Raw genomic sequence first — 72089 nt, forward strand, 5'->3', positions numbered from 1 at the left:
CACATGATTGCGTCTTTATCGACGTCACATGATCGCGTCTTTATCGACGTCACATTAACGTGTCTTTATCTACGTCACATGATCACGTCTTTATTTCCGTCACATGATCGCGTCTTTATCGACGTCACATGATCGCGTCTTTATGATCCACTGATCCACTGCTTCCTCCATCACTAAGTTCAAATGTCTTATTTTGTCACTTCAGTGTTTGAAATCCAACGTTCATATTGACGTCAGTTACACAAAGTGACCACACGAGGCAGCAGAGGACCAGCAGTTCCTGTGTCCCTGCAGCTAAAATCACTGATTTCCTCTGTGAGCTTTGGTGTGGGAGAGTGGGGGTTAGTTCAGGTGAGACTCACTTTTGTGTGCAGCCATTTGGTCCGATGGCTCCGTCTGGACAGCGGTTGCATTTTTGTCCGCTCACTCCTTGTTTACAGCTGCAGCGCCCCCTGCTGTCACACGTGCTGCTGACAGAGCCTGTGGGAGAAGCTCAGGGTGAGAAGAGCAGCAGATGTGATGAAAGTCTGAAGGTCAGTGTTTGCTCGTTTCTCACCTGTGGCATTACAGCGGCAGGGCGTGCAGCTCAGCCCCGCCCCCTGCAGGTAGAAGCCAGCCTTGCAGCGCTCGCAGTGGCGGCCCTCGGTGTTTCCCTGACAGTCGACACAGTGGAGACCCATGTCGTCACGGAGACAGTAACCAGATTTACCGTTACACTCACAGAGAAGCGTCGCTGCACAACAACAGGGAAAGTCTTTTATTTTGACAATCCTGAATGTAGGAGTCATTTCCTGACGTTGTTTTGTTACATAATGATTTTAATAATGAAGTGAGACGACATGATTGTCTTTATTACATTTAAAAAGAGACTTCAGAGACACAGAGAGACACAGAGACTCAGAGACATCAGAGACACAGAGACACAGAGACATCAGAGACACAGACACATCAGAGACACAGAGACACAGAGACACAGAGACAAAGATACATCAGAGACACAGAGACATGAGAGACAGAGATACATCAGAAACTTCAGAGACATCAGAGACACAGAGAGACACAAAGAGACATCAGTGACACGGATACATCAGAGACACAGAGACGAAGAGAGACACAGAGACATCAGAGACACAGAGACATCAGAGAGACATCATAGACTTCAGAGACATCAGTGACACAGATACATCAGATACTCAGAGACAAAGAGAGACACATAGACATCAGAGAGACACAGAGACAGTTAACCTGTTAACTGGTGGTAACAGGTTAACTGGTAACAGGTTAACTGGTTAACTTTCATCACTGGGTCTTTGTAAACTAGGTCAAGTCATCGTCCACCATTTTGTGTCAAACTTGAATCACAGGTCATACTGTGCTCTCCCTGACACATGACCTGAGGACACACAGTCCACCACTGCATGAAGACATGAGACAGAGTGAGACAGTGATGAAGGTGTAGATATGGTCATGTCTGTGAAACATTTCTGCTCTGTCTTCACGCACTTATCTGTCTCCTATTGAACATGAATGGAACAAACATTCACCACTTCATATTAATCACCTCACATCCACCTTTTCATACTCACCACTTCACATTCACCACTTCACAACCATCACTTCACATTCACCACTTCACATCAACCACTTCAAATTCACCACTTTACATTAATCACTTCACATCCATCATTTCATACTCACCACTTTACATTAATCACTTCACATTCATCACTTCATATTCACCACTTCACATTAATCACTTCACATCCACCATTTCACATCAACCACTTCAAATTCACCACTTCACATCCACCACTGCATACTCACCACTTTACATTAATCACTTCCCATTCATCACTTCATACTCACCACATTACGGTAATCATTTCACATCCATCACTTCACATTCATCACTTCATATTCACCACTTCACATCCACCATTTCACATCAATCACTTCAAATTCACCACTTCACATCCACCACTTCATACTCACTACTTTACATTAATCATTTCACATTCACCACTTTACATTAATCACTTCATACTCACCACTTTACATTAACCACTTCACATTCACCACTTCACATCTAGCGTTCACTCATGATGAAAAACATAATTAATAGATTTAGTTATGATTGATTGATACTCACAGTAAAATGTGTGTGTGGCGTGGAGACTACAAACTGCAGCCAGGAGGCCACACACTGAAATCCACCAACTACTCCTCATGTCCACAGAGAACAGAGTCCACAGAGAACAGAGTCCAGAGTCCACAGAGTCCACAGAGACCAGAGACCAGAGACCAGAGACCAGAATCCACAGAGACAACAGAGACCACAGAGTCCACAGAGTCCACAGAGTCCAGAGTCCAAAGTCCAAAGTCCACAATCCACAATCCACAAAGTCCAGTTATACCAGAATCCAGGTAGTTCAGAGAGTCCTGCTCAGAGCTGAGACACATGCAGAGAGCGCGTGTGTGTGTGTCTTATATCTGCTCTGTGCAGGTCTGTACACGCTGCACATACTCACACACACACACACACACACACATTCACTCATACACTCAGACACATGCTTACTCACACACTCACACACACACACATTCAATCACACACTCAGACACACACACATACTCACACACACACACATTCACTCATACACTCAGACACACACACATTCACATTGACAGTGGACTGTTGTTCTGGACTCTTCTATCACATTTGCATTTTTATGAGACAAAGACATTTCACAGGGAAACAGGAAGTGGAAAACAGCTGAGTTCACACTGTCATATACAGAGTGTGTGCGTGTGTGTGCGCGTGTGTGTGTGTGTGTGTCAGACACACAGACAGTGAATCACAGCTGCACCTCTATCACTTTTTTTTTCGGTGGATGTTTTCATGATTAAACTGTGTCCTGAGGCCACAAGTACGACACACCCTGAACACACACACACTAATGTATGATCCATCACACACACCCTGCCAATACCTGGTTACACACTTTCAAACTATTCCAACCAGAAATACACAGCCACAGGTTACAGATATACACACACACACACACACACACACACATATGCACACGCACACACACACACACATGCACACGCACACGCACACGCACACAAACACACACACACACACACACCTACACATGCACACAACACCTACACATGCACACACATGCACACAGACACACCCAGTCTGTTGCTGTTACCGTGTCAATGCCGCACCCTGAACACACACGTTACTAACACCTCAGAGTTCACTTTTTAACTACACACACTCACTGTGTGTGAGTGTGTGTATAAATCTAAACCTGGTGTTTTTATAGTGACCATGTATATATATGTGTGTATATATATATATATATATATATATGTATATATATATACATACATACGTATATCTATATATATATATATTTTTTAATATATGTATGTATATATATATATATGTAAAACCATTGAATGTTTTGGAAATTATGAAATATTTCTTTTTATTTAGTGGCAGTCGTTTGCGGAACAAATGGCGGATTCAAATACAGTTACAGATAAGTTCTTCTTCTCCACTCTTATCTTTTCACTTGCACTACTAGAACTGTCCTTTAATCTCGTTGTACACTGTATAATGACAATAAAGGTGATTCTGATTCTGATTCTGAGATACAAAAACAGTCCCGCCTCAACCTCGCTGTGATTGGACACGATCATGGTGAAGTCCCGCCCCTAGCCTCGCTCTGATAGGACACGATCATGATAAAGTCCTGCCCCCAGCCTCGCTCCGATTGGAAAGGATCACGATGAAGTCCCGTCCCCAGCCTGAGAAGGGTCTAGCTGCAGACCCGCAGACCACTCAACGAAACGCCCCTTTACTCAACGAAACACCCCTTTACTCAACGAAACACCCCTTTACTCAACGAAACACCCCCTCACACTCAACGAAACACCCCCTCACACTACACGACACTCTGATTGGGTCTCAAGAGACTGCGTCTGGAACGTGATGAAGTTTACGTTGACCGAGTATGAAGAGAGAACCCGAAAAAGTAACACGGTTAAAACACGGGAAAATAACGGAGGAAAAGGTAAGAATGGATAAAAAACACATTTAGATATTGAACACTGGATGAATAGTCATTATTTGTATCCATTATATCAATTAAGTGCGGTTTATTAACCAGTTATGTCTGCATGCTGTAACGATAGCGAGCAAGACGCAGCGATTTTCTCCCTTTTATTCTTTTTTTTCCTTTTTTTCTTTTATTTATATGTACAGGTTATAACATTGACAATATAACATTGTCTCATTTTCAACCAAGAAACGTATAAGATAAACTATATGATCTCTATATATTAGTATTTATCTGTTTTTTAATCTTTAAATGACTCTGAGAAGTTGCACACAGCTTTGCTCATTTGAAAACGTGTGACCTCAGTTCTACAATTGTTAAGATAAAAGATTTGATGATGAATAATATTTTTCATGTTTAGAAATTAGAAGTTCTATTGAATCACAGTCAACAGTGTCATTTGATTTGATTTATTTCAGTTAGCCTGCATATATTTTAGGACAGGGAAAGTCTTAAAGGCAAATGCAGTCCAGTTCATTACTACTTGATTCTGGATTAAAAATGTTTCCATGTTAAAAATACAAAATACAATATTAATTTACATTTTCTCTTATAGAGCAACACTACGTTCAGTGAAGGAGCAGACCCTGAGCTGAGGAGATGCGACTTGGACACTGATCTGCACAAAAAAGGGGAGCTATGCAAAGCTTGTGTCCCATCTGCAGGGACACCAAAGGTCAATGGTGGAGTACGGTGGTAAGTCCTAAATTATCAAATATTTTTTCATTTCAACGCTGAAAGGCTTTAATTTCCCCATGAGCCTTATGTATTATTAAATGTGATGTTATTTCTGTTTGTCCTGACCATGGATAACTGTGACCATCAAACTATTCAACTCATCCATTTGAGTATCAGAAACTCAAAATAAGTAAAGTAAAGTAAACTAATGCTGGAGCCATTTCATCTATGTGTACTGTACTTCATGTGTGTAGAATCTTAAGTCAATGTGTATTTTATTTTCACTCTTGTTGAGAATTTAGATATTGAGAAAAAGTTTCAAGATTCCTGCATTTTTATAGATGCCCCTGATAATAATGATTGTTCTCAGAAGTAATGTAACAATTTGCCTCTCAGACAGGCTTATCTGTATATCCATTTAGGGCAGTGATGTTACTGTGGCCAAACAAGTTGCCAGCCAGGATGACACCTCTTATCAGAGGAAGTGCAAATAATCAGGGAAAGAAAATGTCTTATTCAAAGTTCTTAATCACATGTATTCAGTGTTGCATATTATGTGTAATTTAATTTTAGGAAAGGGCCCAACAAGCCCAACAGAAGCGACGCGAGGCATGTTGTCTGTTAACCAGTGTAATCACAGAGGATCAGGGCATGCTGCAACACCTTAAAGTGAGTGACAATGGCATTTAGTGTGGTGTTTGTGTATTTGTATATGAATACCCAAAATAAAATCCTATACAATTTTTATAGAACATCATCACAGGCAACACGGTGTCTCCTTGGGCCAAGAAACAGGACAGGGTCATCCTTCTTTTTGAAGATGATTAACAAGTGGACAAAGTCATGCACTACTCGAACGTACTGAGACAGACAAGAAGTCTGCAGATCCAGTGGCATTCGTAATGGATGTACTTTTGCCAGAGGTGAGATCTCAGACACTGACACTGATTTGTAGACTACATGTTTTATGTGACTGCATATGTCTGTCTCCTTTTAACACATGGTCACTGTCTAACACAATCTTAAATCTTAATCTTCATGCCACAGGCAACAGTATACGCCCTCGGAGCTGTTCACTCCATCTCCCTGGACAAAGCCAAGGAGATGTACATGCGTGGCACAGAGTTTGACTCAAGGTAAGCAGGATAGTTTAGGAAACTGTTAATCCAATTTTCAGTTTATATCTTATTATGTATTTGAGTGTCTTTAACGACTTAATTATTTTGCTATATCATTTTGTCTTGTCAGCGAGATAACCCAGCTTGGGGAACAGCTTCAGAGCCACATTTCCTCAAAAGCGAGACAGAACCTGGATAGCTTCCTGAGCAATTACAAGAAAGCCTTGGAGTGTGAGGAATTCCTCAGGCGCCTGTAATCCCTGGGTAGTGAATGTGTCTGCTGGATAGTCTGTTGTGTATAAAATAAAGAAAATATATCATTCATCACTTGTATTCATTACATGGATTTGAAAGTTATACAACTTTCTGTGCAGAATCAAGGGTTTCAGTGCATTTGTTTTACTTTCATCAAAAGACCTACTGATGTCCAACTGGCTGGGTTTGATTCAGATACCAATGTTTCACATATCTTCCTGGAAATAGGTAACATCTCCTTAATGACATACTCAGCAGATCTTGTCTACTTAACTTCTGTCTACCACCACCTGGACCACACCAGCACAGGATTTTAGGAGGGTTTCTTTCAGGTTAAAAACCTGATCAAGTAGACTTTTATTAGTTCTAATCGTTGTTCTGTCCAGTTGAACAACATGTCAAACTACAGACTAATAAGACATTCAATAAATGTAGGCCTATATTAAACACACCTTTTTGTAACATACAGGTTGCCATGATGTTGGAAGTTTGCAAAAACAAATGAAATTATTCAAAGTGTGTGTTCAAAGTGGAATTTGTGATATTATATTGTATAAACGTGATATTATATTGTATAAACGTGATATTATATTGTATAAACATTGTATAAACGTGATATTATATTGTATAAACGTGATAATTATATTGTATAAACGTGATATTATATTGTATAAACGTGATAATTATATTGTATAAACGTGATAATTATATCACATAAACGTGATATTATATTGTATAAACGTGATAATTATATCACATAAACGTGATACTATATTGTATAAACGTGATAATTATATCACAAAATCGTGATACTATATTGTGTAAACGTGATGTTCAAAGAACTTTTCCAATCGGCATTTATATATTTTAGCAGTTTGGCTATAACATTTCATACTTTACAAAGTGACATTAATTATTCACAAATTTCACAGAAAGTACATTTCTGTGTTCATAAAAGTCAACACGAGTATTTATTCTTCTCTTTTCCTGTCGCACACCGGGATAAAAGTCTCTTGTCAACAAGTGTCTATGAGATACGCGTGTGTAAATAAAGTTTCAATAAAAGAAGACGTTATCACGTTAGTAAACGTCATCACGTTAGTAAACGTCATCACGTTTCAGACGCAGTCTCTTGAGAGCCAATCAGAGTGTCGTGTAGTTTGAAGGGGCGTTTCGTTGAGTAAAGGGGCGTTTCGTTGAGTGAAGGGGCGTTTCGTTGAGTAAAGGGGCGTTTCGTTGAGTGGTCTGCGGGTCTGCAGCTGGACCTACTTGGTTTCGTTGAGTGTGAGGGGGTGTTTCGTTGAGTAAAGGGGCGTTTCGTTGAGTAAAGGGGCGTTTCGTTGAGTGGTCTGCGGGTCTGCAGCTAGACCCTTCTCTCTGCAGCTGGACCTACTTGCCCAGCCTCGCTGTGAGCGGATGTCGGTGCCTCAGCAGCGGAAGTGTCGTCTGTGTTCATTTCTCTTCTCTGAACGTGAGTAAAAATCGCTTTAATGTGAACTTTAAACTGTTTACTGAACTTTATTCGCGTTATCTCTGCTGCTGGTTTTATCTATGTTGTTATTGTTGTTTGTTTTATTGACGTTTCTGTTCGTCAGCAGAAACTCAGCTAAAGCTAACGTTAGTATAGCTACAGTTAGCCTTGTGCTAACGCTAGCTCAGTCTCGTTATTATGAATAATTATTATAAAACTGAGTAATGTTTGATAAAACGGGATCGTTAACAATAATAATAATAATAATAATAATAACGTTAAACTATTTAGCACAAAAAGATTCTATGCTATTAACGCGTTTATGACGAAACATATGTAACTAATGTTTCAGTTCATTTAAAAATACTTTTTAATTTAGACCAGAAATCATTTAAATTGTTCAAAAATCAGAGAAGGTGAGTGTTTACTTCAAGATAGAAATGATTCTCATGAATGTATTCAGATTACTCCAGTGCGTGTAATCAGATTATTTTGGTGAATGTGTTCAGATTAATTTGCCAGATATAAACAGATTAGGCTGAGGCTGTGAAAAATATTTAATCATATTAATTCAGCGGTTCTAATCTGATTATGTGAGTGCATGTAACCCAGTTATTTTAACATACATAATCAGATTATTTCACTGGACACAATCACATTATTCTAGTCCATGTATTCAGATTACCTAGCTGGATGAAACCAGATTACTTGAAATCAGACTATATATGTTATCGTAATCAGATTAATTCAGTGGTTCTAATTCACATAACTACATTATTTCAGTGGGCACTATCAGATTGTACTCGAGGATGTATTCAGATTACATAGGTGCATGTAATCAGATTAGTCATGCAGTTTCATTCTGCTATACCAAATAATTAGTCTTAACATGAAAGAAGTGACTTTTCTAAAATATAATTTTGTTGATTCCATGGATTTATTGAATCAATCATGTTTAGTGTATTTTTTAATAAATATAAGAATTTTCAATGCAACAGCCTTTAAGAGCAGCTATGTTATCATGATGTTATAATGATTATATCATATGTATGTTTATTTTGTCTAGCCCAACTTTAATTGAGTGTTGATACATTGTAGAATTCCAGTGTGTGTCAGAGGAGGACGAACGTGTCCCTCTGTCAGTCCACCATGGCAGACATAAAGAACTTCCTGTATGCCTGGTGTGGGAAGAAGAAGCTCACGCCCACCTATGACATCCGAGCGGCGGGAAACAAAAACCGGCCTAAGTTTATGTGCGAGGTGAGTTTGTGTGTGTGTGTGCGATGATAAAGTCCTTCATGGACGTTGTCTCACTGTTCACTCTGGGATGTCCAGGTGAGAGTGGATGGATTCAACTACATCGGGATGGGAAACTCCACCAACAAGAAGGACGCGCAGAGCAATGCCGCCCGCGACTTTGTCAACTATCTGGTCCGAGTTGGAGAAATTAGCTCAGCAGAGGTTCCTGCTCTGGGGGTCAGTGGTCACACATCAACGCTTTCATTCACTCATTTTCACTGATTGAACTAAAAACTATTTTGATAATTGATTAATCACATTCTTAAATGTGAATGTTTTCTGGTTTCTTTGCTCCATATAACAAAAAAATCACATCTCATTCATGTGAATCCTCACAGCTGTAACTAACCAATATATATCTATATTATTTCTTAATCGATCCATGAGATGTTTGGTTCATAAAATCGTGTAAAAATGTTGATCCGTGTTGGTCAAACCTAGAAATGAGGATGTTCACAAATGTCTTGTTCTTGTCAACAAACCAAAATGATAGACAAATAAGAGAAAATAATCACATTTAAGAAGCTGAAAAATTACGTAAAGTATGAAGAAGTTAAATTCTAATTTTGATTTGACAAAAGCAGCTGAACACTTCGTCACTTCAATGAAACACAAACTGACATAAAAGAAGAATGCCACATGTTTTCATACATCGCACTTATTTCCTTTATTTTCCTCATTTATCGGACCTGTCCTGTATTTCTGGTTAATTCATTGTTTATTTCACATTTAGTTTATAATGATGAGATTTTTGCCAGGGGGGTATTCCATCAAGCAGGCTAAAGGCAAAGCCAAGCTTAAATGGCCATGTCTGGCTAATATGAGTGAGAGTTCGGTTCCATCAAAGAGGCTGAGATTAGCCCCAACTCAGTAACCATGGAAACTATGACTCTGGCTAAGCCTCAACCATGGCTAAGCCATAACTGTGGCTCAGGTTTCCGTTCCATCAATCTGAGCCTCAACCCTGTTCCACCAAGGTGGCTAATGTGAATGCCAGCCAAGTAACCATGGTAACTTATGCTGCCGGGCAAACCTGGTCTGTCTTGGTTATTTCCTGTAGAATGATAACCAACATTGCATTTCGTCATGTAATTATCTACCATCAATTGTATGATAAATGTGATGAGTCATGTAAAATACTTTGATTAAATGTAGCCTATTATTATTAAAAATGTAGGCAAGGCAACTTTATATAGCACATTTTAGCACAAGGTGATTCAAAGTGCTTTACATAAAATAAAATGAAAATACAACAATTCAACATATAGCATCTGGGACAAAATACAGAAGTAGCACAAATACAGCATGAAAAAAAAATGAAAATGATATAAATTCTATACAATTGGCCATGCAGGAAATAAATGAAAGCTATCCCATCGATTTGCATAACATTCAGTTGATTAATGTGATGAATATCACTTTCTAACATTACTACTAGGGCTGCCAAACGATAAAATATGGAGAATTTCACATGCATTGCAGTGAAACAATAATGCTATTTTAATTATGTTCATATGAATGTTACTTATTAGGGCTGTCTTTTTGTTCTTTGGGGATTTTCCTTTTCATTTTAGGGATTTGGTTGCATTAATAATTATTAATAATTAATTAATATTATATTTTATTAATTAATATATATTATATTAATTAATAAAATATTATTTATTAATAATATTCATGGTCCACATAATTGATTAGTTTAAAACAAAAACCATCAAGAAATCAATTGGTAGATTATTGTCTACATATATTTTGTCCCTTTGATGGAGGAATTATATAACATGATGATGCTGAAATACTTCATTTTCTTTGTCACTTACGCATTCAGCCTGTCTGCAATATTCTGCCACGCCACACCCCTCGCTTTATTGATTGCCACGGTATTGCCCTTCTTTCGGATAATGTGGCTGTAATCGTCATATACCTCCATGAGGAGGGTTTGCTCCGCTGCGGAGAACATCTCTGCACGTTCGTTTCCCTTGCTTTTCGGCATTTTTCACAGTTTCCGCGCTCGACTAGAATGGGCTTTTTATTTTCCCAGTGGGCGTGCACAAGTTGAGGCTTAACAGGTGAGGCTTGACTAAGCGTCAGGTGGAGCCAGCTGATTTCACTTGATGGAACGACTTGGAGCTAGATTGGGAGATGGAGCTTAGTCAAGCTTCAAGCTTACACCTAAGTCTGGCAATTCTTAGCTACGTTGATGGAATACCCCCCAGCTCACTTTACACTTTGTGGAATGTTTGTTTTCCAGAATTCAATGAAAGGGTATTAAATCTCTCTCTGTGTGGTGTGTGTGGTGTGTGTGGGTCAAACTCTGGTCCTGTGTCTCCAGGCGTGTCCTCCTGTCCCTGATCAGCCCGACAGAGCAGAAAGTGGAGACTTTGGAAGCCTGCCCTCTGGTGGTCCACTGCCCCCACACCTTGTGGTCAAAGCTGAACAAGGTAACAGCTGAGTCACATGTTGTTGTACGTTAAAGGGACAGTTTGTGTTTTTATTTTAGAGCAGGGGTGCAACGGCTCAAGGTTCGGATCGTGTTGCGGTTTCTGAGTCTCGGATCAAAAACAACACAAAAAGGCAAAGATAACAAGACTAATATAACTTCGCTTACAGCTTCTTGTTATTTTATTTTAAACATGTCCACATCATTATGGATGCTAAATGTATCACATGTGGTCCCAGTCCAGCTTCAACACTGCATTTACTTGGTTTCTCGTACCATCTGTGGTGACTGGGATGTTGCTTTTGGACGTCTCTAGCTTCCACTCTGCTACTGCTCCTGTCAGTACCTGCACCAGATTTGTGCCGGTGTGACTCTCATAGAGGGAGTGTGTCTACAGAACTGACTCCTCCTCTCCCACTCCGCTGTGATGAAGTGAGCAGTCGCGTAACTTTTCGTGGCTCGTTCGACCCGTCTGTGGTGAGTGCAACAGAGGATGCCTCCGATAATTCCTCCACGATATTTTTCTTTTCCTGTCCATGAACTTCTGGTTCCATCTTCATAATGAAGTGGGAGTGTGAGGGTATTTCGTGCCGTGGCTCAAGCTCCATATTTTCAAGCCGTTCTTCTCCATAACGGTGTATGGCCTCACATCTGCAGCTACAAACACCCCAATGAGCAGCTCCCGTCAGAAAGAGATTAAACATGCGGCGTTCACGTGAACACATCACCGGATTTTTTTTTTCAAAACCAATTTCAACCAATTGTTGCGTTTCAGACTAAAACACAGCCAGCCCGCGGGTCACATGGGGGGAGCCGTACGGATCACTATTTTACTGTGTGTTTCTATGGGATTCTAACACCGGCTCCTCCCAAGTGTGGAGTGGTTGTCCCGATGTCGTCAAAATGTGATTGACATGCCAATCATCTGCTCCTTCTCATGCGGCCGACGTTTGCCTGTGCCACGTCCTGTGAGCACCCCCTGCTGCTGAGAACCGGAACGTTATAAAGTCTATTAATATCGTGAACGTGTGGGTGAGTGAGTGAGTGTTGTTTCATCCCTGCTTCTGTTTGGTGTCTTAAATCAGTTTTTAACCCTTGTATCTCAGCAGCAGGGGGCGCTCACAGGACAGGCAGCACCAAACTGTAAAACCCTCATCCACAGAATCTGGATTCAGAGTTTGAACCGTCCTCTTTTCTGTGTTGGTGTCAGATAATGGTGACAAAAGTGGACCGGTCCCAGGAGTGACTGGCCTGGGTTATTCAGGAGGTGGAGCCTCTGGTTGGGGAAGAGGAGGAGGAGGAGGAGAAGGAAGCGGGGCTCAGTGGGACAGAGGGGCAAATCTGAAGGAGTACTACGCCAGGAGAGATGAACAGGAAGCTCAGGCGGTACGTCACCCTGTTCAAACATGGTTCTGTTGATCAGTTTCTGACCCGTTTCTGTGTGACTGTAGACCCTGGAGTCAGAGGAGGTGGACCTGAATGCTAATCTCCACGGCAACTGGACTCTGGAGAACGCCAAGGCCCGACTCAACCAGTTCTTCCAGAAGGAGAAAATCAGTGCTGAGTATAAATACAGCCAAGTGGGACCGGACCACAACAGGTCTGGACCAGAACACGCCACAGAACTGTTCACTGTGCATTCACACGTCACATGTTCCACACACTGTGATCGTGCCACGATTCATCATCAAAATCTCTGCATACATTGTTACCATGGTAACGAGGAAACACACAGAAATTATTCAAACGTGAATATTTTCTGTATTCTTTGCTCCATAAAACAAACAAGTCATTGTGTGTGTGTGTGTGTGTGTGTGTGTGTGTGTGTGTCCCTCAGGGTGTCCTGTATGTCTTTCTGTCTCACTGCTGTAAACACAGAGACCTCCAGAGTGTGTTGGATACACCGGAGAGATCTCAAGTCAGATTTATGCCACACCCACTCTGTGACATCATGTCGTGAAGGCAGAGCAGTGAGAAAGCCCCGCCCACCAGCTGATTCCTGGCATTAAAATAATATAATTGAATAATTGAATTATCTCTGATAATCATTCACCTGACTGTTAACTGACTGTTAACTGATTGTTAACTGATTGTTGACGGTCTCAGCTGTAGTGGTGATGTCATTACCAGTGTTGTCTCAGTAGATCTGGACTCTCGTTTCTTTGATCGTCTCTTTTCTTCTCTGATCGTCTCTTTTCTTCTCTGATCGTCTCTTTTCTTCTCTGGTCGTGTCTGATCTTCTCTGGTCGTCTCTTTTCTTCTCTGGTCGTGTCTGATCTTCTCTGGTCGTCTCTTTTCTTCTCTGGTCGTCTCTGATCTTCTCTGAACGTCTCCGATCTTCTCTTTTCTTCTCTGAACGTCTCTGATCCTCTCTTTTCTTCTCTGATCTTCTCTGATCGTCTCTTTTCTTCTCTGATCTTCTCTGATCGTCTCTTTTCTTCTCTGATCAGGTGCAGTAGTTGAGTTGTTAAAGGTGTCAGGTTCAGCTGGTGAGTGCTTGGTGAGGTGCTGCCAGCAGGGGGCAGCAGCAGAGATCACAGCCACACTGATGAAGACATGGGACAGTGTTTAGGTAAACTAAAGCGGTCTCATGGTGCAGCTCAGGCTCCGTGGACTCAGTGGAGTGTGGTTGTGATCTCTGGTGTCGCTGTTCACTGCAGGACAGAGAGACGTTTTAAAAAAAAACGGCAGAGAGATATACAGGCGTCCTGACACGGCAGGTGAGTCCGTCCCTGCACTTTGTATCCACTGCTTTTATTGTGAAAGGCTCAGGAAGTGAAGCTGTGGGGTCTGTCTCTGCAGGAGCTTCATCGCTGAGATGCAGCTGTTTGTGAAACAACTCGGCAGAAGTAAGAAACTTTGATTTGTTTAAGTTCAATTATAATCACAGGAAATCATTGTGATTTACAAAAGTGTCACTGACTTTATATTTAAAATCATTTAATAATAATCAGGTGATGTGAAATTAAGCAGTTAAACATTTATGAATCAGTCAAACTCAATCATTCTGGTTTGTCTCAGAACGTTTTTACATATCAGTTTTCCAGTAAATCAGAAGACAGAATGGACAGATGAAGCTGCTGGTTGACGTGTGTCTGTCCTGCAGGGATCACGGCGCGAGAACACGGCTCTAATAAGAAGCTGGCGGCGCAGTCATGTGCTCTGTCTCTGGTGCGACAGCTCTATCACCTGGGAGTCGTGGAGCCTTACTCTGGAGTCACCAAGAAGAAGGAGGGAGAGACGGTTTGTCTCCTGTCTTTTCCGTCTATGACCCGGGTCCTGAGCTGAAGTGGATTTTCACTCTGGTCTTTGTGTCGTTTTCAGCTGGAGCCGTTTGACGTCAGTGTGAGTCCAGAGCTTCAGCAGCAGCTGCTCAGTGTCGTCCAGGAGCTCGGAGTCCACATTCCACCACCGGTCAGTTTCATGTCACCATGTAAATTTAATGTCCATTAACTGTGTCGGTGAAGGTTCTCAGTCAGCCAGGACATAATCTACTTCTGTTAGCCACTGCACTCAGCTGTTTCACCTTCATCCAAGAGGCTTCTTCAGTTCCAGAACTGTTTTCTAGAACTGTTTCAAGTTCCAGAACTGTTTTCTAGAACTGTTCTTCAGTTCCAGAACTGTTTTCTAGAACTGTTTCCCAGTTCTAGATCTGTTCTAGAACTGAAGAACTGTTCCAGAACTGTTTCGGGACTGAAGAACTGTTCTGGAATTGAGGAACTGTTCCGGTACTGAATAACTGTTCCAGAACTGTTCCGGTACTGAATAACTGTTCCAGAACTGTTCCGGTACTGAAGAACTGTTCCAGAACTGTTCCGGTACTGAAGAACTGTTCTGGGACTGAAGAACTGTTCCGGAACTGTTCCGGGAACTGAAGAACTGTTCCAGGAACTGAAGAACTGTTTCGGGAACTGAAGAACTGTTTCGGGAACTGAAGAACTGTTTTGGGAACTGAAGAACTGTTCTGGGAACTGAAGAAGCAAGTCCAGTCGCCCACAGCCAACGTCTCAAGTAGGTCCATCACGTGTAATCTAATGTGTTTGTTTTTCATTCATCTTGAACTCCAGCCCACAGACTCCAGCAGCCCAGTGTCTCTGGTTCAGGGGAAGATGGCGACCTTTGAACCGTCACAGAGACAGAGTGGAGCTGGAGTGGTTCCCTGGTCTCCACCTCAGGTCAACTGGAATCCCTGGACCAGCAGCAACATCGATGAGGGACCTCTGGCCTTTGTGAGTTATTAGCACTTTTCTCAGGATCAATATTTTTGTCGTTGATCAATGTGGAAAATAATTGTCCAGATTTTTACTGGCCGATCCTTTCAGCTCAATAATCCTTTCTGGAAGGGGCAACCAGAACAAGTACGGCGGGCACAACTCGACTGTCTTTCTGAAGGTTTATTCCACACACACAGTTAGCGGTAGCTAGACAGCAGTTAAACAGCGGTTAGACTAGTCAGTTAGTAGACAGTTGGTTAGAAGTTAGACAGCAGTCCGTTAGGTTGTAAAACCGACAAGTCGTACAGGTTCTGAGGTTCAGTCGAAGAGCTGACGTCCACAGAATAATCTTAGCTGTAGTTTTGAAAACACCTTGTGATTTTTGTTTTGAATGAAATTTTCCATGTTTTCAGTAACATTTAGGAAATGTTATAAACCCAGTTTAAAAGCAGTTCATCTGAAATAAGGACATTCCTGAAAACACTGGAGTTATTCATCTAAAATAAAACATTTCTTCCTTCAGTGCACCCCAGAGCAGATCAGTGAAGACCTGCAGGAAGAGCTGATGATGCAGCTGAAACATGACGAAGACCTGCAAAAGGTCTGTACCTGGTCTCTGTCCTCTAATGGCTCTGTCCTGTAATGTTCCACTTAATGTCTCTGTCCTCTAATATTCCACTCAATGTCTCTGTCCGCTAATGTTCCACTCAATGTCTCTGTCGGCTAATGTCTCTGTCCTCTAATGTTCCACTCAATGTCTCTGTCCTCTAATGTCTCCACTCAATGTCTCTGTCCTCTAATGTTCCACTCAATGTCTCTGCCTGCTAATGTCTCTGTCCTCTAATGTTCCACTCAATGTATCTGTCCGCTAATGTCTCTGTCCTCTAATGTTCCACTCAATGTCTCTGTCCGCTAATGTCTCTGTCCTCTAATGTTCCACTCAATGTCTCTGTCCGCTAATGTCTCTGTTCTCTAATGTTCCACTCAATGTATCTGTCCTCTAATGTCTCTGTCCTCTAATGTTCCACTCAATGTCTCTGTCCGCTAATGTCTCTGTCCTCTAATGTTCCATTCAATGTCTCTGTCCGCTAATGTCTCCGTCCTCTAATTCTTTATGTTGTAGCATCATTTATATATTTATAGTCAAAGTTATTTTTTTTTTTTAACGTATGGAAACTTTGATTCAACTAATATGATCACATACACTAGCATAATCTGATTACATACACTAGCACAATCTGATTACATGCACTAGCATAATCTGATAACGTACACTAGACTAATCTGATTACGTACACTAGCATAATCTGATTACATACACTATCATAATCTGATTACGTTAACATAAATAGTCTGATTTTAACTACCTCAGTAATCTGTTTTCATCCAGCAAGGTCATCTGAATACATAGACTAGAGCAGGGGTGTCAAACTCAAATGACCTGGGGGCCAATGAGCATCTCGTCTGGTCAAGCAGGGGCCGACATAGAGGGAAAAAAAGTGCAAAAAACAACTATTTAGTAGCCGGTGGGCAATATAAGATATTCATTATGATATTAGACAGAATTGCATTAAAAGTGCTTGTTTTGATATAAAATGATTCACAGTAAAAACATATTTATGATGTACAAAAACGGAGAATTAAATTGAAAATTTAGCAAATAAATAAATTCTCCTGAAGTTCAGATGTGTCCTGTCGTTGTCTCATTTTGTCCACACTGTTCCCTGCTGTTTGTCCTCTGAGAAGCTCATGTGACTGTCTTCTTCTTGTCCAGGTCCTGGTGGACAGGGACCAGTTGCCAGTCAAACAATTTGAGGAGGAGATCCTGGCGACGGTGGACAGCAGTCCTGTGGTCATCATCAGAGGAGCCACAGGCTGTGGTAAAACCACGCAGGTACCTCAGTACATCCTGGACCGCTTCATCAAAGGAGGACGAGCGTCCCACTGTAACATCGTGGTAACCCAGGTAACGCCCCACACTTATGACATCATCGTCAGTGTGAGTGACTCCGCCCTGATGGTTAATCCTCTCTGCAGCCCAGACGGATCAGTGCCGTGTCCGTGGCCGAAAGAGTCGCCTACGAGAGAGGGGAGGAGCTTGGGAATAGCTGCGGCTACAGCGTCCGCTTCGAGTCCGTCCTCCCACGTCCTCACGCCAGCGTCCTCTTCTGCACCGTCGGTACATACACACACACAACCAGAATACACTGTGATGGTTGGTTGGTTGGTTGATTGATTGATGAGTTGGTTGGTTGGTTGGCTGGTTGATTGATGAATTGGTTGGATGGTTGGTTGATTGATGAGTTGGTTGGTTGATTGATTGATTGATTGATTGATTGATTGATTGATTCATTGGTTGGTTGTTTGTGTGTTGCAGGTGTTCTGCTGCGGAAACTGGAAGCAGGAATCCGAGGCATCAGTCACGTCATCGTTGATGAGATTCACGAGAGGGACATCAACGTGAGTTCACATTTCACTGTGACTTCATCATAGTGTACTGTGTTTCCATCATGGTGCGCTTTGGAACAGTCAAGTCCTGGATCAGGCAACGTTTTTCTTCCCACACACTCTCGGGCGCCCCCTGGTGATTCCCCAGGCCAGCCTCTGTGTTTAACTGTCAATCATGTCCTGTGTTGCTCCACCCCTCTGTGTGTCCCTGCAGACGGACTTCCTGATGGTTGTCCTCAGAGACGTGGTCCAGACTTACCCCGAGGTCCGTGTCATCCTCATGTCGGCCACCATCGACACCTCCATGTTCAGAGAATACTTCTTCAACTGTCCCGTCATCGAGGTGTTTGGACGAACCTTCCCTGTTCAAGGTAACCATGATGACCATATCCTGATCCGTCAAATATATCGGATATAAAACTCTGAGCTGCTTCTGTCGTGATAATCTCAGTCTTTCTCGGGATTGAAACTTGAAAACGTTTTTATATCATTGACAAAATGAGCTCAAACTAATGATTTAGACGTGTTGAATAACATAATGAGTCCAGTGGAGTCGCCCCCTGGTGGACGCTCTCCAGAACACGTTCCAGACATGTCCAGGGTCCATTTCTCGCTCTTTGTTTCCAGAATATTTTCTGGAAGATAGTATCCAGATGACCAACTTCATTCCTCCACCAATGGAAAGAAAGAAAAGAGACAAAGACGAGGAGGCGGGAGATGAAGATGTAAGACACTGTCTCCTCTTCTGCTGTCAAGTCTAATTGTCCCACAGTCTCATCATCACTGATGTTTGTCCACAGACCAACTGTAACTTAATCTGTGGGCCGGATTACACGCCCGAGACCAAGCGATCAATGGCTCAGATGACTGAGAAGGAGATGTCCTTCGAGCTGGTGGAGGCTCTTCTCAAATACGTGGAGACGCTACAGGTCAACGGAGCCGTGCTGGTCTTTCTGCCGGGCTGGAACCTCATCTACTCAATGCAGAGACACCTGGAGACCAACCCACACTTTGGTATGTACTGCTTGTCCTACACTCGACCTACGCTCGACCTACACTCACGATGATCATTGTATGACTCGTCCTACGATTGTTCTACGACTTGTTCTACGACTTGTTCTACGACTTGTCCTACGACTCGTCCTACGACTCGTCCTACGACTCGTCCTACGATCGTTGTATGACTCTTGCGTGGATCTTCTAACTAAATCTTCATCTACCTCATTTACTTAATCTAAACTGTGAGATGATCCCAGATTATTTTATTGCTTTAATTTTGTCTCTTCAGGAAGTAACCGGTACCGGATTCTGCCGCTCCACTCACAGATTCCCCGAGAGGAGCAGAGGAGGGTGTTTGAACCCGTTCCTGAAAACATCAGGAAGGTCAGATTTGAATTTGTGACCATGTCACCATCCAGATTAAGCACAGATTATCTCTATCTTTCCAAAATAATCAGAAATTAAAATTGGGTTATATTAATCTCCATATGAATCTGAGATCAAACTCGGATTATCTTAATCTCTTAAACTACTTTGGAGATTAAACTCTGAGTTAATTTAATCTCCAAATCAATCGAAATTCATTTCTGATGAGTTTATTCTGGAAACTAATGAGATTCCCACCAGTCTGAGATGAAACTCATGACAAGATTAATTTAAATTACATTACATGTTATTTAGCAGACGCTTTTATCCAAAGCGCCTTACAATCAGTGCATTTAAACATTTGTTTACAAACAAGAGCTAGAAGTAAGTCAGAGCTTCAAGTAAGCCAAACTATAAAGTGCTAGTCATAAGTGCGATGTATAAGCAAGTGATTTTTTTTTTTGTCGTCATCTTAGTCGAGGTAGAGTCGGAAGAAATGTGTTTTTAGTCGGCGGCGGAAGATGTGGAGGCTTTCCACTGTCCGGATGTCGATGGGGAGTTCGTTCCACCATTTGGGAGCTAGGACAGTGAACAGTCTCGAGTTCTGTGAATGCCTCTGCGATCCTCTCAGTGAGGGGGAAGCTCCGATGCAGAGCGGAGTGGGCGGGCTGGGGTGTAGGTTTTGATCATGTCCTGGATGTTAGATGTTGTGTCTTATCTTGTGTCGGATCGTATTATCTCGTGTCAGATCAGATTATCTTGTGGCAGATCAGATTATCTTGTGTTTTATCTTGTGTCAGATCAGATCAGAATCAGATCAGGTTATCTTGTGTCAAATCAGATTATCTCGTGTCAATTTAGATTATCTCCTGTTGCAGGTGATTCTATCGACAAACATCGCAGAGACAAGCATCACCATCAATGACGTCGTCTACGTCATTGACTCCTGCAAGTAAGTGTGTCTGCGGTTGGCATGGTTCTGTGTGTGGGGGTCAAAGGCCAGACTGTAGTGATGGTGTGTGTTGACGGTGTCTCCTCAGGCAGAAGGTCAAACTCTTCACGTCCCACAACAACATGACAAACTACGCCACCGTGTGGGCGTCCAAGACCAACCTGGAGCAGAGGAAAGGACGAGCCGGGAGAGTCCGGCCCGGGTTCTGCTTCCACCTCTGTAGCCACGCCCGCTTTGAGAGGTATGACCTCTGACCTCAGAGTCTGCCTGGTGACTGACGATGATGATGACTGTGTGTGTGTGTGTGTGTGTGTGTGTGTGTGTGTGTGTGTGTGTGTAGACTGGAGACTCACATGACTCCAGAGATCTTCAGGACTCCACTGCATGAAGTCGCTCTGAGCATCAAACTGCTGAGACTCGGCGCCATAGGACACTTCCTGTCCAAGGCCATCGAGCCGCCACCGCTGGACGCCGTCATCGAGGCGGAACATACCCTGAAAGGTACCACACACGCACTCTGATGATGTCACATACACATGGGTCCTTGAAATCCTTGAAGGTTTGGGAATTTGAAAAAACAATCTCACGTCTTTCTTGCACAGAATTCAAGCACATTCAATAACCCATGTCTTTTTAGTGTGATTTTCAAAATGACAATCAACATGGGTCATTGAAAGTGCTTGAATTTTGTGCAGTAAAGAAATGAAGTTTATATTTAGGTAAATGTCTGGTGTACGTAGACGAGGCCGACGCAGGACAAACATGGAGACATCATTACTAGGACAGGTATTGTGGACACTGTCCACTGTCTCTCTCTCTCCGCCGCTGATGTGAGATTCCGTGCAGAAGAGAGAGAAAATGTTGACATGATGTCTTTCAATATCTCTGTCTCACAAAAGACAAAGATCCTGAGGACAATCACTTGTCCACATGCAGAGCTGCTGCACATCGATAAAAGAGGACGCCATCATGGACGAAGACGCTCCATCTTAGTTGTGCATCTTAAACTGAGTCTGCACATGCAGTCCTTGAATTTGAAGGTCTTGGTCCTGGAAAGTCCTTGATTTTAAAGGTCTTGGTCCTAGATAGTCCTTGAATATAGGGGTCTTGGTCCTGGATAGTCCTTGAATTTGAGTGTATTGGTCCTGGAAAGTCCTTGAATTTAAAGGTCTTGGTCCTGGTCCTTGAATTTAAGGGACTTGGTCCTGGAAAGTCCTTGGATTTGAGGGTCTTGGTCCTGGATAGTCCTTGAACTTGGGGGTCTTGGTCCTGGATATAGTCCTTGAATTTGAGGGTCTAGGTCCTGGATAGTCCTTGAATTTGAGGGTCTTGGTCCTGAAAAGTCCTTGCATGTGGTTCCAGGTAAGGGAACCCTGTTACTGATCATAAATCACATCTGTCCTCTGAGGATGAAAACAGATTAAACACACCCCCTGTCTCTCTCTTTCTGTGACTCCGCCCCCTCCTGTGTCAGAGCTGGACGCTCTGGACTCTAACGATGAGTTGACCCCTCTGGGTCGGGTTCTGGCTCGTCTGCCCATCGAGCCTCGTCTGGGGAAGATGATGATCATGGGCTGCATTTTCCAGTCAGTGGTGTCTCTTTGTTCTGAGGGGGGCGGGTTGTGGTCTGGGCTTTTCAATTCATTAAAGAAGGTACAAATAATGTGAACGTGTGTGACATCACAGTTGTGGCTCCTCCCTCTCTCAGTGTGGGCGATGCCATGTGCACCATCTCAGCTGCTTCCTGTTTCCCAGAGCCGTTCGTCAGTGAAGGCAAACGTCTTGGCTTCATCCACAGAAACTTTGCCGGCACTCGTTTCTCTGACCACGTGGCTTTGCTGTCCGTGTTTCAGGCCTGGGATGATGTCAGGTCAGTGTGTGTGTGTGTGTGTGTGTGTGTCCACCTCCCAGGGGGCGTGGCTACAGCGTGTGACGTGGCTCTGCTCTTTTCCTGTGCAGGATCAACGGCGAGGAGGCAGAGTCTGGTTTCTGTGACCACAAACGTCTGAACATGTCCACTCTGAGGATGACGTGGGAGGCCAAAGTCCAGCTGAAGGACATCCTGGTTAATGCTGGCTTTCCTGAAGGTAACACAGCGCTGATGATGACGATGACATCATTGGTGATGTTAACCCCTCCCCCTCTCTCTCTCTCTGTCAGAGTCTCTGCTCACTCACTCGTTTAACGTGGTCGGCCCTGACAACAGTCTGGACGTGGTCATTTCTCTGTTGACCTTTGGCTTTTATCCAAACGTGTGTTTCCACAAAGAGAAGAGGAAGATCTTAACCACAGAGGGACGGAACGCCCTCGTTCACAAGTCCTCGGTCAACTGTCCATTCAGTAGCCACGATGTCTCCTACCCCTCACCCTTCTTTGTCTTTGGAGAGAAGGTAACATGTCCTCCATGACAAAATACTCTCAATGTCCCTTTAAGATCGCTGACTGTGTGTGTGTGTGTAGATCAGGACACGTGCAGTCTCAGCTAAAGGAATGACAATGGTCAGTCCTCTTCAGCTTCTTCTGTTTGGCTGCAAGAAAGTGAACTCTGAAGGACACGTGGTGGAGCTGGACGACTGGTGAGAGACAGGAAATGCTTCACAATAAAACAGGAAACACTTCACAATAAAACAGGAAACGCTTCACAATAAAACAGGAAACAATTCACAATAAAACAGGAAACATTGATTGATCATGTGTCCAGGATCAAACTGAGGATTCCTCATGAGGTGGGCGGGGCCATTGTGGCTCTGAGGGCGGGACTTGAGGCTCTGGTGGTGGAAGTGACCAAAGATCCAGAATATGTGAGGCAAATGGACCAAAACAACGAGAGACTCCTGAACGTCATCAGACACGTGTCCAAGCCGTCTGCAGCCGGACTCAACATGATGAGCAGCATGCAGAGGTGAGGGGAGGGGCTACATCTGAGGCCACACCCACATCTGTAAACAACCTGCTAACTTTAACCTGGTTATAATAACCTGTTTACACCTGACAGATCATGTGACCACGGTCCTCAGCCTAATGCTAAGCTAACAATTGTCCTCAGGCTAATGCTAAGCTAACAACTGACCTGTGGCTAATGCTGAGCTAACCACGATCCTCAGACTAATGCTAAGCTACCCACTGTCCTCAGGCTAATGCTAAGCTAACAATTGTCCTCAGGCTAATGCTAAGCTAACAACTGACCTGTGGCTAATGCTAAGCTAACCACGGTCCTCAGGCTAATGCTTAGCTAACCACTGACCTCAGGCTAATGCTAAGCTAACTACATTAATTAGACAGTTCAGTTTTGCATTCAGTGAAGCCATCGTAGCACTAGCTGCATACAGGAGCATTGTGGGAAGTGTAGTCTCTGAGGTGTGAGTACAGTGTGATGATGTCACAGCTGCTTTTTTTTTCTCTCGTCTCTCCACAGGATGGGAGACGGTCCTCGTCCCCCGAAGATGGGACGCTTCGAGAGTGGAGGAGGGAGAGGTGGCTACAGAGGAGGAGGGGGAGGATATGGGGGAGGGGGAGGTGGCTACAGAGGAGGGGGAGGATATGCAGGAGGGGGAGGCAGCTACAGAGCAGGTGGGGGATATGGAGGAAGAGGAGGTTACAGAGGAGGCGGCAGATATGGAGGGGGTGGAGAAGGTTATAGAGGAGGTGGGGCCTACAGAAGGGGAGGAGGCTACAGAGGAGGTTATTAATGTGATGACTTATTTTAACATTTAAATGTTTGTGTCGTTAGTGATGATGATGTCATTGATATTGATGTGACCATGTCTTTGTTTGTTTTTAGTCATGATTATTGATTATCACTGAAGTATTGTTTTTGGTGGCTCTGTGCATCCGCACTTGCCAACGTGACCAGCAGAGGTCGCCAGAAGCCAAGTCTGTTATCTCTGATCTGAGCCATGTTGATTATTTGTAGGAAACGTCATCAATAAACTTTCAGGGTTTGTGAAACAAATGTTTCCTCTTCATTTACGTCTCTTGGTCCAGGTCCAGGTTCAGGTTCAGACCCAGACCCAGACTGTCTCACAGCAACCGTTCATCTGCTCTCTACTGCTATAGCTCCCTGTGGTCTTCAGGACTTGTTTGTGCGTTCTGTGTCCACTTGGTGGCGCTCTGTTTGACGTGTCACCATGGAAACATATTTGAGTCAAAAACAGGAAGTGTGATTTCATTCAGTTTTTTTTTTGTGCTTGAATCTAATAATAATTTATGACACTAATATTAATGTTTGGATAGCTGCGGGGACACAGGAGCTGCTGGTCCTCTGCAGCCTCGTGTGGTCACTTTGTGTCACGGAGTTAAGTCTAAATGAAATATTTCAAATGCCGAATTCACTGAACTTGTGTGTGTGTGTGTGTGTGTATGTATTTCTATCCTGATGGGGACCACATCCTGACTCTTCACACACACGGTGGGGCCCAAAACTCGGTCCCCACGGGCACGAGCATTGCAATCAATAGAAAACAGCCTCCTGATAGGCCCTGCCCAGTTTATTTGAAAAAAAAATTGGACCCCATGAAGTAGGTTTTCATGACAGAGTGTGTGTGGGATTTGGTCCCCAGTGGTCACAAATGGTATTGCAGTGTGTACGTTTGCACCGGTGGGGTCCGATTCCTGACGTGTGTAAGTGTGTATGTCAAAAAACTTAATATTTTATGAAGATGAATGTACATTTAAGTGATCAGACTTCAATATTAGCAAATTATTATGCCCAAAATCTATAAGGGAGACAATTTAATACTAGTTATAAACACTATAACTTACTTTGAAAGCAGTCTCATTCTTTTTGTAATAAACCTTCGTAAAGGTCAAAGGTCAGCCGTTCGGGTGTAGTTTTTTGTAATAATTAATGAAGGCATTGAGCCAGGGGTCTGATTTTTAAGTATGTGTATCAGGAACTACGGCTGATCCAGGGTGCCGAACTTCGTAACTTGTGCGCCCTTCGTAAAGGTCAAAGTTCAGCCGTTCGGGTGTCATTTTTTGTAATAATGAATCAACGCATCGAGCCAGGGATCTGAAATGTCAGTATGTGTATCAGGAACTACGGCTGATCCAGGGTGCCGAGTTTCGGACTTGTGCGCCCTTCGTAAAGGTCAAAGGTCACCTGTTCGGGTGTAGTTTTTTGTAATAATTAATCAACGCATCGAGCCAGGGATCTGAAATGTCAGTATGTGTATCAGGAACTAAGGCTGATCCAGGGTGCCGAGTTTCGGACTTGTGCGCCCTTCGTAAAGGTCAAAGGTCACCTGTTCGGGTGTAGTTTTTTGTAATAATTAATCAACGCATCGAGCCAGGGATCTGAAATGTCAGTATGTGTATCAGGAACTAAGGCTGATCCAGGGTGCCGAGTTTCGGACTTGTGCGCCCTTCGTAAAGGTCAAAGGTCAGCGGTTTGGGGATGATCTGTGTTATTCGGCCTTCACCCTCAGTTTTTTGTAATCATTCTTGAAGGCATTGAGCCAGGGGTCTGATTTTTAAGTATGTGTATCAGGAACTACGGCTGATCCAGGGTGTTGAGTTTCGGACTTGTGCGCCCTTCGTAAAGGTCAAAGGTCAGCCGTTCAGGTGTAGTTTTTTGTAATAATTAATAAACGCATCGAGCCAGGGGTCTGATTTCTTTCTAGTTGTGTCAGTGTTGATCATTGAAGGCCAGAAGCATCTTTTCTCTGCCTATTTGAGGCTTACAGACATAATATAGAGATAATATGGGTGGGGTTGGGGTTTGGAAGCCCCATGGGGACCCATGACTGGTCCCCATAGGAACCAAAATTCAGGATTAAAATTTATGTGAGAGTGTTTGATGTTTTAAGTCATTTTCATCCTCACAGAAATTTTAAGAAAATTTAGCAGTTAAAACCAAGTCTCTAGACCACTCAGAAAGGGTGGGTCCCACCAGCAATCACCCAGACAGTGGGCCTCACAGGGAACTAAAAACGCGTATGTGTGTGTGTGTGTGTGCGTGTGCGCGTGCATGTGCGTGTGCGTGCGCGTGTGTATGGGGCACTGCAGTAAACCAACACGGAGTCCAACTTTTCAGAATAAAATATACAACTAAAGTTGGAAAACAGAAAAAACAGTTTTCAATGAGCAGATTCCTGTTTGACCTTTGACCTCAGTTGTTCTCTGATGATGTAATCAGAGTTATACTGTGAGTGAATCACAAACAAGTCGTATCTTCTCTCTCTTTCTGTTGGGCCCCCCCGACTCTCACGAAATTGTAACAATGTGTCAAGTATAACATTTATTGAATCAATATTAGAACAAATGTTTCACTTTTCTTTCAATAATCTGCAAATAACATTTTTGCTTTAGCGACACAAACAACCTCAATGTTGCATTTTTTTAAACAATAAATACCTTTGGATAACAAAGAATACTTTACCAATATCAATAATTTGCTGTGTAAATAACATTTTTTGATTTAGCAACACAAATGCTGTCCTGTCCTGTAAATGTTGTTGTTAGTTTCCAAAACATTGCACAGTTTTCTTTTTGCCTCTGTCAGAAGCTTCTCTGTTATCCAAACCATGTCATTGTTGATTTTGTTGTGGTATGTCACTTAAATAAGTCCGGGTCACAGCGAGACCAAAAGTTCCACCTGTTAACTTTAGTTAGGACTTAAAATAAAACAGAACTCAGGGGGGCCTGCCCCATAGTTTGAAAAGGCTGCTTTAACATGTTTTATAAGATAAGATAAGATAGCTTTATTTATCTCACAGTGGAGAGAAAACGGCGTTACAGCAGCTCAACAATAGATAAAAAACAAACAAACAATATACAAGTAATACAAGTAGGAAATTATTTACATATATAAGTATAAATATAAATATAAATATGTAATAAGGTGCAGTTTCTTTCGGTGGTAAAAATGTACAATGAGTGTAAACATGGCGTTATGGCAGACCAAAAATTAAATGTGATAACAACAGGGACAAAACATCATTATAATATTTATACACTGTTGTTGTAGAGTCGTACTGCAGTTGGAATGAATGACATGTGGAGGCGCTCTGTCCTGCACTTAGGGTGTATCAGTCTCTGACTGAAGGAGCTGCATAAGGACCCAACAGTCTTGTGTAGAGGGTGTGAGGTGTTGTCCATGATGGCCGATAGTTTGGCCATGGCCCTCCTCTCATGGATGACCTGAATGGAGTCCAAAGGACAGCCACAGACCGAGCCGGCTTTCTTTATGATTCGGTTCAGTCTGTTTTTGTCACGCACAGAACACCCCCCTCCCCAACACACCACAGCAAACAGGGCTACTGATGCAACCACAGTGTCATAGAATGTCCTCAGTAGTTTCCTGCACACCCCAAAGGAACGCAGTCTCCGCATGAGATACAGATGGCACTGACCCCTCTTGTAGAGTGAGTCAGTGTTGTCAGACCAGTCCAGTTTGTTGTTTAGGTGAACACCCAGGTACTTGTATGTCCTCACCCTCTCGATATCCAGTCCCTGGATGTTCACCAGTGCAGGGATTTTGGGTTTCCTGCTGAAGTCGACCACCATTTCCTTCGTCTTGCTGGCGTTCACTTGAAGGTGATTTAGCTCGCACCTTTATAAACACATTAAAACGAATCAACATTTATTCATCGACACATCAGAGTTTTATATATTCCCTTTATTAGTTTTAAATTATTTCAGATTTTTTATTTCATGTTTTAATTGTTTAAAATTAAATATTAAGAATTTAATCCCCTTAGGGAAAGTCATCCTCTGCATTTGACCCATCCTAGAATTAGGAGCATTGAGCTGCCACACTGAGTAGCACCCGGGGAGCATGTTTTTGGCTGGGTGGGGATTTGAACCGGCGACAAGCCTAGTTCCCTTTCCACTTGGCCACAGGCTGCCCAAATTTAATATTTGATACAAATCAAATGTCTTTAAGAATTACATTTGCATAACTTTATAATATATAATAGAATTTACTTTGTTGTATCAAATGTCTTCAGAATTAATTCATTCTTTTATTTCAATTTTGTTAAAACTTTAATTTTATATTTTTCAGTTCTGTTTAATTTTTAATTGCTGTAAATTTAAATATTATTTTTTTTTTGCATATATTTGCATATCAAAAGTGTTTTTTAAATAACTGAATAAACCTTTATTTTAAATGTAAAAAAAATGTGTCGCTTCTTATCAAACGTCTCCTCGGTGACGTCACTCGGCTCCACCCTTTCCGTCTCGTTCACTCGGCAGTTTCCGGAGCAGCTCGGCCTCGCCGCGCCTGCGCACTCGTGTCCTGGGTGTAGTCAGCGGAGTGTCGTCTCTGAGAGCGGAACACTTTTATGGCGGCGGACACAAAGAGCTGACGGTCGCAGCGCAGCAGCACAGTCGGGACAAGAGCCTCTGTACGCGGCCTGAACAGCGTCGAAGCTCCGCAGAAACAACCTCCGCCCACTTTGATGCCCGTCACTCTCTCCGCGGGAGTCTGTCGTCGACCGGAAAGTGACCGTTAAACTTTGGAAAAGTTGGGATAGAGTTTGAGTTTGAGCCGCGCCGTGATTTTTCTGTCGGAGATCAAAATGAGAGTGATCCGGGCTCTGGTGGCCTGGAGCTGGGTGGCGGCGGTGTGTGTCCGCGCTGCCATGGACGAGTGTTCGGACGAGCAGGGCCGAGCGCAGCGCTGCCTGCCCGAGTTCGTCAACGCCGCGTTTAACGTAACGGTGGTGGCGAGCAACACCTGCGGCTCTCCACCCGAGGAGTACTGCGTCCAGACCGGCGCCACCGGGGTCACCAAGTCCTGCCACATCTGCGACGCCCGGGACCCGCGGAACCACCACAGCGCCGTCTACCTGACCGACTACAACAACCAGCAGGACACAACCTGGTGGCAGAGCCAGACCATGTTGGCGGGTATCCAGTACCCGAACACCATCAACCTCACCCTGCACCTCGGTAAGACCCCCGTATTCAGCCGCCGCCGAATTCCCCTTAAATAACCCACATGTTAAGGTTTTTCGGCTCACTGGTCGAAGCGCCTTGGTTATTTAAAACAATAAATCACACACTGTGAATGTTTAAGACCCGCTCTTTAATTCGGCTCAAGTCCAGAACCGTGAAACTGGACTTATTTACGTGAAATACCAACTTCATTGAGCGAGTGTCCGCTACGCCGCAGCAGGTTGAGGAGTGAGGCTCATGAAGTGTGTGTGCGTGTAACACGGACGCTGAAACTTTTAAAACTGCTGATTTTTCCAACGAGGTTTGGTGCAGAAATCTGAATCAGATAAAATCTGTAAAACTGCGGCAACGAAGCGTGAGGGGCATAGCTGACATTGTTGGGGGAGGTGTGTGCGCGTGTGCGGGAACACACTCGTAACTGTGTGTGTGTGTGTGTTCGGGAATAAAAGTGACCACTTTTATAAACGTTGAGACTTTAAAGTGATAGTTCAGGCTTTTGAAAGTGTGATTGTAATGAAGTGCTGACAGTGAGAACATGGCTGCCGGCTCACTCTCCAACACCAAAGGCCATAGAGAAAATCTGTGATTTTAGCTGCTGGTCCTCTGCTGCCTCGTGTGGTCACTTTGTGTCACTGAGTTAGTTTAAATGAAATATTTCAAATGCTGAATTCATTAAAATCAGACATTAGAACTGATCACTGATTTTCTCTATGGACTTTGGTGTGGGAGAGTGAGTGGTTTACACACTTAAGTCTCACAGTGAGATAAAGACGTAATCATGTGACGTAGATATCGAAGTGAGTGATTCTCAGGCTGGTTCTCAGCAGCAGGGGGCGCCGTTTCCGTTTTATCTCTACTTTATTACTCTATATTATAGTGTAATTTTTTACTATATTTTATTCTGTTCTTATTCTTACGTTTTTATTTTATTTTTACTTATTATGCCCATGCACATTTCTGCACCTCTTGTCACTTTAACTGAGCGGTTGTAAATGTGTGTTTCACCCTGAAAGTCATTCATTCATTTCCTGACTGAAAACTCGAGAAGACTTTTGGCTTTGAATTGTTTTCATCTTTTATTGTTTTCTATGGTTTTTCTCACACCTGAGTTTGTGGGCGGGGCAGAGTGAGACACATGATGATGTCATGTTGGACCAATCATGTGCCTGCGTCTGTCTTGACCTTGGTCGTCGCTGCAGTGTTTGAGAGCATCACATTCCTGAGACGTTGTGTCAGGCTGTGGCCTCGCTCGCTCTGATACACACACACACACACACTCGCCCTGAGGCCATGTTTTTGTTGTTGTCGTCTCATCGTTCATTTCATAGTCACTTGTCCTAGTGTTCATGTCCCATAATTCACCACTCTTATACTCAGCTGTCGTTATGTCAGGGGACAGGGATTGACAGCATCAGTTTGTCTAAAACACCGTTAGTCTGACTAAAACCAGACTTTAAACACATAACTCTGACTAAAACACGTTAGTTTGATTAAAACAAGACTTTTTAAGACGTTTTAATCAGACTGATGTGTTTAAAAGTCTGATTTTAGTCAGACTAACGTGTTTAAAAGTCTGGTTTTAGTCAAACTAACGTGTTTAAAAGTCTGATTTTAGTCAGACTAACGTGTTTAAAAGTCTGGTTTTAGTCAAACTAACATGTTTAAAAGTCTGGTTTTAGTGAGACTGATGTGTTTAAAGTCTTGTTTTAGTCAGACTAACATGTTTAAAAGTCTGGTTTTAGTCAGACTAACGTGTTTAAAAGTCTGGTTTTAGTCAGACTGATGTGTTTAAAGTCTTGTTTTAGTCAGACTAACGTGTTTTAGTCAGACTTATGTGTTTAAAGTCTGGTTTTAGTCAGACTAACAGTGTTTTAGACAAACTGATGTGTTTAAAGTCTGGTTTTAATCAGAGTAACGTGTTTAAAAGTGTGGTTGTAGTCACACTAATGTGTTTAAAGTCTGGTTTTAGTCAGACTAACGTGTTTTAGTCAGACTTATGTGTTTAAAGTCTGGTTTTAGTCAGACTAATGTGTTTTAGTCAGACTGATGTGTTTAAAGTCTGGTTTTAGTCAGACTAACATGTTAAAAGTCTGGTTTTAGTCAGACTAACGTGTTTAAAAGTCTGGTTTTAATCAGACTGATGTGTTTAAAAGTCTGGTATTTAGTCAGACTAACGTGTTTAAAAGTGTGGTTGTAGTCACCCTGTAGTCAGACTAACAGTGTTTTAGTCAAACTGATGTGTTTAAGGTCTGGTTTTAGTCAGACTAACGTTTTGGATTAACTCAATTAGTCTTTTTCCAACATCATGTAAATGTAGTGAGTGATTTGAATATGTCGCCCCCCTCCCTCTGTTTGAAATATTGCTGCTTGTCCTGACTCGCCAACAAAGAAGAATCCTGCAGGTGTGTGTGTCTGTGCGTCTCTGTGTGTGTGTGTGTGTTTGTGTGTGTTTGTGTATTCTATGCTGTGATTAGAGAATGGATGACCGAATGAAGCACAAGCACTTTCATGGTGTCATTGATGTTAAAGTGAGAATCACGTGAAAAACAAACTCGAGTTGTCTCAACGGTCTGAGGGGGAGGGGCTACAGGGGGAGGGGTCATTACTCGCTTCACTACCTGAGATTTTCTTTGAAGTTTGGGGGGGATCAAACACCTGAACACACTGTGTGTGTGTGTGTGTGTGTGTGTGTGTGTGTTTGTGTGTTTGTGTGTGTGTGTGTGTGTAAGCTGATGTCCAGCTGTGTATCTCTGGTCATCTCTCCACATCCTAGTTTCCCACGCTGAGCGCACACACACACACACACACACACAGTGGTATAATTTAAAACAGCTGTTCACTGCAGAGGAAAAAAAACCTTTTTTTTGTGAACGGTTTGACAGACGAGCAGCTGCAGGTTCTTCCCACACTCATGTCCAACAACTTGTCTCTGTCTGTCTGTGTCAGAAGACAGAAAAAGACAGTTTGAGTGGCGGCCATGTTGGCATGTCCTCTGTCTCAGTGTGAGCTTGTAAATCTGACCTGAGGGGGCGCTACCTCTTCCTGTGGAAACGTCCATCCAGGGACTTCCAGCTCCAAGTGGAAACAACATTAGTAGAAGGTTGTTTATCAGTCCACACTGTCCTCGTCCTCCTCGTCCTCTTACAAAATGTCTGTCAGACAAAACAGTGACTCACGTTTATTACTGCTGTAGATACACAAGAGATGTGGGGCGTTCAGGGACACTCGTGTCTCTGTGTATCGGGTCGTTTTTCTGTCTCAACAAGTCTTCAGAACACATTCATGTCGTGAGACTGAAGTCTGTAAACCACTCACTCGCTCACTCACTCACTCTCCCACAACAAACCTCATATAGAAAACCAGTGATTTTAGTATTTGAACTGAACATAGTGACGTGTGCTGTGAGATAAAACATCGTAAACTTGACGTGATGACAAGGTCTCACTCCTAAACATTCAGGTTTTTATTTGTGTGTATGCCGTAAACTTTTGACCCTTTTTTAAAAATGTCCAAGTTCAGCTGAGACTTGAGACGCTGTCCCTGTGAACCCAAGGGGGCGGAGTCAGAGGTCTGGGAAAAAGCAGCGTTCCCATGTATCTGTGGAAACCTGGCAATGTGAAGTGAAGGTCAGAGGTCACGAGGACGTGTGTCACACACACACAGAACATCATTCAGTGAAACTGTGATGGTTCTGGATCGATCAGGATCGGGTTTCACTGTTTCAAGACCAGGATCTTTGTGGATCAAGGTTTTTGGTATCTCTGTGGTTCTGGATGTCTTTTCTGCATCAGTATAGTTCTGGATCTCTGTTCAGGTTCTTGATCACTGTTATGGATCAGTATAGTTCTGGATCTCTGTTCAGGTTCTGGATCTCTGTTCAGGTTCTGGATCAGTATAGTTCTGCATCTCTGTTCAGGTTCTGGATCTCTGTTCAGGTTCTGGATCTCTGTGGATGTGAGCGAAGCTGAGGCTTTTATTTTGACAACTGTGGATGAACAGAAGCTGAGGCTTTTATTTTGAAAACTGTGGACAAACAGAAGCTGAGGCTTTTATTTTGAAAACTGGACAAACAGAAGCTGAGGCTTTTATTTTGAAAACTGGACAAACAGAAGCTGAGGCTCTTATTGAAAACTGTGGATGAACAGGGTGGGGGTGTAATGTTCTCTGTATAGGAAGTGATTCACTCCCTCAGGCAGAGCGGGGGTTTTGGGGTTGTTCTATTATTACAGAGTCAGAGTTACAGGACAAGCAGATGCATGCAGGGTAATTTTAGTCTGTGGGGGTGGGGAGGGGGCGGGGCTACGTAGAAAGTGGAGGGTTGTTGTCATACAGTGAAGGTAAACACATGATTAACTCTGTCACAGGCCTTTGTTCATCTTTTTCCACCTGAACTGAAACCCGACAAGCTCCACCCCTCTCTTCCTGTCTGTCTGTCTTCATCCTGTCTGCCGTCTTCATCCTGTCTGTCTGACTGGTAACGGGGACTATTGTTTGTTCCTGACGTCCCACTGTTATGATGACACCTATGGGGGCGGAGCTTCTTCTTTGGTGGTCTCTCTGTGTGTGTGTGTGTGTGTGTGTGTGTGTGTGTGTGTGTGTGTGTGTGTGTGTGTGTGTGTGTGTGTGTGTGTGTGTGTGTGTGTGTCAGCCATTTTGTGGATTGATCCTGCTCTGAGTGTGAGACGTTCAAAGACGCCATGTTTTCTTCACTTATCTGACATCTAAGATAACACACACACACACACTGAGCTCTCCCTCAGCTCCTCTCTCTCTCCGTGTTAATGTTCAAACCACACTGAAACCAGGCCCACACTGAGAACCAGGTCTACAGTGAAACCAGGTCCACACTGAGAACCAGGTATACATTGGAAACAGGTCCACACTGGAACCAGGCCTACAGTGGAACCAGGTCCACACTGAGAACCAGGCCCACAGTGGAACCAGGTCCACACTGAGAACTAGGCCCACAGTGGAACCAGGTCCACACTGAGAACCAGGTCTGAGGCTTAAGTCCTGCAGTAAAGCCCAGCCTCAGACCTCGTGACCTCTGACTGTGAACCATGAGTTACTGTAGTTTAACAGAAGAGTCTGCCCCCTGGTGGAGAGGTCGCACACACTGTGAGGTCATTGACCTTTGACCCACCACTGTTGGACGCGAACATGGAGGTTTTGGCCGTTTCTCAATATCCATACTTGTGTGTACTTGCGTACTCCCGTGCTTGTGAAAACGTCATCAGCCTCAGTCCAAGTTCTGTTCCAATTCTCAAGTAAGCGAACAGCGAGGACGGTTCTCAAACCCGCAAATGTTCTCGCTCCGCCCATTTTTTACCAAGTATGCATCGGAGGTGACTTAAGCGTACTTGGGATGGCCATGTATCCCAGAATACATTTCAGCGGAGCATAGCAGCAGATAATAGAAATATAAATCTGAAATAAATATTTTTCTATGTCCCGGAACAAAGTTTTAACATCATTTGAGGGAAGAAATTAGTCATTTAGAATTCAAACATGTGGTTTGTGTATTAAGATCTGACGTATTTATAGTTTGTCGGAGGTGATAAGCTCCGACAAACAGCAGAACAATACATACATACTTGCTTACTTGAGTATTGAGAAACGGCCTTTGACTGCAGATGGCGCCGGCGCTCGGCCCCTCCCACGCACTTGGCTCCACCCACACACTCACAGTCAAAGCGGTCTTTGTTTTTCCTCTGGAGAAAAATGTGATGAGGTCATGGAAGGAGCTGCAGCATTAAGCCCCTCCCCCCTGACCCTGAGGCTCCACCCCACCGTCTCTGGAATGTTAAAAAAAACATCTTGAAGATTCAGAGACAAAACAGCTGATTCATCTCAGAGGTCAGAGATCAAACATGATGATGTCGTAGAGGAAACGGCATATTTTCAGAATAAAAGCTTGTATTAATTAATTTAGCTAAAAACGGTGGAGGTGACGCTGCCCCCTGTATTTCTTGCAGTGAATGACAGAGTTTAAATGTATCTACGTCACTGCACGACATATTCCGATATATTGGGAAACTTAAAGCAACGCAATGTATTGCAATTTTTACCCTGAAGATAGGTTGTTTCTGATTGGCTGAAGGACCGGCAGCTGTTTGTCCTCCTTGTCTCTGATTGGCTGAAGGACCGGCAGCTGTTTGTCCTCCTTGTCTCTGATTGGCTGAAGGACCGGCAGCTGTTTGTCCTCCTCGTCTCTGATTGGCTGAAGGACCAGCAGCTGTTTGTCCTCCTCGTCTCTGTGTGAGGACAATTGTCCCACATGTCAAATGTCTTCTCGTCCTGTGACGTGTCTGAACGTCCACATGTGAGACAGTGGTCTGCTGTGTGAGGACAATTGTCCCACATGTCAAATGTCTTCTCGTCCTGTGACGTGTCTGAACGTCCACATGTGAGACAGTGGTCTGCTGTGATCGTCAGTCTCTGTGTTGCCATGGTTACTATCTTTTCTGTTGTGACTGAAACGATTGTGATTTCCAAAATTTTAGTGATAATATAACTCGTTACTATGGAAACTTATAACGGGGCAGAGTCAGATGTGTCATATTTTTTTAAACTAAAACTTCAATAATTTAAAATTAAAAGTTCATTGTTGAATTTTCATCCCCACAGTTTGATCTCTCTCTCTCTCTCTCTCTCTCTCTCTCTCACACATTCCAGGAGGTTAATTCCTGCCATCACTCTAAAGCTCCTCCCCCTCCTCAGGCTGTGTTCATGTGCAGACATGACTTGGGAAGAGGAGTGAGAGGGTCAGTGGTTAACTACAGGAAGTTTGAGTGTGTTTCAGAGGAAACATCACATTCATATTTGTTTAACTTCACTCTACTGTTGTCGTTGCTGCAGACAGTGAAGTCTTTGATGTCTCCTCAGAGCAGAGGATGAAACGTTTCTTTGCTGATTAAAGACTGAGATGAAAAAGACGAATCTCAACACGTTGTTCACTATGTATATGTGTGTGTGTATATATATATAATGTTAATCGATGTGAATATAAAAACGATGAATCAAAATCAGTTAAATGTAAACATTTATTCAGAAAACCCTCATGTCACATCTACATTTCAGGATCTGGTTATTATAGACACAGATTAAATGTTAAATATAAATATTTATCATCACAGTAACAGTGTTACACACATTAATAGCTGTAAACACTCAGCATTAGACAAATACATACGTTGGTTTGGTGCTTACTTATATCTTAAACATAAGGAGTAAACATTTATAATCATCAATTTAAAAGTTACATAGGTGATTTTGGTGCCTATTTGTTTCCCAGATATATATTGTGTGTGTGAATGGGTGATGGGCAGATCTGCCACATCCAAAATGACGTTGACGTACGATTCAGCGCTATGTCTATGGTTTACGGTACAGCTTAAGGCTAGCTGTTAGCATGTCTAGCATGATTCTGAGTCTTTGTTTCAACTCCTGTGATGTACAGGTGTTGGCCAGAGGTCAGTTTTAGTTTGTCTGAACACAAGCACACAGACATAACACATTTTACCCTAAAACCAGGTCTTCATCCTGACAAAGTGTCAGACTGTGAGGACCAGCCAGTGTCCTCACTTCCTAAGTGTTTTAGTCCTCACAAAGATATGCACACAGGAAGCTGGTGTGTTTGTTCACTTCATTGTTTCCTCTTATAAACTGTGGTCGTCCAATCACCTGCTTCACCTTTATTTACACTGCTCTGTCTCTCTCTCACTCACACACACGCACACACTGTTTACAGAGTAGATTCTTTGACCCCCCTCCCCCCGACCTGCTCAGACTCGTCGAGTTATGAATGAGCCACTGCTGCTACGTGTCGGGAGTTAAAGGACCAGTCCGTCACTTTACATTCCTGCTCGATGCTGTTACACACACACGCACGCAGCTGCAGGGACTGACTTTAGACCTGGAAACAGACTCAGAGACAGAACCTGGTCCTAGATAGAATCAAAGCAAACACTGTTGGTCAAAGTGAAAAGACTTAAAAATCCTCTGGTCTGGTGGATTTAGAGACGGCTGCTGAAAACTAAAAAATTATTCTAATGATTCACTTTCACCCAAAACGACTGCTTTACAAGTCACGTAGAAACCCACGTCTGTGTTGACTCCACCCACACAGAGGATGAGCAATAGTCATGGATAACCAACTAAACTGTGATGAGGCAAGGCGGGATTATTGGCACATTTCCACCAGCTCTACTCGCCTTGCCTAGCCACGCTACAGTTTAAGTAGAGTTTCCACTAGCATATTAACCTGGTACCAGGTACTATTTTTAGTACCTGCTCCAGCGAGGTTCCAAGCGTGCTTAAAGGAGACATATTATACCCTATTTCTCCAAGTTAAAATAGTTCCCTGGTGTCCTAATGAACATGTCTGTGACATGCTTTGGTCAAAGTACCATAAGGATGAAGCACCATAGCAGTTCAATAACTCTGCTAAACCCGCCCCTTTCGGAACACTCGGTTTTGTGCATGGTCCCTTTATATGCAAATGAGACACAGGCAAACACACACCCACTTGCCTCCGCTTCATTCCTCTCCCCCTCCCTCCACTAGTTCTCTGACAATATCAACATGGCAGCGTGCGCGGAAAACAGCGAGAGTGCCGTCACACGAAGAGACGTCCTACACAAGGATCAAGCTGAACACTGCCGAACTGTACATCAGTTAAAAACACTTAGGGACAGCACCGCTGATCGCTGCATAAACTGCCGCTGTATGTGGTTGTATCAGACTGAGTCTGTGCTCCGGTCATGGAGGACGTACTGAACAAATATTTTTAATTAGGACGTGTCAGAATGGTCAGTTATGAGCTCTATTTGACCTTTTCTTAAAAATGTGTGTGTTTGTACGTCGGTGAAATACAGTCGCTGACTAAATACGGCGACCGCTGGCCGCAACCTGATGCGAAGTGGTGCGAACACACAAACACACGTTTGCTGACTTTATCCGGCACATTAGCTTCATATATAAAATCCTCTGAGGCTGGAAGTTTGTGTAAAACACTGTGCTCCACTGTGCAGCCACCAACAGCACACTTGTCCCTCCGCGTTGACATAATACCGCTCTTCCTCCTTCGCCTGCACTCTCGCATTGTATAGGGACAAGGTGGAGCTAAGGTGGAGCTCTCGAAGTAAACTTACTGGTGGGTGGTAACATTCGCGGTGAAATGCGCATGCTGCCATCATAAGCGCAGGGAATTCAACATCGAGTGTTTTATCGTCTATACTTACACTAAGGGGAACCACGAAAACATGACTGAGTATTATTTTTCCCCACTTTGGCGACTGGTAAGGCCTCCAGAGTCCCAAATATAAGTATTGAAATGATTAAAAAGTTGATTTTGCATAATACGTCCCCTTTAAGTAGCTACTGTGCGATGATTGGTCAGACTGCCGGCCGCTGACTGGCCGGAGTCCCGTCACAGGAAGAGACGTCCCACACACAAATCGCGCCGAACTGTAGATCACTTAAAACTACTTAACCTCTATATTTAACAGCAGTAAAGTCGAGTGGTGTATTTAGGGAAAGCGCCGGCGATCGCGTGCGGGATCACAGACCACTGCCGTTGTAGTCTGTGGTGTAGGAGGCTGTACTCTGGTACTCTGGAGACGTGTGGACAGAAGTCTGGTGTAAAGACTCCGCCTCTAAACTCTCTCTCTCTTCACAGGTAAATCCTTCGACATCACCTACGTCCGCCTCAAGTTCCACACCAGCCGACCCGAGAGCTTCGCCATCTACAAGAGGAGCAGAGAGGACGGACCCTGGGTCCCGTACCAGTTCTACAGCGGCTCCTGTGAGAAGACGTATCACAAACAGAGTCACGTCTTCATCCGCACCGGAGACGACGAGCAGCAGGCGCTCTGCACCGACGACTTCAGCGACATCTCGCCGCTCACCGGAGGAAACGTGGCCTTCTCCACACTGGAGGGACGACCCAGCGCCTACAACTTTGACCACAGCCCCGTCCTCCAGGTGAGGACACTGTCCACACGTCTGTCCTTACATCTATCCACACGTCTGTCCTCACGTCTGTCCTCACATCTATCCACACGTCTGTCCTCACATCTGTCCTCACATCTATCCACATGTCTGTCCACACGTCTGTCCTCACATCTATCCACATGTCTGTCCGCACATATGTCCTCACGACTGTCCACACGTCTGTGGTGTTGTGACGTGTTGCTAGGCCACGCTCCCAGATTTGCCACTGCTCAGTTTGGCTCAGTGACCTGCAGCCGTAGCCCCACCCCCTCATTATGCGTCCACTCCCACATCTGAATTTTGTCTTTATGGGACGTTTGGCCACACCCATTTCTGTGATCACATGACATCATTCCCCTTTCAACGCAAAATCAGATGTCACATAGGACCAGGTCCCCAAAGAAGTCCAGGTCTGCAGGGGTCCTGGTCTGCAGGGGTCCTGGTCTGCAGGGATCCTGGTCTGCAGGGTCCAGGTCTGCAGGTGTCCTGGTCTGCAGGGTTCAGGTCTGCAGGTGCCCAGGTCTGCAGGGTCCAGGTTTAGCTCCAGCTTAGCTGTGAATCTTCTGTGACTTGTCGTCATGAGTCTATTTTTGCTGAAGTCTGTGGCGTCGTCTGGTCTGTGACAGGAAATAACCTGCAGTTCAGAAACCAAACACTGGATCCTGGATCTGAACCTGGACCTGAACTGTATCTGTAAACAAACAACCACAGTCACTGATTTTATCTTAATAATAGAATATATGAAACAATGACATGTGATCTTTTTTGAAATTGCTGATTATTTCTGTCACTCTGCTGCCATGAATGTTTCACTGAAGCTTCAGAAGGTTTTTAAATAAATGAGGAAGAAGATTTAAAGCAAATCTCTACAGAAGATCTCAACTCTCCCACACCAAACCTCATGGAGAAAATCAGTTATTTTACCTGCAGGGACACAGGAGCTGCTGGTCCTCTGCTGCCTCGTGTGGTCACTTTGTATCACTGACGTCAATCTGAACGTTGGATTTCAAACACTGAAGTGACAAAATCAGACATTTGAACTAAGTGATGGAGGCAGCAGAGGATCAACAACTCCTGTGTCCCCGCAGCTAAAATCACTGACTTTCTCTATGAGGTTTGGTGTGAGAGAGTGAGTGATTCTCTGTGTGTAATGCTCTGGTTCTCAGCAGCGGGGTCGTGTGCTTGTGCGTGTGTGTTCTCTGGAGAAAACACATGTTTTCCCCGCTGCAGCACAACATGATTGATGGCAAACAAATGTTGACTTTAAACAGAGTGACATCATCGTTCAGCAGCTGCTGAACACGTCACGTGACTGTGTCCTGCTCCAATCACAGCCAGGCAAGCTCACACGTTACCGATGGCAACGGGAGGTTTCCACAGCAGTGACAGCTGCAAGAACACTGAGAACAATGATGTTGTTGATGGAAGCCAAAGCCCTGGATCCAGACTCCAGGATCCAAAGTCCATGGTCCAGGACTCGGGATCCAGAGTCCATGGTCCAGGACTCGGGAGCGGGAAGTTAGCCTCTTCATAGTGAGGCTAACGTTAGCTAAGTTAGCTTCATCAAACTGAGCCTAACATTAGTTTCTTCAGAGTGAAGCTAACATTAGCTAAGTTAGCCTTTTCAGAGTGAGGCTAACATGGGTAAGTTAGCTTCTTCAGAATGAAGCTAACAATAGCAACACAATAGCCATAACCAGTGTTAGCGGTTCTGTTAGCAGCTGTACCAACGGTGCCTTCTGATTATTTTTTAATATAAGGGGGAGCAGCAGTAACACACGCTGACCTGCAGTAACACGCTGACCTGCAGTAACACACGCTGACCTACGGCAACACACGCTGACCTACAGCAACACACGCTGACCTGCAGTAACACACGCTGACCTGCAGTAACACACGCTGACCTGCAGAGGGAGCAGCAGTTACACACACTGACCTGCAGTAACACACGCTGACCTGCAGCGGGAGCAGCAGTAACACACACTGACCTGCAGTAACACATGCTGACCTGCAGTCACACACGCTGACCTGCAGTAACACACGCTGACCTGCAGAGGGAGCAGCAGTTACACACGCTGACCTGCAGTAACACAGGCTGACCTGCAGAGGGAGCAGCAGTAACACACACTGACCTGCAGTAACACACGCTGACCTACAGTAACACACGCTGACCTGCAGTAACACACGCTGACCTACAGTAACACACGCTGACCTGCAGTAACACACGCTGAGCTGCAGAGGGAGCAGCAGTAACACACACTGCCCTGCAGTAACACATACTCACCTGCAGTAACACACGCTGACCTGCAGAGGGAGCAGCAGTAACACACACTGAGCTGCAGTAACACACGCTGACCTGCAGTAACACACGCTGACCTGCAGTAACACACGCTGACCTGCAGAGGGAGCAGCAGTTACACACGCTGACCTGCAGTAACACACTCTGACCTGCAGAGGGAGCAGCAGTAACACACACTGACCTGCAGTAACACACGCTGACCTGCAGAGGGAGCAGCAGTTACACACACTGACCTGCAGTAACACACGCTGAGCTGCAGTAACACACGCTGACCTGCAGTAACACACGCTGACCTGCAGTCACACACACTGACCTGCAGTAACACACGCTGACCTGCAGTAACACACACTGACCTGCAGTCACACACTGACCTGCAGTAACAGACACTGAGCTGCAGTAACACACTGACCTACAGTAACACACACTGACCTGCAGTCACACACACTGACCTGCAGTCACACACACTGACCTGCAGTCACACACGCTGACCTGCAGTAACACACGCTGACCTGCAGTAACACACACTGACCTGCAGTCACACACTGACCTGCAGTAACAGACACTGAGCTGCAGTAACACACTGACCTACAGTAACACACACTGACCTGCAGTAACACACGCTGACCTACAGTAACACACACTGACCTACAGTAACACACACTGAGCTGCAGTAACACACACTGACCTGCAGGGGGAGCAGCAGCAGCTGGAGCCTCTGAACAGAAAACAGCTGTTGTTGCTCAACAGGAAAGATTTTTCTTTCCCCATCAATCATTTACTCATGATAAACATGATAAAAAACAGTTATTGTTTAACATGGTTTCCTCCTCTTCCTCCTCCTCCTCTTCACCACATTCTTTACATACTGTGGTCGTGGGGAGGAGCTGCTGTTGTGTGTGTGGGAGGTGATGATGATGAAGAGCAGATACAGTACATGGCTTCACATTAGTGTGTGATTGTGTCTTTATCTGCGTCACATGATCGCGTCTTTATCTGCGTCACATGATCGCGTCTTTATCTGCGTCACATGATCGCGTCTTTATCTGCGTCACGTGATTGTGTCTTTATCTACGTTACATGATCGCGTCTTTACGTCACATGATTGCATCTTTATCTGCGTCACATGATCGCGTCTCTCACACACACACACACACACTGCTGCCTCATCACTAAGTTCAAATGTCTTATTTTAATGAGTTCAGTATGTGAAATATTTAATTTAAACTTAACTCAGTGACACAAAGTGACCACACGAGGCAGCAGCTAAAATGAATGATTTTCTCTCTTAGGTTTCGTGTGGGAGTGTGAACAGTCTCTAGAAACAGCTGATGTTGGTTTCCTGTGTGAGGTCATGACCTTGAACACACAGATTAGCGTGAAGACTCATGTTCCCATTAGGCCGAGCTGCTGATAATCTTCTGCTGCCTGTAAACTTTCCCAGCGTTCTTTCTCACAGAGAACAACAGGTGTCTTCCATCTGCTGCTCACTGTGCCAACACCGGCGTTACCATGGTTACCCCACTGCTGCTCAAAACTACAACCACAACCTGTTTTGGTTCAGAACAGGACTCAACAGGACTCAAAGCTAGAATCAGACCCAGAACTTGAACCAGATTCTGAACCCAAGTGGGAACAGAACCAGATTTAGACTCGAAATTAGAACCAGACTTGTACAGAGAATCAAACTCAGAACCAGAGCTAGACTCAGGACCAGGTTCTGTCAGCAGACCACGTTCAGATCATCAGGTTTCACTGCTGTAAGCTCATGAGCAGACGTGCCCTCTGTCTGTGAGTCTGTGGCTGCATCTCTAACATGTGCTGTCTGTCTCAGGACTGGGTGACGGCCACTGACATCAAAGTGACCCTGAACAGACTCAACACGTTTGGAGACGAAGTCTTCAACGACCCCAAAGTCCTCAAGTCCTATTACTACGCCATCTCTGACTTTGCTGTGGGAGGAAGGTAAGGTCACATGACCTCTGTGTGTGTTTCAGGTATAGTTTTTGTGTCAGGAGTAATGTGTGTGTTTCAGTTGTAGTTTGTGTGTGTATGTTTCAGGTGTTGTGTGTGTGCTTCAGGTGTAATGTGCGTGTGTGTTTCAGGTGTAGGGTATGTGTTTCAGGTGTAGTGTGTGTGTGTGTTTCAGGTGTAGTGTGTGTGTGTGTGTTTCAGGTGTTGTGTGTTTCAGGTGTAGTTTGTGTGTGGGTGTAATGTGTGTGTGTGTGTGTGTGTGTGTGTTTCAGGTGTAAGTGTCACGGTCATGCCAGTGAGTGTGTGAAGAACACCGCAGGTCGTCTGGTGTGCGACTGTAAACACAACACAGCGGGCGATGACTGTAACGTGTGCAAAGCGTTTTTTAACGATCGTCCATGGAGACGAGCGACGGCCGACAGCGCTAACGAGTGTTTGCGTAAGTCTGACATTTTATTGCACCTCTGACCGCTTTACTGAACCTCTGACATTTACTGCACCTCTGACCGCTTTACTGCGGCTGCTCCCGCCTCACTCTGCTGTCTCCGCCCCCTCAGCCTGTGACTGTAACGGGAAAAGTTCCGAGTGTTACTTCGATGCCGAGCTCTACCGCGCCATGGGTCACGGTGGTCACTGCAGGAACTGCGCCGACAACACGGACGGCCCCAACTGCGAGCGTTGCCTCGACAACCACCACAGAGACGAGAGCGGCAGCCGCTGTCTGTCCTGCAGCTGCAACGCTGTGGGTGAGTCACCACGGACACGTCTGATGATGTCGTGACCTCAGTATCAGACTGTAACAGTGTGTGTGTGTGTGTGTGTGCGTGTGTGCGCGCGTGTGTATGTGCGTGTCCAGGCTCCATGTCTCCTCAGTGTGATCACAGAGGGATGTGTGCGTGTAAACCTGGTGTGACGGGAGAGAAGTGTGACCGCTGTCAGCCGGGATATCACAGTCTGACAGAGGCTGGCTGCAGGTACTACAACAAACAGACACACAAACACAGACAGACATACACAGTTTCAGTCAGTGTGTGAGTGTTGCCCCCTGCTGGCTAACCTCTCTCTCTCTCTCTCTCTCTCTCTCTGTCTCTGTCTCTGTCTCTGTCTCTGTCTCTCTCTCTGTCTCTGTCTCTCTCTCTGTCTCTCTGTGTGTGTGTGTGTGTGTGTGTGTGTGTCAGAGCGTGCTCTTGCTCGCCTTCTGGCAGCACTCAGGAGTGTGACGTGAACACAGGTCAGTGTCGCTGTAAAGACAACGTGGAGGGCTTCACCTGTGACAGGTAATGTCTGCTGTAGAACCTGATCATTTTTATTTATTTATCTGTATAAACCACTGTATGAGTAATGAAAAACCTGTGTGTTTGTCTGTGTGTCTCTCTCTGTGTGTGTGGTTCAGGTGTAAACTGGGCTTCTTTAATCTGGATCAGATGAACCCTCTTGGATGTACTCCGTGCTTCTGTTTCCAGCACTCGTCTGTGTGTGACAGCGCCGACGGCTTCAGCGTTCACACCATCAGCTCCTCCTTCCACACAGGTAACAGACCACGCCCACCACTGGACATTAGAGTCACCTGTAACCAGCTGTCAATCACTCTCATGTGTCCTCTCTCATGTGTCCTCGCTCTCTCTCATGTGTCCTCACTCTCTCTCATGTGTCCTCTCTCATCCTCTCTCATGTGTGCTCTCTCTCTCATGTGTGCTCTCTCTCTCTCATGTGTCCTCTCTCTCTTGTGTCCTCTCTCGCTCTCTCATGTGTCCTCACTCTCTCTCATGTCCTCTCTCGTTTCCTCAGATGATGAACAGTGGACAGCTCAGCAGCGTGATGGATCCAGTGTCTCTGTCCTCTGGTCACCAAGTGAACAGGAAATCTCCCTCATGTCTGATAATTATTTACCCATGTACTTCATCGCGCCAGGTACACACACACACACACACACACACACACACACAACCACACAGAGTGACTGTGTTGCCGTGGTAACACTGCTGCCGTCACAGGAAAGTTCTTGGGGAACCAGATGCTGAGTTTCGGACAGAACCTGACACTGAGTTTCCGGGTCGACCGTCGCGACACTCGTCTGTCGGCGGAGGATCTGGTTCTTGAGGGAGGCAGCCTGAGAGTGGCCGTCCCCCTTATTGCCCAGGGCAATGCCTACCCCAACGAGAACATGCAGACATACGTGTTCAGGTGAAACAATGTTTCCGATCCATTGGATTAATCTAGTGATCAGATTAATCTGATAATCTCGATTAAGTTTAAATAGTAATTCTGTAAATTCAGGTTTAGTAACTTGTCTTCATTTGTGAAAATAATCTGTGATTATTTTTTTTTTAAATCTGTAATCTATTTTTTTACATCCTGTTAAATTGTAAATCTGGACTAAATTTGAGAACTTTTGGTTCTGGTCCAGGCTCCATGACAGCACAGATTATCCCTGGAGGCCGACCATCAGCCACTCCGACTTCCAGAAACTTCTCCACAACCTGACGGCCGTGAAGATCCGGGGCACCTACAGCGAGAGGAGTACGCCACACAAAACATCGCAACTCTGCGCGAAACATCACAATTCCACACAAAACATCCCAACTCTACGCAAAACATCGCAACTCTATGCAAAACATCGCAAACTATACGCGAAACATCACAAACTCTACGCAAAACATTGCAACTCTGTGCAAAACATCAAAAACTCTACACGAAACGTGGCAACTCCCCGCAAAACATCGCAACTCTACACGAAACATCACAGCTCTACGTGAAACATCGCAACTCCACTCGAAAAATCGCAACACTATGCAAAACACCGCAACTCTACGCAAAACATCGCAACTCTGCACGAAACATCACAGCTCTACGTGAAACATCGCAACTCCACTCGAAAAATCGCAACACTATGCAAAACACCGCAACTCTACGCAAAACATCGCAACTCTGTGCGAAACATCAAAAACTCTACGCAAAACGTCGCAAACTTTACGCGACACATCGCAACTCCCCACAAAACAGCGCAACTCTACACGAAACATCACAACTCTGTGACACATCACAACTCCACGCAAAACATCGCACACTCTACGCGTAACGTCACAACTCTTCGCTAAACATCGTAACTCTACGCTAAACATCGCAACTCCACTCGAAACATCGCAACTGTGCGGGAAACATCAAAAACTGCGCAAGACGTCGCAAACTCTAGGCAAAACGTCGCAAACTCTACACGAAACATCGCAACTCTACGCAAAACATCACAACTCTGCGCGAAACATCAAAAACTCTACACGAAACATCGCAACTCTACGCGAAACATTGCAGCACTATGCAAAACATCGCAACTCTACGCTAAACATCACAACTCTATGTGAAATATCGCAACTCTATGTAAAAACTCTGCACAAAACATCGCAACTCTGCGCAAAACATCAAAAACTTTACGCAAAACATCGCAAATCTACGCTAAACATTCCATCTCTACGCAAAAAATACCACAACTCTACGCTAAACATCAAAAACTCTACGCTAAACATCACAACTCTACGCGAAACATTAACGTAACTCAAACGTCGTAACGCAAACGTTGTGACTCTTCACCAAACTTTGCGACCCATTTAGTGAAATCATTTAATCAGTTATTGTCTCTCCAGGTGCTGGTTACCTCGACGACGTCTCCTTGGTGACAGCAAGGCGTGGTCCAGGTGTCCCCGCCCGTTGGGTGGAGCAGTGCACGTGTCCTCAGGGTTACCAGGGGCAACACTGTGAGCAGTGCACTCTGGGATTCCGGCGTGGACAACCTGAGCTCGGATCGTTCAGCTCCTGTGAAGCGTGTAACTGTAACGGACACAGCGACGCCTGCAACCCTGACACAGGTAAACCTGCTGTAACCAGGCTGTAACCAGGCTGTAACCAGGCTGTAACCAGGCCTTAACCAGGCCTTAACCAGGCCTTAACCAGGCTTTAATCCGGCTGTACCTGTAAAGGTAAGCCTTTAACCCTGTGTTTAAACTGTGGTTTAACTAGTTTAGCCTGATTTAACACAGGTTTCACCTGGTTCAGCATTCGATTATATAGCTTAACTTGTCAAACTGGTTAAACTGTTTATCTTGGCTCATAAATTGTTAATAGTTAGTGAAGTTGTTGTTAATCTGCTTGACCTGTTTGTGTATCAGGAGCATGTGACTGTCAGCACCACACGTCAGGTTTAAGCTGTGAACGTTGTAAAGATGGTTTCTATGGCGACGCCGCTCAGGGAACAGTGGACGACTGTTCGCCATGTCCGTGTCCGACCGGCGCCACCTGTGCTGTCGTCCCCAAGACCAGAGAGGTGGTTTGTACCAACTGTCCTGTGGGAACCACAGGTACGACCTCAGCCACGCCCACTCACCTGTCACTCACCTGTCTCTCACTCATCTGTCACTCACCTATCTCTCATCTGTCACTTACCTGTCGCTCACCTGTCACTCACCTGTCTCTGACCTGTCACTCTCTCACCTGTCTGTCTGTCTCTCACTCACCTGTCTCTCACCTGTCTCTCACTCACCTGTATGTCTCTCACCTGTCAATCACTCACTCACTTGTCTCTCACTCACCTGTCTCTCATCTGTCACTCATCTGTCTCTCATCTGTCACTCACCTGTCTCTCACCTGTCTGTCACTCACCTGTCTCTCACTCACTTGTCTGTCTCTCACCTGTCACTCACTCACCTGTCTCTCACCTGTCACTCACTCACCTGTCCCTGACCTGTCACTCTCTCGTCTGTCTGTCTGTCTGTCTTTCTTTCTTTCTTTCTCTCACTCACCTACCTGTCACTCACCTGTCTCTCACTCACCTGTATGTCACTCACCTGTCACTCACCTGTCTGACACTCACCTGTCCCTCACCTGTGTCTCTCATTCACCTGTGTGTCTGTCTCTCATCTGTGTGTCTCTCTCTCACCTGTGTGTCTGTCTTTCACCTGTCTCTCACCTGTGTGTCTGTCTCTCACCTGTTACCTGTGTGTCTGTCACTCACCTGTCACCTGTGTGTCTGTCTCTCACCTGAGTGTCTGTCTCTCACCTGTTACCTGAGTGTCTGTCTCTCACCTGTTACCTGTGTGTCTGTCACTCACCTGTCATCTGTGTCTGTCACTCACCTGTGTGTGTGTGTGTGTGTGTCTCTCTCTCACCTGTGTGTCTGTCACTCACCTGTCACCTGTGTCTGTCTCTCACCTGTGTGTGTGTGTCTCTCTCACCTGTGTGTCTGTCTCTCACCTGTTACCTGTGTGTCTGTCACTCACGTCACCTGTGTGTCTGTCTCTCACCTGTCTGTCACTCACCTGTCACCTGTGTCTGTCACTCACCTGTGTGTGTGTGTGTGTGTCTCTCTCACCTGTGTGTCTGTCACTCACCTGTCACCTGTGTGTCTGTCTCTCACCCGTGTGTCTGTCACTCACCTGTCTCTCACCTGAGTGTCTGTCTCTTACCTGTCACCTGTGTGTCTGTCACTCACCTGTGTGTCTTTCTCACCTGTATGTCTGTCACTCACATGTCACCTGTGTGTCTGTCTCTCACCTGTCACCTGTGTGTGTCTCTCTCACCTGTGTGTCTGTCTCTCACCTGTCACCTGTGTGTGTATGTCTCTCTCTCTCTCACCTGTGTGTCTCTCACTCACCTGTCACTCACTCACCTGTCTCTCACATGTGTGTCTGTCACTCACCTGTGTGTCTGTCACTCACCTGTGTGATGCCCCGCCCCCTCAGGTAAGCGCTGTGTGCTGTGTCTGTCTCTCACTCACCTATCTCTCACCTGTCACTCACTCACCTGTCTGTCTCTCACCTGTCTCTCACTTGTCTCTCACCTGTGTGTCTCTCTCTCACCTGTATGTCTGTCACTCACCTGTCACCTGTGTGTGTCTCTCACTCACCTGTCCGTCACTCACCTAACACCTGTGTGTCTGTCTCTCACCTGTCTGTCTGTCACTCACCTGTCACCTGTGTGTCTCTCTCACCTCTCACCTGTGTGTCTCTCACTCACCTGTGTCTCTCACTCACCTGTCTGTCACTCACCTGTCACCTGTGTGTCTCTCACTCACCTGTGTGTCTCTCAATCACCTGTGTGATGCCCCGCTCAGGTAAGCGCTGTGAGCTGTGTGATGATGGTTTCTTTGGCGACCCTCTGGGTGAGAGTGGAGTGGTCAGGACGTGCAGAGTGTGTAAGTGCAGTGACAACATCGACCCTAACGCCGTGGGCAACTGTGACCGTGAGACGGGCGAGTGTCTGAAGTGCATCTACAACACGGACGGCTTCTTCTGCGACCGCTGCAAAGACGGTTTCTATGGCAACGCCCTGGCCGCCAACACCGCTGACAAGTGCAAACGTAAGACAGTCATTTATTCTGAAGGCCACAAGAGGGTGCTGCCATTTATCACAGTAACTTTAATTCTGTCTCTCTCCCTGTCTCTCTCTGTCCCTGTCTCTCTCTGGTCCTCAGCCTGCTCCTGTTCTGTCTTTGGGACAGTGGGAGGACAGTTGTCTTGCTCTCAGGTCACAGGACAGTGTCCATGTCTTCCTAACGTGTCTCAGCGTGACTGCAGCGCCTGTGAACTCGGCTTCTTCAACCTGCAGAGTGGCAGCGGCTGTGAACGGTCAGAGCGCCACCTTCAGACCACTCATTCTCCTACACCAAAGCTCATAGAGAAAATCACTGATTTAACATCACACACACACACACACACACACACAGGAGCTGCTGGTCCTCTATGAGCTTTGGTGTGGGAGAGTGAGTGATCAGTCAACTAAGTTAGTGATCAATTAACTAAGTTAGTGACCAGTTAATTAAAGGTTAGTGATTCAAATCAAGTCAGTTAAATTTTTATTTGTATAGCGCCAAATCATAACATACATTATCTCAACATAGACAACATCAAGGAGAGCGGAGAATCCCAACAGTTCACACAATGAGCAAACACTAGCCATCAGTGGAAAGAAAAAACTCCCTCTTAACAGAAGAAGAAATCTCTGACAGAACCAGGCTCAGAGATGTGCGGTCATCTACCTCGACTGGTTGGGGTGAAAGGAAAATGGGGGACAGAGGAGAGGTGGGGGACAGAAAGGGGGGAGAGAAAGGACAAGAGGGAGATGAGGTAGAGACAGAAGAGAGAGAGAGACCAGGAGCAGATACACAACAACTGTATCAAGTTAGAAGTTTATACAGTTAATGATATCGACTTTTAATTATAGCACAATAATAATGGTGATGATGTGGGTAGCCTCGAAAACTGGATCTTGGTCCCGCAACCTGCAAGATGAGAATACAGAGAGAGAGAGAGGGAAGGAAGGAAAGACACAAACTAGGGAGAGAAAGAGACAAAGTTAATGACATATAAAAAGTCATATTCATACCCTGAGTGCGAGAGAGTGAATGTGCAGCACCACAGGAAAATCCCCCAGCAGTCTAGGTCTATAGCAGCATAACTGAGAGCTGGTCTAGGTTTCCCTGAACCAGCTCGAACTATAAGCTTTATCAAAAATAAAAGTTTTAAGTCTAACTTTAAATACAGAAAGAGGCCTGGTAACTGAAGGCTCTGCCTCCCATTCTGCTCTTACAGACTCTGGGAACCACAAGTAAACCTGTATTTTGTGACCTAAGTGGTCTGTTAGGGTGATAAGGTAAGACTAGGTCTTTCAGGTATGGGGGGGCGTGACCATTAAGTGCTTTGTACGTGAGGAGGAGAAACGGCTAGTGATTAGTTTACTAAGTTTGTGTAAAGTTAACTAAATGTTAGTTTAAAGTTAACATGAGGTTAGTGATCAGTTAACTAAGTTAGTGTAAAGTTAACATAAGGTTAGTGATCAGTTGACTAAAGATTAGTTTAAACTCTGATGAACACATCCTGGGTCTGACACGATGTCTCCGCCCCCTCAGGTGTAACTGTAATCCCATTGGCTCCACTGATGGTCAGTGTGACATCATCAGTGGTCAGTGTGAGTGTCAGCCCGGCATCAGCAGCCTCCACTGCGACCGCTGCGAGGTCAACTTCTTCGGCTTCAGTTCGTCCGGCTGCAAACGTAAGATCCCGGTTACCGTGGTAAAGGCAGGTGTGACAGAGGTGGTTCTGACCGTGTGTGTGTGTCTGTGTGTGACCTGCAGCGTGCGACTGTGACCCTGAAGGCTCTCAGTCGTCTCAGTGTAAAGACGACGGTCGCTGCGAGTGTCGGCCCGGCTTCGTCGGCGCTCGCTGTGACATGTGTGAGGAGAATTACTTCTACAACCGCTCAGTGCCGGGATGTCAGCAGTGTCCGTCCTGCTACAGTCTGGTCAGAGACAAGGTGAGGACGCCACAGCGCCACAGGGAGGCGGAGCAGAGGCACGGCAGAGAGTAACGTGTGTGTGTGTGTGTGTGTGTGTGTGTGTGCAGGTGAACCAGCAGAGGCAGAAACTTCACGACCTTCAGACGCTCATCGATAACCTGGGCTCCGGTCAGGAGACGGTCAGCGACGCAGCGTTTGAAGATCGACTCAAGGAGGCGGAGCGAGCCATCATGGAGCTGCTGGAGGAGGCGGAGACTAGCAGAGGTACACACACACACACACACGTCTGACAGGTGACATGTCTCTCTGTCTAAAAACACACACTTTCTTGATGAGGTTCTGCTTCTATGACATCATCAGGAAGTCGGAGTCACATGGTTAATCTGTGTGTGTGACCCATGACCCCACAGATGTTGACCGAGGCCTGCTGGAGCGTCTGAACACCATCAACAACACGCTGACCACGCAGTGGAACCGCCTCCAGAACATCCGCAGCACCGTGGATGACACTGGCGCTCAAGCTGACCGCGCCCGCAACCGAGTCCGCGACGCCGAGAGTCTGATCGACCGAGCGCGGCAGGAGCTCGACAAGGCCAAGGACGCCGTCAGCAAAGTGGTGAGCCAGCCAGCTGTTGTCACGGCAACCGACTGATTTACCGACAGAACACATTAACACACTCTGACCCCGTTTGCAGGACATCAAACCACCAGGAGGCAGTGGCGAGCCCAACAACATGACACTGTTAGCAGAGGAAGCTCGACGACTGGCTGAGAAGTAAAAGGCTCCGCCCACTGTAACTGCACACACACACACACACTCACTCACTCACTCACTCACTCACTCACTGACTCTCTCTCTGCAGACACAAGATGGACGCCGATCAGATCGAGAAGATCTCCAGAGACGCCAACGAGACGTCGACCAAAGCGTACAACGTTCTGCTGAAGACGCTGGACGGAGAGAGCAAGACCAGCCAGGAAGTGGACGAGCTCAACAAGCGGTGAGACAGGAAGTGGTCACTGTCAGACCGGAAGTGGTGGGAGTGGTTTGCCTGACCTGGAGCGTCCTTCTTGCATGTGTCACCAGGTATAATGAGGCGAAGGACCTGGCCAAGAACCTGGAGAAACAGGCCAACAAGGTCCAGGCGGAGGCCGAGGACGCAGGAGACAAAGCTCTGAAGATCTTCGCTAACTTGACCAGTTTACCGCCGTTTGACACAAAAGCTCTGGAGGTAAACGCCGTGAGACCTGACTTTGACCCCATCCCCTCACTTCCTGTGTGAGCCCGTGTGTCTTCTTTTTTGGGGGTTTTTCAGGAGGAAGCGGGAAAGATCAAGAAAGAGGCATCAGATCTGGACAAACTGATCGACAAGACGGAGGCAGAGTACAACGACCTCCGAGACGACCTGAAGCTGAAAGAGCAGGAAGTTCGTAAACTGCTGGAGAAGGGCAAGAGTGAGCAGCAGGTACGTTCAGCACCACCATCAGGAAGCTTTGTTTTACTCACCTGCTGGACTCGCTGATGTCATGTGACACCTACTTCCTGTTTGTGTCTCAGACAGCAGATCAGCTGTTAGCTCGAGCCAACGCCGCTAAAGCGTTAGCTGAGGAGGCGGCGAAGAAAGGACAGTCCACGTTTAAAGAAGCCGAGGGAATTCTCAACGACCTCAGAGGTTTCTGACTGTCCCCCGTCTGTGTGTCTCTGTCCTCTGTCTGTGTGTCCCTGTTTGTGTCTCTGTCTGTCCTCCTTGACTCAGACGTTTTGTCTTGGTTCAGATTTTGATCAGAGAGTCAACGACAACAAGACGGCGGCGGAGGACGCCATGAAAAAGATCCCCGCCATCAACGCCACCATCTTGGCTGCCAACGAGAAGACCCGGCAGGCGGAGGCAGCGCTCGGCAACGCCGCCGCCGACGCCCGGGAGGCCAAGAACAAGGCGGAGGATGCGGAGAAGATCGCCAGCAACGTCCAGAAGGTAAGACATGTGAGCACGACGAGGTCACCGTGCTGTCTCGTGCGCTAACGTGTTCCTGTTGTCGTGACCAGGGCTCCGCCCAGACCAAGGAGGACGCAGAGAAGGCGTTCCAGGATGCCAACAAGCTGGACGACGAGGTGGACGACATGATGGATCAGCTGAGCGCCGCCGAGCAGGAGCTGGCGAGAAAGAAGGCGGAGGCCGACGACGACATGATGATGGCGGGAATGGTATGAACCGTGACGCTCGCTCCGTGACATGCGTTATCACAGTGACATCACAGTGACATCACAGTGACATCACAGTTTCCTGTCTCTGCAGGCGTCCAGCAGCGCCAAGGAGGCTGAGGACAACGCACGCAAGGCCAAGAGCGCCGTGAAGGTGGTCCTGAGCACCATCACCGCCCTGCTAGATCAGCTGGGTAAGAACGAGCTCAATGATGACCAGCGTCCATGTTTGCTTGTGTTTGCTAGTTTTACGAACTCTACCAACTATGCTGACTTGAGCTTAGGTGCTAGCGTTAGCAATATCTGCTAACGTAATTGTGTGGTGCAGGCAACATCGATAAGGTGGATCTGAGCAAACTGAACCAGATCGACGAGTTGCTGAAGAGCGCCAAGAACAAGATGGCCGACAGTGACCTGGACAGGAAGTTGTTGGAGCTGAACGACATGGCGCAGAATCAGGATAACATGATCAAGGAATACGAGATGCAGATCAGCGGCATCCAAAAAGACATCAACAACCTCAATGACATCAAGAACACGTTACCCGAAGGCTGCTTCAACACACCGTCTCTGGAGAGGCCATAAGCCCCGCCCCCTCCCCTCACACGCCCCTCCCCCTCCACATCTAACACTCCGGCAAACACGCTGACTTTTACCAAAACCTTTTTTTTTTTAACTTTTCTTTTCAACATTCTTGTGTTTTCTTTTACGAGAGAGAAACCGACGTTTGAGAAATCCACGGTCGCGTTTTAACGAGAGAAAAGCAGCTGCTGTCGTTTCCACGGCAACCACGCGGTCACAACACCATGAACTCACCGGTGAACAGAGGTCGCGCTGAGGTCAACGAACTTCAGAAAAAAAGAGAAAAAAACACAATCCCGACATGACTGCACCCGCCCGCTCCATGACAGGAAGCTCCGCCCACATAGTGAACCACCACTTCCTGCCGTCAGAGCGTCACACGTGAAGGAATCCTCCAACGCAACGCTTTGCTTTTTTCACCTGCTGTCACTGATGTTGTCTCTTTTGTCTTCTCGTCTTTTGTTGTTGACGTGATCTTTCTTTTCTCTTGTTATCTCTTTTGTCTTCTGTTTTGTTATTATTCTGTGATCTTGTCCCTGAAAGTGACGTGTGGGATAAAAAAAATAACAGGCGACGTTTCCGTGTGTGCCACCATGTGCCCGTGCCGCTCCGTGTGCGTGGCGCCCCGTGAGTGTGTGGCGCCGCGTGTGCGTGCTGCCACCCACTGTGGCTTCCACCAATCACGTGTCGGCGTCTCGTCCTCCAGCTAAAATCCAACACTATGCAACTTTGTACATTTGCGTAGCGAGAGTTTTCTCTGATACACTGGTGCTAATAATAATTATTATTTCAAGTGTTTTTATTTTTGAGTGAATGTTTTTTATTTGTGTAAATATGACGACAAACGTCGCATCACGTTCAATCACAATCAACGGAAACCTCCTGGTTAATATATACATGTTTCTATGGTAACGACGTCTGTGGTATGTTTATTACTATATTATTATTATTATTATTATCAATATTTCATCTGTGTGTTATTGATTATTTTCACACGTTAATTCAACATAACTGATTTGTTTAGCGTTGACCCATTAACCAATCAGTGCACATTTGAAAGTGGCCGTCGTCCACGCCAAGTTATTTTGTAACGAGCTCGGTCACATGTTGCGACATAGTTTCCTGTTTGAATTTGTGTTTTGTGCCTTAATCTAAAGTCGGGTCGTAACCATGGCGACTCCAGCTTCGATGTCACACCGCTCGGTCCGACCGCTCTCTTCTCCCTCCATCCATGCGGTGGCGCTGCACGACGCAGCACACACACACACACACACACACTCATGATGTATAAACAGTATTTTAAGTTATAATGTACCAGTTATTTGTGTGTAACTTTGTGTTTGATGCTTATGTGCTGCGTCGCCTGCATGGCCCCTCCCCCTCTGTTCTGTCACAATGACATCACGATGATGTCGTCATGTTTCCACCTGTGACGACCCCAGTTTGACCCTGCGTGTCCACATGTGCCTGTAAATCGTAACATTTGAATAATTAAAAGTTTACTACATGAACGTGTGTGTGTTGTATAGATAAGGCACTGCAGACAAGGGACAAGAAAACTTCAAAATAAGAGAGGGCCCTTCACAATAAAATGACACCGACATGACATAGCGAGACGTCAATAGTGATATCAACAAATGACGTCATGAAACAGATTTGTTATTGGAAGAGCTGAGTTTATATTATTAAAGAAAGTTCTTCTTTGTTCAATTTGGAGAAACAAAGAAAAAAGAACATTGTAAAACGACTTAATGGAGCTACTATTGATCATCAAGACCTGATAAATGAGGACATTAGAGGTTTTTTAGCAACTTGTAAACATCCAGGTTTTCTCAAGAAGGTTGAAAAAATAAAGTTCATGACAAGTTCAAGCAACGTATTGAGGATAAGTCTAGAACAGAGCTCGTCTGCAGAGGTCAGAGGTCACCGCCGGTCTGAACGCTTTTTTGGGACGATATCAGAACAAAATCCGTCTCCTGTCATGAAGGTCAAAACCCAACAAAGACCCATCACATTACTGGTTTATTGGTGTTTTTTTTTTCAAAATCCAAAGGAAAGTGGGAGAGATGAGGCGCACGGGAAGAAGCAGGAAAGAGGAAAATATATCAAGGATCAGATTTGATCAAACAGGATTGAACAACATCAATAAACACAATACAGACAGATGTGATCACAGTGAACAGCATGTTCTGACACACTGTCACAGAGAGGTTAAGATTCTAAAGCTAACCTCTCTGTGATGAGGAATTGTGTGTGTTAGGAGTTGGTGGATATATTACAGAACACTGCTGCTGTTGTTGACGCAGCACTAGTCTCCTGGCTCGCGTCATCTGGGTCCTCCGGTACCGGCTGCTGCGCAGCTAACAGGCGGGACTTCACATCTGTTGTACATTTGCCCTTTAGTCAGCGGGCAGCATCCGCGACTGGTTGAATTTCGGCCACAGGAATGTTGCAGTTTTGTGGAGCGGTGTGCATGCAGGGGCGTCAGGTCTGCCCCTCTCCATCAAGCAGGCAGCCAGATTTACTCTTCACCACACTTGAACACCGATAATTCACATCAATCAACATAGAATTTACAACCTGCAAGAAACGTGTTTTATTGAGCGGAAAAAAGGAAGCCTGAGGCCCGACCCGCGGGTCTGGTCGGGTTTTTCGGGCCAGCCCGACCCGTTGAGAACTCTAGTGTGTATGTGTATGCGTGTATGTATACATATACATATATATATATATATATATATATATATAGTTTGTTTTTGTAGTTAAAATAATAATTATCTCTCTCTCTCTATCGATATATACAGTTATGCCCAGAAATATTTGGACAGTGACACAATCTTCATGATTTGGGCTATGCATGCCCCATTGGATTTGAAATTAAACAACTACAACGGAATTGAAGTGCAGACTTTAAGGTTTAATTCAAGGGGTTGAACAAACATATATGATTAAGCATGTAGGAACTGTAGCTATTTTTATACAAACGCTCCTCATTTCAGGGGCTCAAAAGTAATTGGACAAATAAACATAACCCTAAGTAAAATGTTACTTTTCAATATTTTGTTGAGAATCCTTTGCAGGCAATGACTGCCTGAAGTCTGGAACCCATGGACATCACCAAACGCTGGGTTTCCTCCTTTTGTGATGCTTTGCCAGGCCTTTACTGCAGCTGTCTTCAGTTGTTGCTTGTTTGTGGGTCTTTCTGCCTTAAGTTTTGTCTTGAGCAAGTGAAATGCATGCTCGATTGGGTTGCGACCTGGTGATTGACTTGGCCATTGCAGAATATTCCACTTCTTTGCTTTAAAAAACTCCTGCGTTGCTCTTGTAGTATGTTTTGGATCATTGTCCATCTGTACTGTGAAGCGCCGTCCGATCAACTTTGCTGCATTTGGCTGAATCTGAGCAGAAAGTACATCCCTATACACTTCAGAATTCATCCGGCTGCTTCTGTCTTTTGTCACATCATCAATTAACACAAGTGACCCAGTGCCATTGGAAGCCATGCATGCTCATGCCATCACTGCCTCCACCATGTTTTACAGAAGATGTGGTGTGGTTTGGATCATGAGCTGTTCCAATTCTTGTCCAAACTTTCATCTTCCCATCATTCTGGTACATGATCTTAGTCTCATCTGTCCAAAGAATGCTGTTCCAGAACTGGGCTGGTTTCTTCAGGTGTTTTTTGGCAAAGTCATTTCTATTTTTAAGGCTGATTAATGGTTTGCACCTTGTGGTGAATCCTTTGTATTTACTCTCATGAAGTCTTCTCTTTATGGTCGACTTAGATACTGATACAACTACTTCCTGGAGAGTGTTTTTTACTTGAGTGGATGTTGTGAAGGGGTTTTTCTTCACCATGGAAAGGATTCTGCGATCATCGACCACTGTTGTTGTATGTGGACGTCCAGGCCTTTTTGAGTTCCCAAGCTCACCAGTGCACTCTTTTTCTCACAATGTACCGAACCGTTGATTTGGCCACTCCTAACATTTCTGCTATCTCTCTGATGGATTAACTTTTTTTCCAGCCTCAGGATGGTCTGTTTCCCCTCCATTGAGAGCTCCTTTGACTGCATGTTGTGTGTTCACAGCAACAGCTTCCAAATGCAAACGCCACACTTAGAATCAACTCCAGACCTTTTAACTGCTTAATTGATTACAGGTTAACGATGGAATAGCCCATGCAGCCTTGTTTTTTTTTTTTTTTTTTTTTTTTGAAGCCTTCTGAGTCAATTGTCCAATTACTTTTGGTCCCTTGAAAAAGAGGTGGCTACGTATTAAAGAGCTGTAATTCCTAAACCCTTGCTCCGATTTGGATACTCTCAAATTACAGCTGAGAGTCTGCACTTTAAGCCCATATTGATATATGATATAATTGTATCCTGAATATGTTTTTGTCAACAGCTAAAATAACAAAACATGTGTCACTGTCCAAATATTTCTGGGCCTAACTGTACATATATATATATATATACATATATACATAATTATTTTTAATTTTAAGTAATAGTATATATCTACATATATGTATGTATATATAAGTACACAGTAAAAGTACTTTGTTCAGTGGTATATGAATCTTGAACTCCTCACAGTCACTCCCAGCTCTTCAGTGCAGTTTCATTACGATTACCGTAAACATTAGTAGATTCGCGCACTAGAAAAAAACGTGCGTCTGATTTGACCAGGCAAAAGCGAACCACGGCTAGCTTGACCGCAGTCTCAGAGCTGGACAATAACACCAGTTAACTCTGACCGGGGCTATAGGTTTTGTTGAGCCTCCTTTGTACAAAAGCCCTCAGGTCTACTCTTCATGTAATAACTGCGCCACCCTGTGGCCAAACATCAGCACTGAAGTCATAACTTCACAAGTTCTCATTTTCAATGTTATTGATTATTTTCACACAATAATTCAACATAACTGATTTTTTTAGCGTTGACCCATTAACTAATCAGGGCACATTTGAAAGTTATTTCAAATGTTACAAAGTTATTTTGTAACAAGCTCTGTCACATGTTGCGACATAGTTTCCTGTTTGAATTTGTGTTTTGTGCCTTAATCTAAAGTCGGGTCGTAACCATAGCGACGCCAGCTACAATGTCATTAACACTATTATTGTGATTTGAAGCCGTGTCAGTGTTGACTGTGCGTGATGGGGACCTCTGGTGGCAGAACAGTGTGCATTCACACACTCAGATAAAATAATAATAATAATAATAATTGTGTATCACTTCTCCCAAAACAACCAGCTGTTATAGTTTCACTTGACTAAAATAAGAGAACGGTAGCCTAAAATAGTGCATGATAATAAGTTATTATTTTACTTTATTATGTATGATAAGTTATTTTTTTACTTTATTATGTATGATAAGTTATTATTTTACTTTATTATGAATGATAATAAGTTATTTATTTACTTTATTATGTATGATAATAAGTTATTATTTTACTTTATTATGTATGATAATAAGTTATTTTTTTACTTTATTATGTATCATAAGTTATTATTTTACTTTATTATGAATGATAATAAGTTATTTATTTACTTTATTATGTATGATAATAAGTTATTATTTTACTTTATTATGAATGATAATAAGTTATTTATTTACTTTATTATGTACGATAATAAGTTATTATTTTACTTTATTATGTATGATAATAAGTTATTTTTTTACTTTATTATGTATGATAAGTCATTATTTTACTTTATTATGAATGATAATAAGTTATTTATTTACTTTATTATGTATGATAATAAGTTATTTTTTTACTTTATTATGTATCATAAGTTATTATTTTACTTTATTATGAATGATAATAAGTTATTTTTTTACTTTATTATGTATGATAATAAGTTATTATTTTAGTTTATTATGTATGATAATAAGTTATTTTTTTTACTTTATTATGTATGATAAGTATTTTTTTTACTTTATTATGCATGATAATAAGTTATTATTTTACTTTATTATGAATGATAATAAGTTATTTTTTTACTTTATTATGTATGATAAGTTTTTTTTACTTTATTATGTATGATAATAAATTATTTCTTTACTTTATTTTGCATAAGTTATTATTTTACTTTATTATGTATGATAAAAAGTTATTTTTTACTTTATTATGAATGATAATAAGTTATTTATTTACTTTATTATGAATGATAAGTTATTTTTTACTTCATTATGCATGATAATACGTTTTTTTTTGTTTATTATGCATGATAATAAGTAATTTTTTGACTTTATTATGCATGATAATAAGTAATTTTTTAACTTTCTTATGCATGATAATAAGTTTTTTTTTAACTTTATTATTAATGATAATAAGTTGTTTTTTACTATTGTAGCAGCTGTTCCACCCTTTACTTTGTTCTTTGCCTTGGAGCTGCTACTGGTGACTGAGATGGTGTGGTTTTGACGCGTGCAGATGAAGAATGAATGAGATGAAGGTTGATCTAGTTGCTCTTCTAGTGATTTATTGATACAAAGTAGAATGAAAAATTAAAATAAACTTAAAGTCATATGGCTTAACACTGATTCATGGCTTCAACACGGTCAAAGAAATGTTTGCCCTCTCAGCCACTCCCAGCTCCTGTAGGTGGGGGTAAACACCTCTTTGACCAAGTGCTCTTACACAAACATTCACTAAGCCACACACTCTCACACACACACAGGGAAAGAAAACAAAAATTTTACACAAATAAAGTAATTTTAAACAAGTAAAGTATTGAAAATTTAGCTCTGAAATATTGTAACATAAATAAGTTCACTTATCTTCTCTTAATTAAGAGCTTTCACTTCTCTTCATCCCCCTCTAACAGCAGGCAGATCTTAGTGACTGGCCTCTCCAGGACACTTGTCTTGGTTTGCAACTTCACAACCCGTACATGACCTCTGACATCAGGTCTTGCTTCCACAATTCTTCCCATCTGCCACGAACTGCGAGGAGCCGTATTGTCTGCCATCAAGACGATGTTTCCCAGGATGAAGTTTCTTTTTGTTCTTGACCACTTTTGCCTTTCTTGCAGAAGAGGGAGATACTCCAGCAGCCACCTCTTCCAAAACAGCTCAGCTACATACTGGACTTGTCTCCAACGTCTCTTGTGGTATAGGTCAGACTTTGACATGACTCCAGGGGGGAGAACAGGGCTAGTTCGAAGCAGCAGGATATGATTGGGCGTCAGGGCCTCTAGATCCTGTGGGTCGTCAGATGCCCATGTAATTGGGCGACTATTAAGTATTGCTTCCACTTCACAGAAAACTGTGCTTAGGCCTTCATCATCTAGGGTTTGCTGCTTTAAGACTGAACATAAGGTCTGTCTCACCATTCTGATAAGTCTTTCCCAGAATCCACCATGGTGAGAGGCTGTGGGTGGATTAAAACTCTAACGAACCCCATCCTTCATGAGAGTCTGGTGGATTCTTCTTTGGTCAAGAGTACTGAGTGCTACTCTTAACTCTCTATGTGCACCTACTAGGTTAGTGTAGTTGTCTGATCGTATGTGTTTTGCTTGACCTCTTCGACACAGAAATCTTCTAATGGCGTTGATGCACGAGTCAGTGTTTAAAGAACAGGCCACTTCCAGATGGATTGCTCTGCTGGTCATACAGGTAAAGATCACGCCGTACCTCTTTATGGTGATCCTTCCCCTTCTAATCTCGAAGGGACCAAAGTAGTCAAGGCCCACATTAGAGAACGGTGGTAGGTCAGTGGCGAGTCTTTCACTTGGTAGATCGGCCATCATTTGCTCACCTAATTTACCTCTGTTCTTTCTCGGATAGCATATGGTTCGTTCCTCCATGTCCAGTTTGAGCATGTAGGTGGCGAAGGATCAGAGTTGATACGTGGTGGTTTTTGGCCAGGATGGCAGGATGTTTTCTTTCCTCAGGCATTGATGTTCTTCTGAGGTGTCCACCTACTCTGAGAATGCCATCATCCAGCACTGGATCCAGCCTGTAGATGTTGCTCTGCTTTTTCACACACACTGCTCCCTTTTGCAGCATGTTGATCTCCTCTGAAAAAGATTGCCTTTGCACATAGGTGAGTATTGCTCTTTCATGATGTGATTGAGACTTTCATGTCAACTTTGTTGGATTGTCTGTTCGTTACAGTTGTTCTCTTGCTCCTCCCACTTTCTTCCTTTAAGTCTTTTCTTTTCAGTGCCAAATGTTTTAGTCTGGCCTTAACTTTTAAGATCCAGGCAACAGCTACTCTCAATTTAAGCCAGTCTCCGAGTTGTCTTCACAAAGTTGAAATCTGTTCACTTGCTCACTCGGCCATTCGTCTTCAGATGACAACAGGAACTCTGGCCCACGGATCCATCTGGGATTCCCCATGAACCTGTCCAGGCTCACTCCTCTAGAGCAGTCATCAGCAGGGTTTCTTTTTGTGTCAATATATCGCCATTGAGAAATCTTTGTGGTCTCTCTAATCCTAGAGGTTCTATTTGCTACATAGGTGGTAAAGCGAGTGTGGTCATTTGCAATGTACTTTAAGACAGATGTACTGTCAGACCAAAACACGGACTGTGTTGTTGTTGGTGGCATTTCTTGTTGTAGCATCTTATCAACTTTGACAGACAAGGCTGCTGCAGCTAATTCTAGCCTTGGGATGGTTTGCCTTTTTAATGGTGCTACTCTTGCCTTTGCCATCAAGAATGCTACATGAACTTGTTTCTCTGCATTTGTCATTCTGAGGTAGCTGACAATGCCATAGCCTAGTTCGCTTGCATCAGAAAAATGATGAATCTGAGTTTCAATTAACTCACCAAAATCTTGTGACTTGTAACAGCGTGGCACTTCAAAGTCTGCAAGCTGAGTAAGACTGCTGGTCCACTTTGTCCATTGCTCCGACAGTGTGTTGGGAATGGGCACATCCCATCCAAAGTTTCGTCGGCACAGCTCCTGCAACAACAGCTTAGGTGGCAAAGTAACTGGAGACAGAAAGCCCAGGGGGTCATATATAGAGCTTACCATTGACAGGATGCCCCTTCTGGTGTGTGCACGTTCACTGATGGTGATGTTGAACTTGAAGGTGTCACTTTGCACACACCATTGCAGCCCTAAGGCTCGCTCCATTGGTAGCTGGTCTTTGTCCAAGTCCAATGTCTTTACCTCCTTTGCCCTATTTTCTGGTGGAACCGATGCAAGCACTGCTCGGCTGTTGCATATCCACTTAGATAGATGGAATCCTCCTTTTTGGCACAGTGCTGTCAGGTTTGACATAAGCTCCATTGCTTTTTGCTCTGTGGGTAGAGACGTTAAGCAATCATTCACATAAAAGTTCTCCATAACTGTGCTTCCTACCTCTGTAGGGAATTTGTGGGCATTGTCTTGGGTTGTCTTCCTGAGAGCAAAGTTGGCTATGCTGGGTGATGAGACAGCACCAAATAGGTGGACGGTCATTCGGAATTCTACAAGAGCCTCGTCCACCTTTCCTTGTGGCCACCACAGAAAACGCAAGAAATCAGTGTGATTTTCAGTTACTTTCACTTGGTGGAACATAGCCTGTATATCAGCCATCATTGCCACTGGTTGATGTCTGAATCTTGTCAATACTCCTATTAGTGTTTGTGAAGTTTGGCCCTTGAAGCAACTCAGAGTTCAGTGATGTACCTTGAGATACTGCTCCACAATCAAACACTACTCTGATGGTTTTCTTTTTGGGGTGGTACACCCCATGATGAGGGATGTACCAAACTTTCCCTTCAGTTCCTTTTATTTCTGAAGGTGGGATCATTTCAGCATAGCCTTTGCTGATGACATCAGAAAGGAATTCTGTATACTCTTTTTTGTAGTTGTGATCTCTTTTGAACTTTCTTTTTAGATTCAGGAGGCGCTGCTCTGCAACTACACGGTTGTTGGGCAATGTGATGTTACCTGCCTTGAAAGGTAAGTTAATGCAGTAGTGGCCATTTTTGACTTTGACAGATCTGTTGGCAATGGTAAGGAATTGTCTGTCATCCACTGACATTTCAGTCTTCTCCTTGTAAACTTTCTCACTGAAATCTGTGTTGTATTGTTTTACCAGCAACTCTTGTAGGTCGACCAATGAGATCCTATTTGCAGTCACTGTGTTTGCACCTTTGCTGCATCTTCCCAATGGGCCGTTTATCACCCAACCTAATAGGGTTCTTACAGCATATGGTCCATCTTCTTGTGAGTTGATCACCTGCCACAGCTCCATCAAATTTGCTGCATTCATTCCAATTAGAAGCTCAACTTCAGAGTCTATTTGAGGTAGATGTACTTCACTCAGGTAAGGCCATGCCCTTAAATCCTCTCTTGTCGGGATGTTATCCTTTGTCACCGGCATAGAACTTAGTGTGTAGACTGCAGGCAAGGCTATGAATTTATTGCTGTTGAGTTCACTCACCTCCATGCCTGATACCAACATACTTTTAACAGACTTTTCATGGGCCATTGTTCTCAGCAACACAGTTGTTGGTCTCCTTTGTAAGCTCAATTTCTGCGCCAGCTTCTCCGTGCAGAATGTGGCTGAACTGCCAGGATCGAGTAGAGCATATGTTTGGACGATCTTGTTGTCCTTCACAGACTTGACCTGTACTGGCAAAATTGAAAGTGAGCATTTGCGGTTTCCGGCCCCATTGTGTCCACATAAATTGGAAAATACCTTTCTGACCTGCGGTGATTGCTCTGCCCTGGAGGCTTCTCCGTTACCTTGAAAATCTATATGTAGCACACTGGGATGCATTTTGCTGCAGATGGTACATGACATGCGTTCTTTACAATCTTTACTCACGTGACCTTTACACAAGCAACCGAAGCAGAGTCCCTTTTCCTTTAAAAGATTCAGCTTCTCCTGGTGTGTTTTCTTCTTAAAGGCAGTGCAGTGTTCCACACTGTGTGCATCATCACAGCAGAGACAGACAGGGTTTACATTACTGTTTGCACTGGGGGTCAGTGACTTGCACAGTGTCATCACATTGGTTGCATATGAAGACTTGAGCCTACCAAGTGACTTGTTCACAATGAGTCTTTTATTCCGGCCTGCCACAGATTCTTGTATGTCTCCAAATATTGGATTGGAACATATTTTGGTCTGTTTCTCTATGAACTCTACAAGATCAGTGAATGAAAGTAAACTGTCGCTCTCCTCCATTCTCACTTGAATTATCGTTTGCCATTTATCTCGCAGCCTGTAGGGCAATTTCATCACAATATTTTTCAAGGTGGAGGCCACATTTAACTCATTCATGTAATTCAGCTTTGACATGACATTACAGCATCCTCTGAGATATAGCGCAAAATCATTCAATGCCTTTGGGTCCTCAGGCTTTATGTTTGGCCAGTTGAGGACTTTTTCAATGTAGGCAGTTGAAATCTTATACTCATTGCCAAAATGTTCATATAGCAAGCATTTTGCCTTGAGGTACCCTTGCTCTCCACTCATATGCTGGCAACTTCTTACCAGGTCTCTGGCCTGACCTTTTGTGTACTGTTCGAGATAAAACAATCTGTCTTGTCCATTGTCCGTTTTCCTTTCAATGTTATGTTCGAAGGACGTCATAAATGACCTGAACTGTAAGATGTCTCCATCAAAGGTGGCAACACTCTTGGGTGGTAATGAAGACAATTGCTGTTGTTTGAGAAGCATAGATGTAATTTCATTTTGTCTATTCAATATAGCAATTAGACCACTGGATGGCAGTTCATCATGCGGTGCTCTGTGCGGTACCTGCTGTGGCTCCGGCATCACAGGTCCTCCACTGTCTGTAAATTGGACAAGATCATCAACCAGCTGTCTGTATTGGGTACTTTGCTCTTGTATACACGATTCATTGTCAAAACTCGGTTGTGTTAGCCCAGGTAGGCCTACTCTTCCAGCTGTGTTACCTGCCTGTGACAATCGTGGCCTCAGGGCTACTCCTGCAACACCTTGCGTTTCTTGAAGTAACCAGTCTCTACGATCACCTTGGGAATGTGCTTGTGTGTAGGGCATTTGATGCAACGGTAAATGTTGTGCTCTGTCCTTTGGTCGCACACTCCTTTCTTTGTACATTTTGATTTGCGTTCCTGCTTGTACAGTATTGCTACTAACGACTTCTACATTCTCCTCAAAATATTTATTCATGTCATCAACCGGAGTAGAAGAAACATGTTCTTTAGCATCAGTCAACACTGCAAGCTTGGCATCTGTAGCTGACAACTCAGTTTCAAGGTTAAGAGTTTCCTTTTGTCTTCTTATTTCTTCCCTTTCTTTCATCAACTGCTCTTCCTTTTCCTCCAATGCATGTTTTTGTTTTAATGCAGCAGTTTTAGCCAACAATGAAGCCCTCTCTGCCTGTGCAATCTGACGTGCTGAATCAGTGCTTCCACATGAGACTCTGCTAGAGCTAGACTACAGAGACACTGTCCTTTGGACTGACCTCGACTACGTTCTCCTTTTGTGGCAGGGACTGAATAGGGCAGGACTGAATCCACTTCTCCACCTTAGTCTTAAATTCAGTGATATTCATCATCTTTGGCTGATACCATTGCTCAGTGTCCATAATACACTCGTCCTTTGACAACAAAGTTTGAAATTGTTTGTGCAATTCATTGAATTCTTCCAATCTTTCCATATATTTCTGAAAGCTTTCCTTTACTGTGTCCAGATTCAGTGGATCTGACATAAGTTCAGTTATTTTGTTCATCATGCGCGTTAATGAAGCACCTTTACCCTTTCTACTATTCTTTGCTGCTTGCTTAGTTTCAGACATTTCCTGCTGCCTTTGTTCAACTCAACAAACTTAAAGTCCTTTTTTATCTTCAAAAATATAATTCAATATTCACTCAAATAAGTCCTTATAAAGTCACTGATGGGAATAGTTCAAGGTGTTTCTTTCCAAACATACCAGTTTTTGAAGATTATCACAGATCCTGTTTGCCCTTGGCCTTCAGCCTTTCCAGACACATGCCCTTCCTTTGTTCCAGGTCCTTCCACAGAGAGCATTTCTTTGACTTAATTGTAGCAGCTGTTCCACCATTTACTTTGTTCTTTGCCTTGGAGCTGCTACTGGTGACTGAGATGGTGTGGTTTTGACGCGTGCAGATGAAGAATGAATGAGATGAAGGTTGATCTAGTTGCTCTTCTAGCGATTTATTGATACAAAGTAGAATGACAAATTAAAATAAACTTAAAGTCATATGGCTTAACACTGATTCATGGCTTCAACACGGTCAAAGAAATGTTTGCCCTCTCAGCCACGCCCAGCTGCTGTGACCTCAGGTCTTTTAAGGGCTTCTTCCCCCTTGGGCTCCACCTTTGGTCTCCCAGTCCTCCTGTAGGTGGGGGTAAACACCTCTTGGGCCAAGTGCTCTTACACAAACATTCACGAAGCCACACACTCTCACACACACACAAGGAAAGAAAACAAAAATTTAACACAAATATCAATTTGGCTCCTACAACTATATTATGCATGATAATAAGTTGTTTTTTTACTTTATAATGTATGATGATAAGTTATTTTTTATTTTATTATGCATGATAATAAGTTATTTTTTACTTTATTATGCATGATAATAAGTTTTTTTTTTTACTTTATTATATATGATAATAAGTTATTATTTTACTTTATTATGTATGATAATAAGTTATATTTTACATTATTATGCATGATAATAAGTTATTATCTTACTTTATTATGTATGATAATAAGTTATTTTTTTACTTTAATATGCATGATAATAAGTTATTATTTTACTTTATTATGAATAATAATAAGTTATTTTTTTACTTTAATATGCATGATAATAAGTTATTTTTTTACTTCATTATGCATGATAATGAGTTTTTTTTACTTTATTATGCATGATAATAAGTTATTTTTTACTTTATTATGCATGATAATAAGTTGTTTTATTTTACTTTATTATGCATGGTAATAAGTTATTTTTTACCTTATGTATAATAATTACTTCTTTTTTAACTTTATTATCTATGATAATACGTTATTTTTTTACTTCATTATGCATGATAATAAGTTTTTTTTCTTTATTATGCATGATAATAAGTTTTTTTTTACTTTATTGTATATGATAATAAGTTATTATTTTACTTTATTATGTATGATAATAAGTTATATTTTACATTATTATGCATGATAATAAGTTATTATCTTACTTTATTATGTATGATAATAAGTTATTTTTTTACTTTAATATGCATGATAATAAGTTATTATTTTACTTTATTATGAATGATAATAAGTTATTTTTTTACTTTAATATGCATGATAATAAGTTATTTTTTTACTTCATTATGCATGATAATGAGTTTTTTTTACTTTATTATGCATGATAATAAGTTATTTTTTACTTTATTATGCATGATAATAAGTTGTTTTATTTTACTTTATTATGCATGGTAATAAGTTATTTTTTTACCTTATGTATAATAATTACTTCTTTTTTAACTTTATTATCTATGATAATACGTTATTTTTTTACTTCATTATGCATGATAATAAGTTATTATTTTACTTTATTATGTATGATAATAAGTTATATTTTACATTATTATGCATGATAATAAGTCATTATTTTACTTTATTATGTATGATAATAAGTTATTTTTTTACTTTAATATGCCTGATAATAAGTTATTATTTTACTTTATTATGAATGATAATAAGTTATTTTTTTACTTTAATATGCATGATAATAAGTTATTTTTTTTACTTCATTATGCATGATAATAAGTATTTTTTTACTTTATTATGCATGATAATAAGTTATTTTTTACTTTATTATGCATGATAATAAGTTGTTTTATTTTACTTTATTATGCATGGTAATAAGTTATTTTTTACCTTATTATGTATAATAATTAGTTCTTTTTTTACTTTATTATGTATGATAATACGTTATTTTTTTACTTCATTATGCATGATAATAAGTTTTTTTTTCTTTATTATGCATGATAATAAGTTATTTTTAACTTTTTTATGCATGATAATACATTTTTTTTTACTTTATTATGCATGATAATAAGTTATTTTTTACTATATTATGCATGATAATAAGTTATTTTTTTTACTTTATTATGTATGATCATAACTTTTTTTTTACTTTATTATGTATGGAGAAGGTAATCTGTTCCATAAAGTTTTTTTTACTTTATTATGTATGATAATAAGTTTTTTTATTACTTTATTATGAATGATAATACGTTTTTTTATTACTTTATTATGCATGATAATCAGTTATTTTTTTACTTTATTATGCATGATAATAAGTTATTTTTATTTTATTATGCATGATAATAAGTTTTTTTTTTACTTTTTTATGGATGATAATAAGTTATTTTCTTATTTTATTATGCATGATAATAAGTTATTTTTTTTACTTTATTATGCATGATAATAAGTTTTTTTTTTACTTTATTATGCATGATAATAAGTAATTTTTTACTTTATTATGCATGATAATAAGTTTTATTTTATTTTATTATGCATGTTAATAAGTTATTTTTTTACTTTATAATGCATGATAATAAGTTATTTTATTTACTTTATTATGCATGATAATAAGTTATTTTATTATTTTATTATGCATGATAATAAGTTATTTTTTTACTTTATTATGTATGATAATAAGTTGTTTTTTTTACTTTATTATGCATGATATTTTTTTTTTTTTTTACATCTTTCATTTTTGTTTTGTGAGAGCATTACAATACAGCAATGACTTTCATTTCAAATAACATACAATGGTATTTCCACCACTCACAGTTGAAATCTTTGTATACAAAACAAGAAACAAAATACAGAAAGTCAAATGAAAGTATACTTGAGACCTCGAACAAATTGGGAAATATAGATGTATATAAAAGAGCAAATAAAGAAATGTCCACCAGGGAGTTTTTTCTTTTTTTTTTTTTTTATATATAAAATAAAACAATACACACTAGTCGTTAGGCCAAATAAAACATTCAAAAATAAAGCATAAAAATAGCATTACAGGATCATCCATTTAATACTTCTGTCTGTTCAAAACTAACATATCTTACCCATTTGGCCCACAACTCGATAAATATGTTTTTCTGTAGGCGAATGGAGAAGGTAATCTGTTCCATGAGGTAAATGTCACTTACTATACTTATCCACTCCTGTATTGTGGGCGGATCAGGGAGAAGCCAACCCCTTAAAAATAATGTAGAAAACTGTAGATTAGTATTAAACATGCTGCCTGATACTTTGTGAAGCTGTGTCCAGAAGGATTTAACCACTGGGCATTCCCAAAAGATATGCCAATGATTGGCTTCCCGGTGTCCACATAGTCTCCAGCATGCAGCTTCGCTCCAGCAAAATGTGCCTTTTGTTTTGGTGTAATGAAAAAGCGGACCAAACACTTCCAGCCAAACTTCCGCCATACATGAGAGCTGGTAAATTTCCACTGGGATTGGCAAACGCCGAGCCAATCCTCCTCAGATATTGTTAGATTACCCTCTCTCTCCCATTTTTCCTTAACATATCCTGTACTGTGTGTTTTTTTAGACAGTAGACCCTTATAAATTCTAGCGATGACAACCTTATTCGATTTACTTTGGTAAGCACCAATAAAAATGAATTTCTGATATGTTCAAAGTGGTTACGTACCTGGAGGAATAGTATGGAGAGAGTAGTATGTCGTTATCCATGAATTAAATCCCTTATCTATCACGTTAGGCCTAAATTCCGGATCATAGGCACACCATTGGATTATCTGTAATTTATTACTTAATTTATACTCATCTTTTATCATATTCCAGATTTTTAGCTGTGCTTTGATCCATGGGTTCTGTGCCTTGTCTACAAATCTTCCCAGATGTTTGTGCGGTAGTACTGCTTGTATTGAGGGGTCAGAGTGGAGAGTTCGATATCTTTCCATCTGGCTCGAAAGGATGGATTACACAAATTAATCAGGGGTTTAATCTGAGCTGCATAAAAATAATCCTTAAAATTAGGTAGTAGCACGCTACTTTTATTTGGAGGTTGTTACATGCCACTTCCACTTCCGCTCTGTCCGCCGTCATATTAATAAATGAGAAACAAAAAACGAAAAAAGGAATTTGCAAAAAGGAAATCGTTTTTGCAAATCGGTTTTTCCGTATTTGTTTTAAAACGAAAAAAGGAAAATGGGGGCGCTGTTTCCGTTTTTTCGTATTACGGTCAGTGTATCTTTTGGTCATTCGATTTTCAATTCACAAACATATATTTAAAAACAAAAAATGAGTGGTTATTTAATTTTCGCTTTAAAATACAAACATTAAAATTGAATTGCAAGACTTTTTTATTTGTCAATGGCAGAAAGGGATGGACTAAATGTAAAAAATATTTGTTTTTATTTTTTAGTTATAATAACAACATTAGAATCACTAGAAGACAGAAACGGAAAAATTGCAATTTTTTCATATTGTCTGAAGTTGACGTTTTCTGGCAAGATCGTCCAAAGTGGCCTGTGGTTAAAGCTGTGGTTGGCCTTACCCAGGTTCAAATGCCT

General features: G+C 43.2%; 3 protein-coding genes and 1 long non-coding RNA gene across 4 annotated transcripts in view; 3 read left to right on the forward strand and 1 right to left on the reverse strand.

Annotated features, from left to right (window-relative positions):
• lamc2 (laminin, gamma 2) overlaps positions 1–2526 on the reverse strand; it is a 14921-nt gene extending 12395 nt beyond the window's left edge. Inside the window, exons 1-3 of the mRNA XM_058633878.1 lie at positions 2150–2526; positions 557–733; positions 363–480 (exon numbers count right to left, since the gene is read on the reverse strand). Coding sequence (XP_058489861.1) covers positions 363–480; positions 557–733; positions 2150–2228 — 374 coding nt within the window. The 5' untranslated portion in view covers positions 2229–2526. The remainder of the gene's footprint in view (positions 1–362; positions 481–556; positions 734–2149) is intronic.
• Positions 2527–3979: 1453 nt separating this feature from the next.
• On the forward strand, positions 3980–6253 carry LOC131466974 (uncharacterized). The gene is made up of 6 exons (XR_009241465.1): positions 3980–4088; positions 4690–4829; positions 5385–5480; positions 5562–5734; positions 5859–5947; positions 6060–6253. It is a non-coding gene; the product is annotated as an uncharacterized LOC131466974 (long non-coding RNA).
• Positions 6254–7543: 1290 nt separating this feature from the next.
• dhx9 (DEAH (Asp-Glu-Ala-His) box helicase 9) lies at positions 7544–24325 on the forward strand. Its single transcript, XM_058635861.1, has 28 exons — positions 7544–7655; positions 8754–8915; positions 8991–9131; positions 11287–11395; positions 12605–12780; positions 12846–12994; positions 14197–14243; positions 14501–14637; positions 14719–14808; positions 15462–15623; positions 16132–16209; positions 17383–17574; positions 17646–17787; positions 17986–18068; positions 18271–18427; positions 18684–18781; positions 18857–19070; positions 19345–19439; positions 20300–20373; positions 20462–20614; positions 20714–20874; positions 21848–21959; positions 22082–22243; positions 22333–22460; positions 22534–22763; positions 22834–22949; positions 23075–23275; positions 23789–24325. Exons 2-28 carry the CDS (start codon positions 8805–8807, stop codon positions 24060–24062), a joined length of 3792 nt encoding a protein of 1263 aa, XP_058491844.1. The 5' UTR covers positions 7544–7655; positions 8754–8804; the 3' UTR covers positions 24063–24325.
• Positions 24326–28622: 4297 nt separating this feature from the next.
• Positions 28623–56113, forward strand: lamc1 (laminin, gamma 1). The gene is made up of 28 exons (XM_058635848.1): positions 28623–29268; positions 38954–39258; positions 43398–43528; positions 43810–43976; positions 44095–44283; positions 44394–44511; positions 44716–44814; positions 44931–45067; positions 45326–45448; positions 45532–45721; positions 45945–46057; positions 47176–47397; positions 47698–47886; positions 49638–49883; positions 49998–50151; positions 51432–51574; positions 51657–51835; positions 51925–52081; positions 52228–52433; positions 52513–52592; positions 52681–52818; positions 52905–53049; positions 53134–53283; positions 53376–53490; positions 53594–53793; positions 53865–54023; positions 54115–54214; positions 54349–56113. The coding sequence occupies exons 1-28, from the start codon at positions 28896–28898 to the stop codon at positions 54603–54605; spliced, it is 4785 nt and encodes a 1594-aa protein (XP_058491831.1). The 5' UTR covers positions 28623–28895; the 3' UTR covers positions 54606–56113.
• Positions 56114–72089: the final 15976 nt, after the last annotated feature.

This window comes from Solea solea, chromosome 1, assembly GCF_958295425.1.
Source record: "Solea solea chromosome 1, fSolSol10.1, whole genome shotgun sequence".
Classification (NCBI taxonomy): Eukaryota; Metazoa; Chordata; class Actinopteri; order Pleuronectiformes; family Soleidae; genus Solea; species Solea solea.

Excerpts from the sequence above, each read along its gene's own strand:
- dhx9 (XM_058635861.1), top strand. The coding sequence starts at position 8,805 with ATGGCAGACATAAAGAACTTCCTGTATGCCTGGTGTGGGAAGAAGAAG. Across the intron at positions 14,809-15,461 it reads GAGTCCACATTCCACCACCG|CCCACAGACTCCAGCAGCCC; the intron begins GTCAGTTTCATG and ends CTTGAACTCCAG. Across the intron at positions 19,440-20,299 it reads TTCCTGAAAACATCAGGAAG|GTGATTCTATCGACAAACAT; the intron begins GTCAGATTTGAA and ends CTCCTGTTGCAG.
- lamc1 (XM_058635848.1), top strand. The coding sequence starts at position 28,896 with ATGAGAGTGATCCGGGCTCTGGTGGCCTGGAGCTGGGTGGCGGCGGTG. Across the intron at positions 51,575-51,656 it reads CAGTTCGTCCGGCTGCAAAC|CGTGCGACTGTGACCCTGAA; the intron begins GTAAGATCCCGG and ends TGTGACCTGCAG. Across the intron at positions 54,024-54,114 it reads ACATGATGATGGCGGGAATG|GCGTCCAGCAGCGCCAAGGA; the intron begins GTATGAACCGTG and ends CTGTCTCTGCAG.